Here is a 72,089-nt window from a genome sequence, read left to right as displayed (position 1 = left end):
TTCTAGGAGCATCGAGGAGCATAGACAGCATCTTCAGACAGCCTTGCAGACTTTGAGGGAGCATCGTTTGTATGCCAAGTTCAGCAAGTGCGAGTTTTGGCTTGAGCAGGTGGCATTTCTTGGCCACATTATTTCGAGAGATGGGATTGCAGTTGATCAGTCGAAGGTTGAGGCAGTGCAGAATTGGGGTATTCCGAAGAATGCTTCGGAGATTCGCAGTTTCTTGGGTTTGGCAGGATATTATAGGAAGTTCATCAAGGGTTTTTTCTCTATTGCAGTACCCTTGACTTCCTTAACCAAGAAGAATGCGAAGTTTATCTGGAGTTCAGACTTTCAGAGGAGCTTCGATCAGCTGAAGGAGGCACTCACTACTGCACCGGTGTTAGCAGTGACAGTACCACACGAGGAGTTAGTGGTGTACACCGATACGTCTAAGCTGGGTTTAGGCGCAGTACTTATGCAGTGTGGCAAGGTTATTGCGTATGCGTCGAGGCAGCTGAAGGTTCATGAGCAGAATTACCCGACGCATGACTTGGAGTTAGCAGCAGTGGTTTTCGCTTTGAAAATCTGGAGGCACTATCTGTATGGAGAGAAGTGCAAGATTTTCACAGACCACAAGAGTCTCAAGTACTTCTTCACACAGAAGGAGTTGAACATGAGACAGCGCCGATGGTTGGAGTTGGTGAAAGATTATGACTGTGACATTAGCTACCATTCGGGTAAAGCTAATGTAGTAGCAGATGCTTTGAGTCGGAAGTCGTCAGGGGTCTCATGTTTGACCGTACAGTTACCACTACAGAGCGAGATTCAGAGATTTGACTTGGAGTGTTATCCGAGTGGTCATGCACCGAGCTTGTCAGTGTTGACGGTGCAGCCAGTTCTGCGAGATCGGATTAGGGATGGACAGTCTACTGATGAGGAGTTGCAGCGATGGAGACAGAGAGAGGAGGCTAGGGGTAACCTCTTGTATACAGTGGTGGATGGTATCGTTCTGTACCGTGGTAGGATGTGGGTACCGAACGTCGATCAGTTGAGAGCTGAGATTTTAGCAGAGGCTCACACATCTCTGTACTCCATTCACCCTGGAAGTACGAAGATGTACAAAGATTTGCAGCTATTGTATTGGTGGCCCGGGATGAAGAGTGACATCGGGAGAGTGGTGTCAGAGTGCTTGACTTGTCAGCAAGTCAAGGCAGAGCATCAGCGTCCAGCAGGACTTCTTAGACCTCTTCCTATTCCGGAATGGAAATGAGAGAATATTACGATGGACTTTGTGGTTGGCTTACCGAGGAGTGCCAGAGGTTGCACAACGATTTGGGTGATTGTGGATAGACTCACCAAGTCAGCTCATTTCTTGCCGGTGAGGACTACTTATTCTTTGACACAGTATGCAGAGCTTTACATCAGAGAGATTGTTAGACTGCATGGCATACCAGTGTCTATTGTGTCAGACAGAGATCCGAGATTCACATCTGCATTTTGGAAGAGTCTGCACACAGCATTGGGGACTAGGATTTTGTTCAGCACAGCATTCCATCCCCAGACAGATGGTCAGTCTGAGAGAGTGATCCAGGTTCTCGAGGATCTTCTGAGAGCTTGTGTCATTGATTTTCGGGGCTCTTGGGAGACTAGACTGCCATTAGTGGAGTTTACCTATAACAACAGTTTTCAGTCGTCTATAGGTATGGCTCCTTATGCAGCATTGTACGGGAGGAGATGCAGATCTCCTGTGCATTGGGATGAGGTTGGTGAGCGGATTTTACTGGGTCCTGAGATTGTGCAGCAGACAGCTGACATTGTGACTCAGATTCGAGATCGGATGAGGACTGCTCAGAGTCGTCAGAAGAGTTATGCAGATGCCAGACGACGAGATTTGGAGTTCGCTGTAGGTGATCACGTATTCCTGAAGGTGTCACCTATGAAGGGAGTAGTGCGTTTTGGCCGGAGAGGCAAGCTTAATCCGAGGTATATAGGGCCATTCGAGATCTTGGAGAGAGTTGGCACGTTGGCCTACCGTTTAGCTCTACCACCAGGGCTAGCGGCAGTGCACAACGTTTTCCATGTATCCATGCTTCGGAGATATGTCTCTAACCCGTCGCATGTGTTGGATTTCGAGCCCTTGCAGTTGCCACCAGATGTAGTGTATGAGGAGAGGCCAGTGCGGATCTTGGCTAGGGAGGAGCGGAGGCTTAGGACGCGGGTCATACCGATGGTCAGAGTCCAGTGACTGAATCACTCAGAGGAGGAAGCTACTTGGGAGACCGAGGCAGACATGAGGACTCGCTACCCAGAGTTGTTCGGGTAAGTACTTTAAATTTCGAGGACGAAATTCAATTTAAGGGGGGGAGAATTGTAACACCCGGTATTTTAAATACGTAAATCCGCATGCATAATTAGGATATTTAATTATTTAAATTTGTGATTTATGGGTTAAATAATTATGTGAATTATTTGTGCATGATTTAATTTATTTTTTTTAAGCATTTAACCCATAATTAGTGATTTTATGATTTTTAGTATTTTAATTATTTTATCGCGTAGACAGGACCGTGGACGGACGAGATGACAACTTTCTAGCCAATTTATTTCATGAGCCTTTTAAGAGCCCAAAAATATTATTTTGAGTTTTATTACCTCAATATTTTTAGTATTTAATTTTATATAATTTTAGGGGTCCGTTTTTATTCAAAATAAGCCAAAATATTGACTTTTTAGTATTTTTAAAATTTCATTTATTTGATATTTCGGGATTTTATTAATTTATCAGATTATTAAATATTAATGGGAATTTTTAAGTTGTATATTTTATATTTAAAACCTTATTTATGTTTTAATTACCCTATATTCTATTTTTAATTAAAACTCTAACCTAATCTACCCAAAACCCCACGTTTCTTTCCATCAGCCGCCTCACCCCATCTCCATCATCTTCCTCGTCGATCCAGCAGCCGAGGAAGGACCCCATAGCCGATTCTCTTCAAAGTTTCAAGGTTTCTCGTCGTCCCGTCGTCCCGGAATCGTCCCACGCTCGTTTTCTCTTCAAACTTCGGTGCTAGGCATGTTTTTATTCTACTTTTTCGTACAATATCAGTGAATATTATGTGTGTGTGGTGTATGCGTTGATTTGTTCTTGAAAATTTTCAGAAATTTATTTGAGTTTGTTCTTGGTGCTCGATTTGATGTATTCTCCATTCATGCTCACGTTTCTTTATTCCATGGCATGTTTAGCTGCTGGTCTAGGTTCAGAGGAAGTGTGGGGGTTGCCTGGACTCGAATGGCTCGAGTGGTTCGAGCCAAACGAGCCCAGGAAACCACAGTGGTTCGATCGGCCATCGAGGGTGCAGAATAGGGTTTCCGAGAGAAGGGGTTCGGGTTCATGGTAGTAGGCTGCATGGTGAAAGAGTGGGTGCCCGGTGAGCCAACTTGTGGCTAAGGGCTTTTATGACTCTATGTATAAACAATCTTTTGTTTAATATAATTTACACTTTTATAATGGCGTTTACTTTATCTTTTATCATATTATTATGTTGTGACATACTATAAGATGTTTAGATGAAGACCTTGAATATACTATAGTGTATGTAAGATGTGGTGGCACATGGGGATGGCTATCATGAAACACATCTTATAGTCACTGTATATTCTAAACAGTTCCTAGTCGATTGAGCCGTCCGTTAATAAGGATAAGGATCGCTCGAGATTGAGACTAGCATTTGCGATGCCAAGTACCACGTTTCATTAGTATAAAATATAGAGATGTTCAAAGCATGCAAATGGATATTCATACGATGAATGATCGAACTACCCTATCCGGACTTTCCAAGTGGTTATCACTTATCGAGTGGATAAAGTCCGCGGTTTTGGTTGTACACCATTAGTCCTTACTACTTGAAACATCATTGAGACTCTATATGCTAGTATTGTACTTTGACTCGTTTACTGACTCTATTGGGGTCATCAGGTGTCGGGATTGGGTACAGTTACGACACATATAGGAGTCGATGCTTTGTTGTCAAGGATTCACCACATACTTGCTAGTGTGGATATCCTATGCAATCTGAGGAGATATTAGTGTGACAAATCTCTGGTCAGAGTACATGATGTGTTTTAAGAAATGGTTTCTTAGTAGCACATGCGATGTCACTATTTGATCTTCAAGATGCATTGCATAGTTATCGAATCTCAAACGACTCTCGATTTACCAATGGTTGTTGATTCGATCGGGATATATGGTTGAAGGGACCGTACTGTACGCTAACCAAAATCTATTGGTTCTTGCAGGCACTATCAGTGATACCTAGGGAATCATGGGGCGATGTTGCTAGGCTCTCTTACCATGATTCGATGGGCAAGTCGGAAATTGTTGTTCCGAGTCACAAGGAGTTGTGAGCCCACGGCTAGCTGTATCCCTGAACCATTGAGGGTCACACAAGTAATGGATTTTTAATCCCCGTTGAGATAATTAAATTTAAAGAGTTAAATTTAATGAATAAAGAAGTGGGACTTCTTATTTAAGAGTAGAGGGAGTAAGATTTCCTAAAATGACATAGTGATGGACATTTTTGGAAATCACTGAATTCGGATTCAGAAAATTTATCTTGACTTTAAAAGATGCAGAAATGGTTTCTGTGCACATTGGTGAAATTGGTTTATCAATCTGAGTCACGATGAATTTTATATTAATTTCTGAACATGCGGGCTTTGCTTGTCAGGCTTGAACTTATGACTAATGGGTCCTAAGCTGTTAGCAGCCCACATTATAAATAAGTTATTGCAGTACAGAAATTAGACAACAGAGGTCACAAAATTTTTCGAAAACCCTAGTTTTTCTATAGTGGCCGCCGCCCCTCTCTCTCTCTGTCAGAAAATTCCAGCCTGTGAATTTTGAATTTGCAGTCTGGTTTAACGGATCAAATTCGTTAATTCTCTTCGTAGAAACTTCTGATAGATTTTCTAGTGCAATCTATCAGAGGGATTAAACTTCTGTTCGTGGACCTGATTGAAGAATTGTTCATCCATCAGTTCCTGAGATATACAACAAGAGCAGAGTAATCTGTTGGTGTCCATAATCTCGTTTCGAGATTTCAAGGTAAAAATTTAATTGTTATTTAATTTTTACACGCACAATTTAATCGTAAAGTGTTGATACCTATGATATGGAATCGTTCCATATAAAATTTTTAAACTTCCGCTGCACCGGGTATCAATAACTTAGAAAATTAATTGCTCAACAATATTTATGTATTATGTTATTTAAGTTAATTTAAGTTATGATATGTTATGATATTTCTAAGCATGCTCATTCGTGTATATGTTATGTATTAATATTTAATTGTTTTAAATTATTTTAAACCCTTGTTATGTTAGCATGTTGGGCCTCTAGGCTCACTACACTGTTATGGTGCAGGTGAGTTTGTAGAGGAGGATGTAGCTTCTACCGGCGGCGAGGACATATGAGCGGACATGCAGTGACCCCGTGACCGTGATAGATGTCTGAGTCACATTGCATGTTTTAATTATGTCAGCATGTTACACTTTTTAATTATTTTTCAGTGGTTGTGGTTTTGAATATTTTATTTGAATATTTTCAGTGCATGCCAATTTTAAATCATTTTTCTTATGCAGTATTTTTAATTAAATGTTTGACTCAGATATTTATTTTATTTAAAGAATGCAATTTTTATTTTAGTCATTTATTTAAGTTATTTATTTATTTATTTTAAATTTTTTTATTCTGTGCATGTATGTATGGGCATATATGTGCATATTTTATTTAGTAAGTATATATATAAAAAAAAAAAATTTCCGCATATTTATCTATTAATTATAGAGTTAGGGTCGTTTCAATTAAAGAGTGAAATTTGCCCGCACAATCGACGAGACTTGAGCATGGACTCGAGACGTGCTTGTCTCGAGCAAGGAAAATACCTAAATCTATCTAAATAAATTAGAAAATCTAACCGCAGTTAGCGAGAATCGAACCTGAAACCTCGTGGCCTCAGGGCCTCAGTTTTAAAAGGGGACCTTGGCTCCTTTTTCGTATCTATTCAGATTCCCCTCTTTCGAGGTATCTTACGTGGTCAACTCTGAAAAGACTTGATTGCCCTTGCCCATTTTTTTCTTTAAATAAAATTTTATTTTAGTTAAAAATCAATAATTACGACAGTTTGAATCAAACTGAAATATTTAAAATTCAAGAAATCTATATATATAAATTAATGTTTATATGCATTCCATTTTCCTGTTAATAAGCTGAAAGTTGATCTTCACTCAGATTAGTCTCTCATCCTTATATTTTTGTCATTTATTATGGGTTAATTTTTTGATATATTTTTTTTATTTGAGTCATTCATAAAAAATATTACTTTGTATACATAAAATATTATTTTTTATTATAAATATAAATATGATTTATTTCTAAAACCGTTTCATAAAATATCTACGCATTTATTTATATATATATATAAGTAATAAGAGCGTAAGAAAGATTATCGTGCATTACTTTGATGAAAATATTGAGTCAAAGGATGTGCCCAAGCTTTCAAAATGATGATTTGTTAGTGTTGGTGCATCATTCTGTACGTAATAGAAAATATTTGATGTTGATTTAGGTCATGAAATGGGTGATTTCATTTTAATTGGATTGGATGGAATATCAATAATTTTGATTTCTGATTGACGATGTTCAAGTTTCAATAATAAATAAAATCATTAACTTTAATTTCATAATTTTATTATTTTTCATATGTCTCATTTAAAATTATTGTGCTTAAATAAAATTTTCATTTTTGATTGATTGGTTAAAACTTAAACTTAAAAAGCATGTATCACGGGACGGTATTTGATTGGTGTCTTGATGAGTTTATCATATCTAATACAATTTGAAAATTTAAATAATTTTTTGTAGAGAGTAATATATATTTACGAACAATTATTACATAACTAAAATATTATTAATTGTTGCATATTGCATGTTGGGCATCTCATAAATTCCGTGAGACGTTCAACTTCATCAAAATGTCATATCAACCGTCTACTCACACCATTTTTCGGGTCTTGAGAAATTTTTATAGCGCGATGCCCCATAAATATTTTACGACGTCCATGAGTATCCAACAAGAGACACACATATTTTAAGACCATCTCCAGCAGTTGGCACTAAAATAATGCCACATTTTACACTATTATAGTGCAATCTATATTTTATCTTCAGCAGTCTTCACCAAATCTCTACACCAAAGGAATATTCCATAATATTCTTTATTTTTACATATATTTTATACTTTATTTTTATTATATAAATTAATGTGGTAAATTTAATTAAAAATAATATGAATTCGTATATTATTTATTAATTACATTTTTTAAGTTAAGTGAAATATCAACCAAATTAAAATATAATATTGCATAAAATAATTATTCAATAAACACAAAGTTACATGGTAAAAAAAAAGTTACACATTCAACACGGAATTAATTTTCTGCATTAGAAAATGTTTCCCATAAATGATCAATCAATGCATTTCGAAGGGCAATGTGTGCATCAGCATTTCTAATTTTTTTGTAACGACCGATAAATTGCTGAAATCGACTAGTTTCATTCTTTTTTTTTTCAATATCCAAAGTAGGAACTTCTGTCACATCTTTGATTGGTGCATCAAGATTCCGTTCATCCTCAACTACCATATTATGCATTATTATGCATGCAATCATTATATCATGTAAATCACTTTTGCTCCAAAAACGTGCTGGGTTTACCACAATTGCAAAACGACTTTGAAGAACTCCGAATGCACGTTCAACATCTTTTCTACACGCTTCTTGTTTTGTTGCAAAATATCTTTTTTTGGAGCACGTGGATCGTGAATTGTTTGTACAAGCGTTGACCATTTTGGGTATATATTATCAGATAAATAATACCCCATATTGTATTCTTTTCCTTGAAGAACATAGTGCGCCGGGGGAGCAATACCTCTAGTAAGGTCAGAGAAAAGATGAGATGTCTCTAACACATTAATATCATTGTTAGAACCGGGCATACCAAAATATGCATGCCAAATCCAAAGATCATAGTCCGCTACCACTTCAAGAATTATTGTTGGAGATCCACTGCGACCTGCATATTGTCCTGCCCAAGCTGTTGGACAATTTTTCCACCTCCAGTGCATACAGTCTAGGCTACCTAACATTCCTGGGAAGCCACGTTGCTCCCCAATATGAAGTAGTCTAGCAATATCATTAGCAGTAGGCACTCTTAAATATTGCCCTTTAAATATCTCCACAATAGCACGACAAAATCTTTTTACACATTCAATTGCAGTAGACTCACCAATTTTGATATACTCATCAGTTGCATCTGCTGGTAATGCATATGCTAGTATCCAGAATGCAGCCGTGACTTTTTGAAGTGTAGTTAAGCCTAGTTTGCCGGCTACATTTTTACGTTGCACAAAATAACTATCATGATTTTGAACAGCATCTACAAGACGAAGAAATAAACTTCGAGACATTCGAAATCGTCGACGAAACATTTCTTCATTATATGTTGGATTTTCATCAAAGTAGTCGTTGAAGAGGTTTTGAGCAGCATTTTCTCGATCACGATAAATTGTTCTACGACCAGGAACTGAGCCACCATGAGTAATATTGGCATTTTGATGTCTTACACTCACACGTAGGATAATATTGTTATTGTGAACTTGTTGAGCTATCAATTTCTCTTATTTCTCATAACTATCTATGAGATCATCAAGATCACCATTAGATGAGCTAGAAGAGGAATATAGAAATAAAGGGCTGGAAACTTGTGAATTCATTTTCGTGGATATTGGATAAATTATTAGTGCGTATGTTCATTATATAGACCATCCATTATATTTTTCTTTTAATCTAAACCGATGGATTGTTATCTTATCCAAAAAATCCAATCATACAATCTAGGTCGTCCATTGGATTTTCTCTTAATCTACATCGTCGGATTGTTATCCTATCCATAAAATCCAATGATAAAATCTAGAGCGTCCATCAAAGTATCTTTAAATCTACACCGTTGGATTGTGATCTTATCTAGAAAATCCAAGCATACAATCTAGGTCGTCCATTGGATTTTTTCTTAATCTACATCGTCGGATTGTTATCTTATCCACAAAATCTAATCCTACGGCCTAGATTGTCCATCAGATTCTCTTTTAATCAATACCATAGGATTCTCATCTTAAGCCAGGATTTTTTTGTTATAAATATAAGTTATCTCGGAGTGCAAAATTATCTTTCCAAATATCCTTTCTTTTAGTTTCTTCTCTCTCAAATGGCATCCTCTCGTGGTGAGAATTATGCAATCGAAGAAGATAAATATCTTTGTTGTATCTACATAGAAATCTCGCAGGATCCAATTATTGGACGAAACCAAAACAAAAATCAACTTTGGTCTCGTGTGGCAGAAACATACAACTCAGGGAAAGCAAACTCAATGCCCGATCGTAGCCAAAGGTCATTACAGACTCGAGTGCAAAATATGAACAGTGCAGTTTCAAAATTGAATGGATGCATACAACAAGTTGAATACATGAACCCAAGTGGTGCCTCTGATCAAGATATCGTGAGTAGTAATTATAATGCTTTATTTTTTTTTATGTTTATATCTTCTAATTATTTGTGTTATAATTTATATATGTAGATTGATCGTGCAAAACAATTAATGACGCTAGATCGTAAGTATAAGAAAGGGTTCGCATTTGACCATGTCTGGCCCCTTCTCAAAGATCTGGAGAAGTTTTCCAACTTCTCTCAAAGAACGCAAAGGACGTCTTCCCATTCTGATACAGTGCCGGAGTCACCCATATCTTCCGATAATCCTGAGTTATCTTCATTTTCTATCAATCTAAGTGATGAAAATGTTGGTGGTGGTTCATCATCAAAGCGACCAGAGGGGTGAAAAAATCCAAACTGAAGAGAAAGAAAGATGAGGATATGTCTAAATTGGTCAGTACAATCCAAGAAGAAAATAAAAAACTGCGAGATTTATTAGCCAATACAGCCACAAAAAAAGAAGAAACCATTAATGTGCAAAAGAGAAAAGTTGAAGTGTCTCAATGGCGTGGAGAAAATAAAATATTACTGATGGATGTTGATTCTATCTCTGATCCCCGTCGACGGGAGTTTATTCGCAAGGAACAGGAAAAAATTATGCAGAAAAGAGAAGAAGAACAACAATCAGTATCTAATAATAACGTCGACATGTTTGGACAATATTTTGGCGATTTTGGAGGTTCCGGCAGTGGTCTTGGGGATTACTAGATAAAATAATGCACTTTTGATTCTAGTTGTGATTTTCAGTGATTTTATGTAATTTACATTAATGTATTTTCGGTATTTTAAATTTTAAATTTCATTTTATTTTGTAATTTTGTCGTAAAATTTTAATTATCTTACGTTAATTTTTTTCTCATATATGGCACGAATTATTTTAAAAGTGATATGTAAAATATTATTAGTGTTATTAAAAAACAAATTATATAAGGATTGTTACAAACGAAAATAATGATAATAACAAAAAATGAACCATAAAATTCATAAACAAAAGGTAATAAAATAAAATAAAAAAATTTTCCGTTGTGAACAGTGCAACTCCACAACTCCAAAATATCACCATTTTGCCGTTCACTGCTGGAGCAAAATAATGCACTAATTTCCAGCAGCACACTATTTTAGTGTGCTGCTGGAGATGGTCTTAGGAAGGCTAATGCAGCGACGGATGAACTGGTCAATATGGAACTTGAGCTTGGGTCGGCTACACTGCATCCTTTAATTTTTAGGGGCGGCTGAAGGAGATCTGGAGACTGGATAAAGCTAGATTTACTTACATTAGAGTTAGATCTAAATGAAAACTTTGATTTTCGTATTTGCTTAGCTTTTGTAATTTTAACAGAGGTTTTGGTCTAATCCATATCTCTTGTTTTTATCTAATAAATTGGTAGAGTCCGCCTAACCCCGTCACTAGGGATATAAATGAGACGAATAGTTCGCGAACTGTTCGGGTCTCGGCTTCTTAAAAGCTCGTTCGAGCTTGTTTAATGAGGCTCGTTAAGGCAAACGAACCAAGCTCGAGCTTTACAATATTCGGCTCGTTAGCTCCTGAACATGCTTGTTAACAGGCTCATTAACAAGGTCGTAAGTCATCTTTTAGACGAAAAAATAATAGTATTGATATTTAATTTATAAATTTACACTTTACTTATGAAAAATATTGAAAAATCTATAAAAATTAATTTATTAGAATAAAATTACAAATTTTAATAATAATATTATATTTTTTTCAAATATATAATTTAGTTTTTAATTAATTTAATAAATATTTAAATTTATAGTTTAAATATATTAAGCTCGTTTAGACTTAAAAGCTCGAATAAGCTCGTGAGCCATGAATATATTCGTTAAATAAGCTCGGGCTCGACCGTTTATAAATTAATCGAGTTTGAACATTCAAAATCTCGGTTCGGCTCGGCTCGTTTACATCCCTACCCGCACTACAACAAATATGTTAATTAACCACACTAAAACGACAACGGTTTTATGTGTAAACTGTTGTCTTTTAGTATTTGACAACGGTTTTTACAAAAACCGTTGTCGTTGACCGCATTTTAATTAAAAACGACAACGGTTTTTAAAAAACCGTTGTTGTATATATGTCTAAGACAACGGTTATAAAAATCGTTGTCTATGAGCGCGTTTTTGGTGGCCTACAACAACGGTTTTAATTAACCGTTGTCTATGTGCGTTCTTTTTGGGGTCTACGACAACACATTTTTAAATTCGTTGTCGTTGTTATTTTTTTATTTGTTTTTATTTTTAAAAAAAATTAAAAAATATATAATCCCATATATATATATACATAAGAACCTTCTACACGCACACGCTTGAGTACCCCTTCAAGTGCGATCGAGAAAACGAAACCCAATCCCTAGCCCCAACCCGTCGCCCCTTCAACCCTGCTCTTCTCCGGCGCCCTAGACGTCGATTGTTCGCCGGAAACTAGTCTTCCGACCTCCTTTCAGCTAGCCCAAGCCTTAGCAACTCCAATCGTGACTTGAATCTCAAGTTTACAGCTTAGATCGACAGTACACTCGCGACCATCACTGTGTAAGTTTTGTTTCTTTGTTCTCTAGCTTCGTTCTCTTGCTTTGTGGTCTTGTTTGGGCTTTTGGCGAATGGGTGGAGAAAAGGGGTTAAATATTGTCATGAATCTCTTCGATTTTCAGGTCTAGTAGATGTTAAGGTCTAGGTTTCCAGTCGTGAACATCTTTTAGTAGATGCTAAGGTCTAGGTTTCCAGTCGTGAATCTCTTCGATTTTCCGACAGATTTCTTGTCGATTTATATGGTTTCTGTTTGTGGGTAGATGGTGTTTCTCCTCCTTCCGCCGCCGCACCTCAAGCCTCGCTCCGCCCGACCGCCTCTCATCCATCTGATCAGCTAAACCGCTGCTCCAGAAGCAATGACGGGGCCGTAATTTCACCGCCATTAGTTATTCTACTCTTTTGTCAGCTGGTAGCAGCATTACTGGCGACGATTCACTCACTTCTCCTTACCTTTCAGTCCGAATTTTCTGCCCCAGTCACGCCGATGTAAGCCTGCTTCATGTACCTCTCGCATTTGCCATGGTTTTCTGTAGTCTGCATTACTTTTGATACGTGGAGGTTTTTTTTATCGCTAGGACGCACTATCGGAATGTCTTATGTGTTTCGGAGCTGGTTCGACTACCATTGATTTTTGAGGACTTTACTTGTTCTGTCCAGATGGATATATCAAAAATTAGAGCTTGTTTCATTGCAGCACAATCTCATTGTTCAATTATACTGTTACTGTGGAGGAGAAGTTTAAACATGCCGGGGGTTAACTGACATAGGACTTCCCACTTTCAATCTACAGATATGGATCTCTAGTATATTTAATGTGAGCCAGGATGTGAAAAGCTGCATTTCGTTGGCTGCAGACTCTGTTGGATTGAAAGAAATACCAAATTACGTAGTTGAAATGCACGATCATATTGACTGGATCAATAAAACCCAGGTTTATGGGCAGCCCATTCGTTGGTTTTTCTTTTTCCCCTGTCTTGACTCATGTTATAACGTTTTTGTAGCCAAATTTTTGGTTTTATAAATTCAAAATATACTTCATGATTTAATGATGTTTACATTCAGTCTAAAGCTATCATCTGAGAAAGGATTTTCGAAATAATTAGACGGCAAGCATGGGTTCGAATGAATACAAATATAATACTGGTAAATGGGTGCGGTGTATTCATTTGTCAACGTTCTTTTTCAAGATTTTATTGATTTTTTAATTGTACTTACAAGTCACTTCTAAAGAATATTTGGAATTCACCGAGTATTCTTGCTTTGTGAATTATATAGGTGCATGAAGGTTTTTAAATCAACATTAGCTGATAATGTTTTTCATCTACCGTTATTAATTCAAGGAATATTTTCATCCGGTTGAAATTATAGAGGGAATCTGGATTGTGCCTGAGTGGAGAAGTCCTCCAGTAATATTCCATTATGAGCTCAAGTTGTGCATAGCTTTTTGTTTCCGTTATTTAATAATTAGTAACTATATGAAATTTCAATATTCTGATGTTCATCACCGCCTTTTAGAATCCCCGGGCAATAAACATAATTTTGAATCCAGGTTTGGCATTTGGAACTGGGGAGCATCCCACAACAAAATTGTGCTTGCTGCTGCTGCATCGTTCGATAAAAGGAGTAGAATCTTTTCTTGACTATGGTACAGGTTCGTAGTTGGTTTATTTGTTGGATTCACTTAGTCATCGCAATCGCTATGAGGACTGGAAATATGTAGTGGATATGTGAGTACATATTCTTTACTTAATTAAGCATTTAATTTAGCCAATGGAACACTCATGTCGAATCTTGTTGTTATATGAAGGAGCTTGAGATTATTTAATTCGAACAAGGAGATGAAAGGAAAAAAAAGCCTACATGAGAAGTGATAAAGGTATTTATTATATATGTTTATCTGTGATAAACTGACAAATATTTAAATTTGTATTAGTCATTGACAATTTTTTGATAATATAGGGTCCTCGCCAACCAGATGCAAAACAGTGTGGGTATTATTTGCTGAAATTTATGAAAGAAATTGTTGAAGGAAATGCTACCAGTGATAAGGATTCACTTTCCTCAATAGTATATTTGACATATTCTCAATCTTCTCAAATAATTGTGTTTATATCATGTTTCTTCTTCATTATTGTTTTTTTTACTAATATAATTTGAGTTTGTTCACAGTTCATGAAAACAGTTTACTCTAATGAAGAAATTGATGAAGTTCGATCCGAATGGGCGGAATGCATACTAGACTATATTAATTATGACTAGGTATCTTTAATTAATCTTGTTTTATTTTCTTATTGTTGTTCACTTTTGATTGTGCATCGTTATAATTTTCGAGTAAAATAAATTTGGAGGCCATAATTTGGTGTTTGATCTCCATAATTATCCTCCTTTGTTTTGTCAAATGGGGGATCCCCTTTCTTGTACAGAAGGTAGTTAAATTTCATAATTTTTTCCTTGGTGTTTTTTCTTATGCTTAAAATTTAACTCGAAATTAAGTCTATTTTGGTTAAGATTCTTCATATTTTGATTGATATTTACCACTTAAAAAACGATTCTACATATTTTGATCGATATTATTAGGAACTCTGTTTAATTAAATAAGCCTGGAATGTGCATGCGATATCAGCATTTTCAAGCTGGACACAGGAAAAATCAGTGTTTTTTTTTTTTTTTGAAAAAAAACACTTCATCTTTGATTTGAATATTTGCATAGATTGAAACAGGTGAGGATCAGCAGAAGGTAGGTGTTCCCTTATATTGACATTTTGTTCAAGTCTTGATGAACACTTGCATTTATCATATCAACATCTTATGATAAAATATGTCAGAAAATATACTTAAAGCCCATTTTTTCCTGCAAAGATCAGTACATGAACCTTGTAAGTTTTCGTAACTAACAAAGATGGCAATCATTAACCTTTGAGTTTGCAAGTTCAAAATCTTTGTTTATCTAACTGTGCATGACTCTCATGTTAAAGTTTTTTATTTGTCTAAATCCAAGCAGTTTGATTTCTATTTTTCTATTATTGTCGGTGTGTATTGTTTTTTTCTCTTGGCTTGAACATAGTTTTATATATGCGTGCATTTTGATTTTGTTTGTACTATATATGCATTTTTGGTATTAATGTAATTGAATTCATTCTTTGTTTAAGATGAACTGGTATTAAACTTTGTATATTAAAGCGTGTGCCACGACATGCTAGTATGAATTAAAGTTGAGAGGCTAGCTTATTGGGATGTGAAGTGGAACTTGAAATGGTGTGTGGTTTGAGTTATTGGGATGTGGAGTGGAACTTGAAAGTGCCAAATCCATAGTTTAGCTTGTGGCATGTGGGTGGTCGGAGCCCACGGTTTGTGTCAATTGTGGGTTATATTTTATGAATTCAATACAAATGCTAAATGAGTTGAATAAAAATTCTCTTGATGTGCACTGCCTTCCTTTTGGAGTTGCTGAGTTTTTTTCTTTTATTTTTTTCCCATGACAAGCGAGAGATTAGTTTGCTAGTTGTGATTGGATTCCATGTTTAAATTGGTCTAAGTTTTTGTTGATAATTTTGGACCGAGAATGTGTTTTCTTGTAGGTAACTCGGGAGTAATGCATAAGGGGTTTTGATGCAAGGATTGAGCTGTGTTTCAGATCGCCTTGGTAATGCGTAGAAGTCATCTCGTGAACATCGTTATCAAGAACACATGATTTATGTTTTGATACAACTATCTTTTGGAACTACTTTTGTTACATTTATCTTATATTAGCTGGGATATTTTGAGTTTCAATTACATAGCATTATCTTCCAAATTAGATGTGTGTAACTCTTTTGGAACTTGAAGATAACATTTTCATGGATTCAATGTAGTAAATATTTTATTTTATATTGGTTTCTTTATTAATATTTATAGTTCGTACAAAGATACATTTTTAACGACTTTAACATGTGGTTGGACAAAAACGACTTTAAAAACAACTTATTTATGTTAATGCAAAACCGTTGTCATATACCACAAAAGACAACGGATATACACTGTTGCAAAACCGTTGTCATAAGCCACAAACCACAACGAATATAAACTGTTGCAAACCCGTTGTCTTAAATAATAAAAGACAACGGTTTTACACTGTTGCATAACCGTTGTCTTTGGATACATACGACAACGGTTAATAACTGTTGCAAAACCATTGTGGTATTATAGAATCCACAACGGATATAAACCGTTGTTGTATGTTATACTTTCGACAACACCTTAAAGTACAATGATTTTTTGACCCCTACGACAATATCCGTTGTCGTATCCCGTTTTTCTTGTAGTGCCGTCACAACATACGACTTTGGAAAAAAAAAAGACAAAACAAAACAAGAGACACACAATAATATCAAGTGTGTGCACGTAGTTTGCTTTATTTTCTCACATTGTCCATAGTATTGAGGGTGTTTTATCCCATATATCATGGTGAAATGATCATGATCGTCGTTTTCTTTAAAATGGGGGTATGCCTCTCATAAAATATGAGGGTCCAAAATAATGAAAACGAAATAATACACCGTACAACTTTTTGTGAGTAATAATATGAGAATGAAGGTGAGATCATACAAAATTATTGATAATAATTTCAAATTTTAATAATGGTGACCACAAACTTTCCTCTGAATTATTCTTCCAATTCAATTTACCTAAATGGTTTCTGCAAATTGAATTCTTCTTTAATTTTTTCTTTCATCATATTTAGAGCTTTTAATTACCCCCATTTTATTTTTACTACTATTGATTTTTAGTTTTCATAAAACTAAATTGGTTATAAATCTCATCGGCAATTCGGCAGTTCACTCATGTGATGTATGGAACTTCCATATTTATATTTTATTATATGTATAAATAATATAATATAATCAAAATACATGGAGCTAGCACAGTAAAACCTTTCTTTATCATTAATTTTTTAAAATATAGAAGAAATAATAATGATTTTAGGTAAAGATCATAATTAAGTACGAGCATGCATACTCATTAATTGATATAATAAATTAGAAAGCTAAGTTTCCTTTTACATAATAATAATTGGAGCATTTCTTGTAGTTCATGCGTCGGCACGGTTAAATGATTGCTTATAGTGTAGCTGGAAAATCCACCTGTTGTGACCTCTCCTCGCTCCAATCCAGCCAGCAAAATATTTTCCTATTTTCGGATCAATCTTGCAAAATTAACAGCATTCATTCTAAAAGATACCTTTATTAAAGCTAGGGAGCTTGTTTAATTTAGTGATACTAAAAAACTCAAAATTGAAATGATCCATCTTATGTTATGTTTCGATCGATGGTTTGAAATCTATCTGATTGAATGAATTTGTATTGAGTTGATTTCAAATACCGATCTTGTTAATCAATACCAATGCAATGATAATTATGATGGAATTGAAATACACCAAACATATACATGTGTCATTTCAAGTTCATTTTTAAAAGAAGTCAAATTTTTCATTCCATATCAAATCCTCTCATCCAAATACATCCTTATAGTTTGGGTAAATGACGCATTTGATATTCGAGAATATAAAGGATAAATTCTTTAAATTATGGTTTTAATCTATTGAAAAATGTGATATAAAATCAAGTATTCGATATACTCAGACTTTAGTTGCAGCAAAATTGTGATTTTTTTTCTCGATTATAATCTTTAAGCCCGTTCTCAAATATTCTTCGATCTACATGAATCTCATTCATATTTGATTACTATTAGAGCAATCTAATCGATCCACGCTCTAAACCTAAGAAACATCGATGTGTTATATCTCGAATTTAAAAAGAAAAGTCTACTTGCTCAAATATGGATATATATTGAGTCATGAGCCGTAAATAAAACCAATATTAGATAATTTATTTATAAAATATCATTCGAGTATAAAAGAGATAATGCCTATTTACAAATAAATAATAATAAATAAATAAATAAAAGGAAAACCTCAATGTTTGCCCCCACAAAGAGAGGCTCATTTATTTTTGGGGCACACATTATATTAGTTAGAATCATAAACCTATGTACCAGGCAAATAATAGAATGTATTATTGTCCTAATATATAAATATCGGTGTTCCAGTAATCTTCACATCATTATTGATCATAGCAATTCACCAACGTAACTACTACAATTTATAGCGTTGCAGTAAAAATAAAAATAAAAAATCAATTTGCGCGAAGGGGGATAAAAATTCATGAGCCAATTATTTAAATGGTCTGCCCTCATTTACTTTGTTCACCCAACGGATTTCCTCTGGAGATAAACTTTAATTGTCCTACAAACTTTTTATGATCAATAATATATGTGTAGAACAAATCTTAATTATTTGAGTTCAAGAAAAATCTATATATAGTTTTCTATTTTAATTTCAGTCGCTGGATACATTTCAAATTCTCCAAACGGAGATTTAAATTTAACATGGTTCCAGATATTGCTGATAATTTTGTTTTTTATAAAAAAAAAAAAAAAACCCACAATTTATTGAATAATAAAGACTAGATTTTGATTGAAACCAAAACCCAAAATAAACGGATTTACCTATTGATCTTTTGCAATTTTTCTCGATGCTCCATTCAGTGTTTTTATAACCGAACCGGTGATCGAACCGGTCTACCTAAAAAAAACGGTCCAACTGGTCTGATCATTTTAACCGGACGGTCCAACCGGAAAACCGTTTATATAATATAATATAATAAATAATATATTTTAAATTTTAAAAACTCAAAAATATATTTAAATAGACAAAAAAATATATATTTGTCATAGTTTGAAAGCTAAATAAAAATGTAAATATATTCAAAATATCAATTATAGTTATAAATTATTTAAATAATGAAAAATTTAAATTTAAAAAAACTAATAACTATTAAAATAATTTTTTTTTAATGAAGTAAAAATTTCAAATAATAATGTATATACATAAAAAAAATTAAATTTTCAAAAAAAAAAAATTCGAAAAACCGGTTGAACCGGTTGAACCGGTTTTTCGGTTATTGACCGGTCCAACCGATTCTTAACCGGTTTTGACCGGTTCTGACCGGTTGGACCGATTTTTTGGTTCTTAAGAGAGAACCGGATCGGACCGACGACCGGTTCCCGGTCGAACCGGCCGATCCGGTCCGGTTTTAATAACACTAGTTCCATTACTTAGGCGTGGGTTTGACTTATCTATTTGATAAGTCATAACAAAAAATTGATATTTTCAATAAATGAGAGGCGATCCACATTAATTGAGACCCAACTTATTGAAAAAATAAAATAAAAAATTAATGGTTGAATTTATAAAGAATTAATTATTTAAATATCGTGCATTAAATTAAAAGACAACATCATTAATTCATTCTAAACATATAAATATTATAGAGTTTATTGCACCAAATTTCTTATAAAATATTGAAAATATACAATTATTTCCTGTGAAATTTTAATAGTCACTCTAGCTCTTAACTTTTTTGTAATAGTTGCACATTTAATCTTGTTAAATATTGAAAATATAGAGTTATGTCATGTGAAATTTTAATAGGCACCCTAGCTCTTAACTTTTTTGTAAAATTTGCACATTTAACTCTTGTTACGATAAGTTATTGAGCACGCATTGTTACGACGCCTAATCAACTATTTTTTTGATAATATTATGTATAAGTACAAGATTAGGTATATAGTACGAAAAATGTATTCTTTTATTGTAGTGTTTTACATATTTAGTATATTTAATTTAATTCACTCAAATACATAGCGTATATTTGTGAATAAAAAATATGTATTCTGATGTGGATGATATATTTGAGTAGATATGAAAATTAATACAATAATAGAAAGTCATTTTCGTATCATAATTTTAATATTATAAAAAAATGGGTATTTTGGCACAAAAACGACCCGTGTTTAACAAAATCACCGTGACAAAAGTTAAATATGCAATTATTACAAAATTTTATGAACTGAGATGACTATTAAAATTTCACAGACAAAAAATGTATATTTTCACAGACAATTATTGTTTTAATTTTCATGATATTGATTCCGTAGCGCGATGAACATATATATAAGTTTATACTTATCTTATCAGAAATAATTTAATTTAACATAATAATATTTATCAAACAAAATATTTTTATTTTTCAGCGGGCGCGCAAGAAGGTGTCGGAGCTGCATAGAACAGAGGCGGGCACCACCATGTGACGGTGGGGCCTCCGCCTCCCTTCGAGCCGGACCCCCGGCTTTTATTGGAGCATCGAATTGTAGCAGCCGAACACACAAAGCACGATTTTTAATGAGCTATAATACTCTCACTCCACATTCCACAACTTTATTACACAATTATGATGCAGCTCTCTCTTTATTTTCTCACTTTTTCCTCAGTCTTCACTCTCAATCATAACGCATACACTATTGCTTTCCAGTTTCCATCATGCCGCTTTTGTTAACGTTTGGATTGTGACGTTGAAGCAGTGATTTTCGAAGCTCAAATTCTCTCTGTTTTAAGTACTCGATCGATAATCTCGTGGGATCGATGGAGAAGAATGAAGGCTCGCAGTCGGAGGATGAGTTCGAGGATTTGCAATCTCGCCGTTTCGAAGGCAGTTATAGCTTGAGCGCTGACGTCAGCGAGTCGGAGAGTTCCACTTCGAGCGCGTGCACGTTTTCTTCACGGAATCAGTTGGCTTCCATCTCAACGACGTCGTCTCCTCTGTATCTGGCTTCGAAATCGGATTGTTTGCCACCGCCTCCGATCATGTTGCCCGTTGTTGGAGGCAGACACGTCATCATCTCGCCGGAGAAACCTGATAGGAGTAACATCGAGCGGCCTGAATTGTCGGGTGAGTTTCCTTTTTATTTTTTTCTATGAATCATGAATGTGGACCGGTTTGATTTTCTGAGCTGCTATGAAGGTTATATATAGATTGTAAGACTTTGATTAAATCTAGTTTCTGTGCATGTTGTGAAGCTCGTTCTGATTCAAGTAGCTACGACCTTTCTACTGTAATTGTGAATCAGGGCTCAGCTATGATGCAAATTAACGATTTCTTAAATATATCTGGGGATTTATCCAACTTATCTTAATGTGTTTTTTTCCCTTTCTGGAGTAAATGTTGTTCAAATTCGAAGAACTAAGCATGACATGGACAAATGGAATACGGAATTTCCTTATTTTGCATCGGGTCATGATTTCTTTGATAGAGGAAGGTGGAAGGACTGCATATATATGGCATATTACACAAGCCACCTCAAAATGGCAAGGCCAAACAATAATTGCTATTTTGCTGGCATTTGCAACTCTCTGCTGTAAAAATAATATTGGTGCTACGGCATTGTAGTTTTTTTGTTCTTTGGTGAAATTATTAGCCACTAAGGGATCAGTCAAACTTGGAGGTCTTGCATTTGCCAATATGTGGAATTACCGGAGCAATGATTTTTCATTTATATTTATTTATTTATTTGCGATTAGTTTTTCTTTTACAATTTTATGGTGCATTTTTTCTGTCTGATTGGACGATTATGATGACAGAGGCTGAATTGATGAAGGAAAGATTTGCTAAGCTGTTGCTGGGAGAGGATATGTCAGGTGGAGGGAAGGGTGTCAGCACTGCTCTTGCAATCTCCAATGCAATAACTAATCTTGCTGGTTTGTGTTCTTTCCGCAGGCTCTTTTCATATTTTTTTTTCGATCCTTGCTTATGAGGTCAAATAACTATCACTATATATTAACAGCTAGTGTTTTCGGAGAGCTCTGGAAGTTGGAGCCGTTATCCCCGCAGAAAAAATCGATGTGGAGACGAGAAATGGAGTGGCTTTTACATGTGAGTTATTCTATTGTTGAGCTCATCCCATCAGTTCAAGAATTTCCTGGAGGTGGGAGCTTTGAGGTTATGGTGACTCAACAACGATCGGATTTGTATGTGAATCTTCCAGCACTTAAGAAGCTAGATGTAATGCTGATCAACATTTTGGATGGGTTTCATGACAACGAATTTTACTATGTTGATCGAGGGATAGTCGTCGCTGATGGAGATCATGCTGAAGCATATCCAGGTTCAGCATCTTCACAGAGACCTTCTATTGCCCTTGAAGAAAAGTGGTGGTTGCCATTCCCAAAGGTTCCAGCGAAAGGGTTGTCGGAGGGGTCAAGAAGGCTACTCCAACACTGTAAGGAATGCACACAACAAATTTTTAAAGCTGCTGTGGGAATTAATAGTAGCGTACTTTCAGAGATGGAAGTGCCTCAAGCTTACTTGGAGGGCTTGCCTAAGGTAAATTTTATTTGATAATTAAAATTTCTATTTTGAAAAATGAATCATTCTTTTATGGACGTTTAGAGTTTTTTGTTCTTGTATTCCTTCTTATACTTAGATCCTGTTGCAATGCAATACCATGTTAGCTGAAGAACTTCCTATTTATATGATTGTCATGTTCTTTGCTTTGGCATCGAGGAAAAAAATGATTAGAGAAAAGAAGCTAAACTAAGTTCCTTGTACATTTCCAAATAGGCACGGAGGTTAACATGTTAAACTTAGTGATTGCTGGTTGAAACAATGTAATAGAAAAGTTTTACTTTGAAATAAAGTTGGTAGTTCTTCGTGTAGAATTATTTGTGTGTGTATTATTTTCATTTATCTGCGGATGTTTCTCCAAAGAAAATGAGGAGGCAAGGAAATGGAGGATATGAAATAAACGTTCCTTTTCTTTTATTCTATTGGATATGAGCCATTGTAGAGTTTCCTTACCGTTAACAGCTTTTTATATGCGTGAAAGTTCTTGCCTCATGATTCACAATACAGGTCCAGTTCATTCTTTCATCTGTTCTTTGAGGCTTTTTCTAGTACATATCATAATATCTTTGCTTTTTTTTCAGAGTGAGAAGGCTTGTTTAGGAGAAATTCTCTACCGTTTATTAACCGCCGATCAGTTCTCTCCTGATTGTCTTCTTGATTACCTGGACCTTTCATCCGAATACAGTACTCTGGAAATAGTGAACAGGATTGAGAGGGCTATACACTTTTGGAGATTGAAATGTAAAAAGAAAAAACTGAATCGTTCAAAGACAGGCTTGATATGGGGTAACACGGTAAAAGGCCTTGTTGATGATTCAGAAAAGAGTAAAACCTATGCACATCGAGCGGATGCTCTTCTCAAGAACTTGAAGTTTCACTTTCCTGGCCTTCCTCAAACTGTTTTGGACATGAACAAGATTCAGTATAACAAGGTACGGTTTATTCAGGCTATAATATTATAAACTGATCGTCATGGTTTATATTGAGAGTACGTAACGAATTTGAAATTAAGATCCCATATTCTTCATACTGGTGCTAACTGTGGTTTGCAATAGCTACCCTGTGACCAAATGTTCGGTTTCTTCTTCATCCAGGATGTCGGACAGTCGATCCTTGAAAGCTATTCCAGAGTAATGGAGAGCTTAGCCTTTAACTTAATGGCAAGAATTGATGATCTTCTATACGTAGATGATGCCACAAAACAACGTGTGATGGCAGAATCATTATTATTGCACAACCGGAGGGGAATAATAACCTGTTCTCGTGATCCACACAACCAAATTTCTCCTATGCCATTCATTGACCAAAGCTCTAGTTCATCATCACAGACGGGATCTCCATGTCGTTTCTCAATGTTAGGGTCTCAAAGGCCCAGGAGATCACGACATGCAGGAAGCCAACCTAGTTTCTAGTGTTTGATGGAATCTGCCTTCGGAGATCGATATTTTAATCAGAAAACATTGAGTTCCTGGAGGTCGACTTCAAAGTCCTGGATTCTGCTTGGGATCAAACATTGAGCCGATCATTCCCTTGTGTTGTGCAGAAACTGTAGAAGTAGCTCTAACAGAGTTCATAAATATGTAGATGCAATAATTTGGTGTACCATTTTAGATATGCCACACGAGGGTACTATTAAACTTTGACTTGTTTTCGAGACTCTATCTCACTTTTAATTTGGAAATCTAAGCAGATTATATGTAAAGAGGCCTTGCATATTATCGATATTTGCACTTGTTAAAATAGACTAGCTGAACGGGTTGAGATATCACTAACACAATCCGTTTATTTGCACTTGTAAAAATATACTAGTTGAACTTTCCATATGTTACAAATTGACGTAACATTGTCTGTTACATCGATCATTTCTTGTCATGTGTTAGGTGGAGAGAAAAATTGAACTTTGATTTAGTGGGGTAAGAGACAAGAATGTTACACGAATTTGTTACAGAAGATTTTATCCCAACTGGTTGAGATATCACCAACACAATCCGTTTATTTTAGAGTGGTGTGCTGGGCCGAGCTATCATTTGAATGTGAAGTCCTAGTACAAATCAACACAAGTCGTGGAACTCTGTCACTATACAAGTGCAAACAGGGACGGAATTAAGATTTTTTCTCAAGGGGGCTAAATTTTATGTGCAAAAAATTTATAGACAATAGATATTCCAACTTAACACACATATATATAACCTAATTAACTCTCTAAATTTATATATCATTTAATCTTTTCATAAGTTTTATTATATTAATTCCCCTAAACTTAATAGATAATATAAGATTATATGAATTATCAATATCATAATAATGATATTGATAATTCCCCTAAATATCAATATCATAATAATGATATAAAAAACTAACTTTTATTATATTAATTCCCCTAAACTTAATAGATAATATAAGAATATATGAATTATCAGAACAAAAAAAATTTTTGAAAAAATAAAGCATTTGCCATTTGAAATCTAATATACGGATAGATACTTGTTTAATTTTTTAATTAATTATCTTTATAATATAATTTACTATCAGTAAAATATAATTGAAATTTCTCAAACTCCATTTGAAATTTTAGTTACTTCATATCAAAGTTGAAAGAGCCCAAAACGGCAAAATATGTTTGATAGAGCCCAAAACAAAAAATTTTAGTTAGACCATATCAAATATTGAAAGAGCACAAAACATAAAAATATATTTGATATGAGCCCAAAACTGAAAAAATGGAAGGAGCCTTAAAAAAGACAAAAAATATCATATTGGACTTTAAAAAGAAGCTCATTCCAGGTGCAAATCCGAGAATGTTCGTATGAAGATTTTCATTATAAGATTATTAAATAAAATAAAAATTAATCAAAACAAACATATTATTGAAATTGAGAAAAAAAAAGTGAAAATAGGTTAAAATTATTCGGAAATCTTTTATTTATAAGGGAAAATTGCAAATTTAGTCCGGTATGTTTGTCACTTGGCGATTTTTGTCCTCTATGTTTTTACATTTCAGTTTTAGTCCTGCATGTTCTGATTTTTGGCAATTTCGGTCCTCTTTATTCAAAAATGCTTACGTGGCACTGTACACGTCAGCTCCACATCAGCACTGAATTGGTGCCACGTCAGCGCCACGTCGGAAAAAGGACTAAAATTGCCAAAAAAATAAAGATAGCGGACTAAAACTGAAATGTGAAAACATAGAGAACCAAAATCGCAAAGTGACAAATATATAGGACCAAATTTGCAATTTTCCCTATTTATAATACAGTACTCTTGTGCATCAAAGTAAAATAACTTTTCTGGCCCCAGGTGATTAAAATATTTGAAAATATGATTTTCCAAAGTTATTATTTATATTTCATTTCTACGATTGAAGTTGGGTTTATTCTTCTGGTGATGTAAAAGTGAAGTCCCAAAGAATTTTTATGAAGTGCTTTATCTTGATCCGCATTCCGGAGACATTGCTTTGAATAGAATTATTGGGCAAAAATTACTTCAGGAAAAAGGCAAAAAAAATGTCAATGCAATGGGCATGGCGTATCTTCTGTAGGACGATATTCAACCAATATCGCGTTGCGAGTTCAATCCTCGTGTGGAGCATATTTTTTGCTAAAATATTGTGGGGTACTGCTCTGGGGATTGGGCCATGTGCTCCCTCCTTCAGATCCCTGCCGCTCGTGCACATCCCTCGATTTACCCTCCGCATAAACCAATGGGCCTCTGACTCATGTGGAATGGGGTTCCCTTCGGGTCAACCCTTTTAGATATTCAACCGATATCGACATTAATTAATAGACCAAAGTTATTTCTAATAATTTAATTTCTACTACATTGCAATATACGAGAAATTTAGAGGAACTACTTTTATGTCATGATGTAATTATTATATTAAAAAATATCTATATAAGACACCATTACATGATGATGGCATGCAGGCTGGATCATGCAAGAAAATATGATCATCTCTCCAAATTAATAATAATAATAATAATTACAAAAAATAAAATGTCGTTGAGTTAGCGTTTGAAAGGCGTGGTTAAACATAATTAATGTGTTAACCTTTTTCTCGTTTTTGTAAAGCAAAGGACACACGATTCATGATTCCATCGGTGGGTACTCTGCTAACTTCTAGGAGCTAATGATGCGCAGATTGAATGTTCCATATCTCTACTATTCTACACTTTTTACGTTAAAAAATATCAGACAGCTCAAATCTTCTATCAAAATATGCTGGCAAATTATTAATAATTGCATGATTCTATAAAAGAAGAGTAATTATTTGCATTCAATATTTTTTTTCCCACTTATCTATATGAATATACTATAATTTCACTCTCTTGTATATGATATCTAGGGCTCATCCATACTTTCGAAACTGCCAATAACATTTACATTTTCACTTGCACATCAGAACTAAAAAAAGATTACAAATTAACCCCTGTTTGTACACAAACCCTAATCAGTCCTACATTTTGATCAAGTATCAGAAAATCGACTCGATCTTAACATCGAAACTTCGAAGTAGCTTTACATATACATACATGTAAACCTCAAGCTAGCTAGAAACATTAGCTTTAGCAATCTCTAAAACTCAGTTATTTTTCATTTTATTTTAGTATGATACTATATATGATCCAAAATGAATTTTTTTTAAAAAAAAAATGGAATTGAATCCAAATATTTTAATAAGTTATTGGTATCAGAATTTCAGTTAATTAATTAATGAATATAGGAGAGGGGTAGTTGGGCCAACTGGACAATACAATGAAAGATGGAAGGATACCTTTAATTATTATATATAATTATTACCAACAAACCACTTGAGGAGAATAGATACGATTTTACTGTCAGTAAATTTTTGATTCGAAAATCGAAACGAAAATAAAAAATTGGGACAGACAGAAGCTAAAAAACCTTGTGGGTTTCCCATAAATAAATTAATGGCGCTTGTCAGAATTTCAATCATGAGCCTACGACGTATATACGCCTCTGCAGCTTCTTCTCTTTCCCTTAATTATTACATAAAAATAAATTAATAATAATAATATTATGTTGCTGCCGCTGCCCTAATAATATTATTATTCGTGCCCTACCACATTATACCATCTCTCCTCTCCTCCTGCACTTTTCTTCTTGTTGAATCACTCAATTATTTTCTTCTTCCTCCATGTTTTTCTTCTACTGCATGAACTTCATTTATGTATGTATGTATGTATGTACATATACACAGACGAAATGGGAAAATGAGTTTGGGTATTGCAGGATTAATGAAATTGCTAAATTTATCAAGAATGAAGCAGTATAGGCAGCTGCTCTCTTGCCTTATTTGCAGCATAAGATTACAACACCTTATTCATTAATTTCATATGAACATTTACATAAAAATTATTCAATCATAAACTATAACTTATGTTTGAGGCCAAGAAATTAATTAATGAGCGTTATGTTATATATAAGCTATATATGCAGAGATCATGAAAATTTTATAACGAAACCCGTCAGCAATACAATATTGAATTATATTAGTCCGTCCGAATGATATGTATAATTTACACTTTTTGTGAGATATGATTTAAACGTACAAATTGAAAGATTTATTCTTCCATACGGCATGCATGAATCAAGTGAAAGAAACAGACGATTTGCAACAAAAACAGTGACAGAAAATCATATCGGGTTGATATACAAACAAACAAACAAACATATATAAATATATATGTAAACATAGGAGAATATCAAGCCTTTACCTAAACTTGCGAACGGGGCTTCTGAGGAGTGAGCGAAGCATATATAATATATTATATTTCACGACGGTTTCGCAAAGAAAATCCCACAGAACCCAGTTGGCAGTATGCCCACCTCCTCCGCAAGCAAAAAAAATTGCCCTCCATATATGGACACAGAGGAGGTGGACAGAATGCCAATAAACTCTGTAAAATACCCTTTGAAAAACCCACCATGAAATTCAAATTCAAATTCAAATTGAAAAACCAGAGAGATCGAGTAGCAAGAAATACACATGATGAGATGAGAGATGGGAGAGAAGGGGGAAGTTGGGTTACTATTTAATAAGTAAAATGGAGGATGTGTGGTACAGTAAATCAGAGAGAGTGATCGAAGAAGCTGCCAACAATTAATATGTTTGATGGTGAAATCATGTTCAACGGTGGGTGTAAATTTTCGAATACACAATTCTATCAGGATATGTTCGTACTATATTATATTATAAGGCACCAAACATATTATAAGAAACCGTTTAGTTCGTGGATAGGATAAATAATATTTGAATAAATAATACAATGTAATATAAAATAAATAAAAATGATAGTTAATTTAGTATTTGATTTGATTGATAGATTATAATTTATTTGATTTGATTGAGTGAATTTTATATTAAAAATATAAATTACCATTTTGTCCTTTTGAGAATAAATAAAATATGAATAATATTATTTATAAGGGTAATATAGTAATTTAAGTTCAATGATTTGATTGATGTAAGATAAATAATTAATGATTTGATTGATGTAAAATAAATAATTAATAGATGGATAAATAATATGACGAGAATAACGTAGGATTTGATAATATAAATTGTACAAGTACTATTAGTATTTGTACCAAACGGTACCTAAAATTATACTATATATTTTTAATTAACTAGTTCTACATATATCTAATACCATTGTTTTTAAAATAAAACAAACCCATAATTAATAAAATAATTAGTAAGGCAAACATTAACTTTGACTTGTAAACAGTATATATTACTCACAAGACATGCATGATTGTATTTTCTCACAATATTAACTACATATGAATAATATTTTATACAAAACTTGGTTTCGAACAGATCATGTTTGCAAATTGCAAGTACTGTAAATGGTTATCCTAAGATTTAGAATATAAATAAATTGATTTTGGTGTCTAAGTGGCTGAGTAGGTGAGCGTTTGGGCAAAAGTTATGAGTTATATTTTTCATATCAACACCTTCTTGAACCATGCTTAGTCGATTTATCTGACTAGAGTAGTTTGCAAGCTATTACATTAGTTGGAGGGTTTACCTAATGCGCATCACAAAGTAGCGACTTTTTATTTTTACTTAATTAAAAAAAATTGATTTTTGATATATTGTTTTATGCATAAATATATACGTGTGTACTGTGAATGTGTTCCAACGCGTATTTTGATAAAAATGACCATATATTGAATATGTTATTTACATATGATTTCAAAATTACAGAAATTCTTAAGAAATCGTCGACGAATTGACTCAAAAATTATATTAATTTCAAATAGACATACGTACTCTTAAATATTATTTGATTTTTTAGGAAAAAGATACAATTTGATACAAGATAAAATACGCATTCAAAACACTCGAATTGTTTTTTGTCAGATGATGGTGAGTTTAAATACCATTGAATGAAATAAAAGCATTAAAACACATTACATTGGAATTAAATTGGATTCAAGCTGTCGATTCATTAAATTAAATTGTTTACACCCTCACACGCATGCTGCCATTAAATAGACAATAGTATATATTTATGCATGTGTGGTATGTTTCTTTTAAATGATACAATATACACCTTCACCATATATCACGTTTTTTAAAACAAAACAAAACAAAATTTTGTATCTAATGATTTGTTGATGTTTTAATGAGATCATGACGTTTCTTTGATAAAAAAATATTTAAAAAAATAATAATAAAATAAAGAAAACCTCTATATGGAATTTTTTTAAAAAAATATAACATAATTATATATTACAAATTATAATCTAATTATTTCTTTTGAAATAGTATGAGATTCAATTTTATATTGCATGATTATTTCTCGGTCCAAGCTTAGAACAATTAAAACAAAATTAGTAGCATAAATTTTTCTCTTATAATCCTCAATTATCAGCATATCTTAATTAAGTTAACGATCATCCACGAAATGATCCCTGCGGGTATCAGATGATTCAGATTTCCTATCCTACTAATAATAATAATAATAATAATAATAATAATAATAATAATAATAAAATTGGGGCTGATCGGAGCTAATAATAAAATCTGGATGAAATGCTAAAGGCGACTTATTGTTTATTCCTATTTGGCAAAAAGGGCGTTGTGTTGTAAAATCTAACTCAATCACACCTGTGACGATTAGTGGCCTCTCATGAGTCACATGACTTGACATTTGATGGCCTACATTTTCCTTCCCAATAGTTTTATGTCGAAATTAATATATTATTTCAAATTTCTAATAAACTTGGCACAACCCAAATGGGGATTGGGGGGCATTTTCATATTCATTTGTTATTATAAATTATATAAGATCGATACCACCATTATAAATTTTAACGATATTTATGAAAAACAAATTACGTTAAACAATGTAAGAAAACTACTATATATTAATATAATAAATGATATATTCTTAGAACAGAGTGCCATAAGATTTTGGGACATACACAAATATTATTTCTGGCCGGGCAACATCGATTTGAAAGTCAAACAAACGCTACCACTTGTGCTTGCATCGCATTAAATAGAAGTTGACTATGTTGTCCATTTTTATTTTTGCGGTTTATTTTTTCTAGTTACTAGAAACTTTATGTGACTGTTTTTTCCCTTTTGACGCAATTGATCATTTTCCATTACGTTTTCTTTTCTTATTAATGTAAAAGCCCAAGTCGCTTGTTACTTTTCGAGTACAAGATAATTCAGTGGGGGATGGATGTTCATGCTTCCACCACCAAAATATATATATACAAAAAGGTAGCATCCTAGGTGTCACAGGGGCTAGCGATGCAGCGGAGTATCGCAAACTTTTTTTAACCCTTGTGCGGGTAGACTTGCACGCACTCAAGTGTCACGCCCCGAGAGTGAGACGTGCCACCGGCGTTATTTCAAATTCACACAAATTATAAAACAACCAGCCTCGTAGTACAGTATAAACCAAACCAGTCTATTATCATAAATAAACTTCAAAACATTGTCTTTACAACTCGATAAATCCAAAATAATGAAACGATTGTGGAAGTGTCTAAAAACTTAATAACAAAATATTAAAGCAAAAATCCCAATAATAAAAATAACAAAATTTAGTCTTATTATTTCTCTATCACCATCCCCAAAACATATCTTGTTCACGATCCTCTAAATCGCCATCTTCATCATCTGGAAGGGGAAAAGTAAGGGGGGTGAGTGTTTTGGAAAATACTCAGCAAGTGGGGGCCGATCGATCATACCAAAATATATACATATATATATTTATATCAAAACTCATAAATTAATTCAAATCATAAACATTTTATATCATATCTCAACATAGCATAGCATAAACAATATCATAACATATTGTACATGACATAACATAATTTTTGACAAGACACTGAAATTTCTCTCATTATTCGTGGCTAACTGATCAGTCCCCTATATGTAATCCCTCTAAGGGGTGAGGTCATAGAACGGTTATTATACCCACCGTATCAGGGTCATAACATAACATGATTCGAAAATTCCCTTTCCACTCCTAATTCGAGTCATAACAGTGTCAAAACATATTTTCAATAAATCATAATCATGAACAATATTAAATAACAAAATTCCAACGATTAACATGAACGATCGAATTTTGTAAAACATACATATAATTTTAAAACATAAGCCCACTTACCGTAGACGTGTACAGAAATCAATACTTGACAACGCTGGACCGAAACTTCAAAGGATTCTTCGAAAATCCTACTATGCTCACGTGTTGATAGCTTATAGAACAAGCAAGCACTAAATCCTCTAAATTTTCTAGCCCAAATTCTCGAAAGTATGATGGCACAAGATGACAAATTCCTTTGACTTTTATGGTGAAAGATTAAAAACAAAAAGGAAAAGAGAAGGGGGTGGATTTCTAAGCAAACTCTCGGCCGAGCTTCGAAAGCACGAAGAAGAAAAGAGAGTATGTTTGTGTGATTTTTCCTTAAACTATGAGCCTCTATTTATAGGCACTCAATAGGAGTTTGAGATTGACTAGGATAGTGACTTTCAAAATTTGAATTCAAATCTATCTCCCAAGATTTGACCACACTTAGATCTTGATCACCTATCTTAATAATATTTTATCAAGATACCCAAAATTATATTCTATCTCCAACAATATCTATTACTAATTATTAAAAAAATACATTAATTATCAACACAAGACAAAATAATAATTAAAATAAAGTCTTAACCTTAAGGAAAAATTACGGTCTTCACATCAAGCCTATCACCTCTCTCACGTTTTGCATTTGTGTTTGATTATATTTTCTGTATATAACTCACACTAAGCCAAGCATGCAAGAACAATGTCAAAGACACAAGAGATTACAGGCAAAACTGCCCAACCTTGCACTAACACAATAGTTCACAATACAAGAAATACAAAATGCCAATGACTTGCACACAAAAGGCTTACAACTCATGTATGTGCCTTGTGCAACTCATGGCAAACATATAAACTCGAAATGCATCAGAAATGACAGCCAACAATCCAAGTAACTGCCTAGGACAGGTGTCGCAACAGTAGGAGGACAAGTGCAACTGCCACATGCATGCATCTATGTCTGAATGTCAATTGTTTGGCTGTCTTCCAAGTGTCCAACTGCCTTGTAACTGCCCTCAAGATCATCCAAACGCCCCCTTTGATTGTCCAACATCAGTCCACTCGAATTTAGCTTAGTCCACCCAACCAAACTCAATGCTGCCAACACTTCAATGCACCAAACACATTCCCGCAATGTGCCAGCTTATTTATATGCTTAGCCAACCCGACTATGCCTAAGTTATGCACCAACATAACCAAGTTCTAGGCATCAACACTTAGCATCATGACATTCCGCATTCGTGCCATGAAAGCGAGCCAACTTCAAGGGTCTAACACTAGGTATGTTCGATGTCACACTTTACATATGGAGATAAGAAATATGGAGTTCAGATTTTTTTTTTTGTTTTTAAATGAGATGTTCATTTAACATCTTATATTAAACTGTCGATGTAGTGTATATATATATATACAAAGCCTGTTCGTCCTTATTCGTTCGAAGCTTCAAAATTCCTCTATTTTTTTTATAAAAAAATAGAGGAAGAAGAAGAAGAAAAGAGGTTGCCACTGAAAATTTAATATCGTAAGGTACCGTTTGGTACTAGTACAATTAGTAATTGTACAACTTATCATATCCAATCTCGCATTTTTCTCGTCATATTATTTATCCATCTATTAATTATTTATTTTACATCAATCAAATCATTTATTTTACATCAATCAAATCATTGAATTTAAATTACTATATTACCCTTATAAATAATATTATTCATATTTTATTTATTTTTAAAAAGACAAAATGGTAATTTATATTTTTAATATAAAATTCAATCAATAAAATCAAATAAACTATAATCTATCAATCAAATCAAATACTAAATTAACTATCATTTTATATTTTTTTATATTACATTATATTATTTATCCAAATATTATTTATCCTATCCTCGAACCAAACGGTACCTAAGAGGCAAAGTAAATGATAAAAAAAACCAGATCTTTTGACCTTCACATTTTGAAGTAAGCCGTGATTAAATATTTAAATTGCTGCATGGCTCAAAATATGGGATTAGTCTATGCACATGGACAATATGAGATTAGTCTATGTCAGCACATGGACACTGTGCATGTGCTGTATCCAAGGGCCGGTAAGTTCGACCCTATCCCATGGGCATTATCCCATGTGTAGGTGAAACTCCCTCATTGATCCAATCATGTGGGCCCCACATCAGTCATGTGGGCCCCACATCATTTGGACCAATCAAATGTTTCCACCTTATCCTATGGGATAGGACCGAATTTTCCCCAAGGGCCCAATTTTTTTTGCATTTGAGAAGTTCATGTGAACATCTAAAATACAAAAAAATGTGGGCCGTTAGATCTCATTCAGGCACTGCCCGAATGAGGTAGCATAGACTAAACCCAAAATATGGTTCCAAAAAATTGCTGCATTTATTGCTGAATTGGGAGCCTTTGGGTGTTATGATCAGTAGGTGAGAAATTTTGTTCCAACGAACATACCCACGTTTTCCGAATCAATCTACTAAGGCTCCGCTTGGTACGTGTGATGAGATTATTTGTGTAAAGATAAGTAATGTGATAGGTATATTTTCTTAATGATATTTTAAATACAAAATAAAAACATTAATTTGTTTGGTTGGTTTTTTATGTGAATGATTAAAAGTTGGACAATAATTTTATACCCAAATTGCCCCTGGACGTTGTGCACATACGTGTACAACCGTGAGCAAAACCTAATCACAAAACTCCTTCTCCTCTTCCTTCTCTTACGACATCCAAACTACACACTCTGTTTCACCGTCGGGGAAAAGCAACAAAATACCAAGTTGCTGCTGCCGTTTACGGATTTCCCCAGATATGTACAAACCAAAAAATTATATTTATCACTACTCTCCCAAATGTAAATAATATGCCTCCAAGACGGAGAAGAATTAGTTATTTGTGAAAATATCCAAATACAACATTTTCGGTTCTTGGATACATTAATTTGTGGTTCATCGACCGCAATCTTTGTAAATAAGTGAGGTAGTGACGAAATTTCTGAAAACAAATTTACCAAATATTGATTACTATCAGCTTAAGTAGATTTCTCACACTTTCTTCATGTTCGGAATTCACAGCGACATCGGTAGACCTCCACCGAACCCACTACGATGCCCATCTTAAAACAGAAGAGATAAAATTTGTGTTTAAATGACACCCTCACGATGTAAGGAAAAGGGTAGAAATGGAAAGAGATTTTATTGTCACTTCTACTGTGCTGAATGGGACTCGAATACCTTCGTCCACATGGGATTTATTTCCCCTTGTTTTCCAGCGTGCACAGTGTCCAATACCGGGCCCGTTGGTTTCCACTTTTGGGCTAAAAACGAGTCAAACGCTTGATTCATTACCTAATCTTTATCTAAATCCACCTACCAAACGCTGCCTAAATTGATTGAAATTTGCATAAAAACTCAAGTTATTGATAAAATTTATATTCACGCGAAATCAAACTGATCGAATAGTATCAAACAGAATGAACTCGATTGCAATTCATAGCGCAAAAGGCTGAAATATATATCTTCGCTAGTCAAATCGAATTATAGGAAAAATGTGAAATGTCCAATTTTAATTTCTTTTTTTGGCCCAAAACGTCCAAAATCGAGTACAACTGACAATTTTTTTCTTATCGCAACGATAATTTTTAAAAAAATGTATAAATATTTGGATAATTGTATTTGTTTATTTGACCAATGAATTCAATGAGTATAACCCGTGTTTGTGAATCTCAAAGTGCAACATGTGATAGTGATACATCTCACCTAATTTTATTTTTTTCCAAATATTTTAAGGGATATTTTATTTTTTTAGCTTTTGAGCCTATTTTTTGGGAGTTTAGATGGGCATTGAAAATGGCTTATGGGCAAAAGAAAATTATTACATCAAAAAATATTGATGTGTCTGACACAACATTAATAATTGGATCAAAAATAGTCAAAATTAATAGTTAGTGCACCAATATTATGAACCAAAAATATCTAAAATTAATAGTCAGTGCACCAACAATATTATGGACCAAGAAGAGCAAAAATTATTATTAAATAATGCACCAATATTATCAAGTTTGAAAAGTTAATGAACTCAATAAAAAGATTAGGCTAGTGAAAACAAATTATATTTTCTCTTATATTTTAAAAGAATAATAATTATTGCTTGAAATGTGTTTTAACTATAGTTGAGATGTTATCCCAACGTCATTTTCTTAACAATAAAAGTGCACATAAGTATGGATGTCTAATATCAATGCATATTGTATGAATATGATCATTTTTTTATTTTTATTTTTTGCAATGAACCTTACATATTAGGAGAAATATAATATCCACCGCCAGATTAACAATTTAGATATTACAATGAGTACAGTAAGATGAAATTTCTTGTGTTTGACATGGGTTATCTTCTCCAAAAAATCTATTAAAAAAAACCCCTTTTTGTCGAGTGATATGTCGCACTCATCACACCCACGTCCTGGGCACTCTTCTTATCTTTTTTCTTTCAGATCAGAAATATTAATAACAGTCAACTGCTCCAACCTTTAAACTCCCACTTCTAATAATGTCACAAATTAAATTAATACTATCATATATAATTACTTCTCGCCTTTTTTTGCATATAAGTTGGTGTACGCACAGTAAATATGCATCTGTTTTTCTTGCTCTATTTTCAATTTTCAAACTCATTCGCTTCACATTTATTGCTTTGGAGCTGCCCCCCACCACCCTCATTTACTCATTTCTTCCCATCCAATTAATATGTATGTGTACATCAAATTCAAAAGTATATTTTGGAATCTTGAATTGCCATCGACTTGTCTTTTAAATACTCTTTCCTTCCCACTTATTTATGCTTGTATTTTCATACTGATTAAGAAAATGTTTTAAAAACTAAATTTTGTCTCATTTTACCCTTATTTGATAAGATTTTAATATAATAAAATAATCTGATTAATAAAAGTGTTTGAAAAAATAAATTTTGTCTCATTTTACCCTTATTTAATTATATTTTAATAGAATAAAATAATCTTCCAAGTAGTTAATGATATTAATTTAATAGGTGTAATTGGTAAAATATATGACATTATATATATAACATTAAATATGAAAATTATACGATATAATTGAGATGGATGGAAATATATATATATAATTCAAATGAGTGGGACGGAGGGAGTATAAATGTAAATTGAGATGGATGAAAAAAATATATATATGATTTAAATGAGTGAGACAGTGGGAGTATAAATGTAGCTTAAGTGACTGAGACGAGACAATATCACCGTTATTTCAATTTTCAAAATGTTTGCCTAAAAGAACGACTACCAATTATTTTAGTACAAATTTTTTTGTGAGATTGTCTCATGATATAATTTTCTAAGACAAATCACCTATTCGACTAAGCCGTAAAAAAATTATCTTTCATTATTTATATAAAAAATTAGGTCAATCCATCTAACAAATAAATATATGTAAGACGGTGACAAAACTTATCATTATTTTAATATATGACTTGGAGTGAGCATTTTAAGTTAATAATAGCTAATATGGGGCTATATTTTTCAATATAATGGTTAATGTATATGAATGAAATTTAATTTTCTCTTTGATGTGATTAATTATGCCTGAGTTTCGTTATTAGTATACCATTTTTAGATTTTTATTTTAGTTAATGACACACGTTACTACGTAGCTACTCGATGCAAATTAATTACACTGGTCAGTATTTTCATGCCTTTTGTCAGATATATTCATGATTGAATCCGAGGGACACTCATAAAATTACAAACTACGTACGTATGCATATATTCTTTGTTCTTTATTATTATTATTTAAAAAAAACATTTATTTTAGGGTGCGTTGGTGCCTTGGTGGGTGCAATAATTTATTGTTTTTTTCCCCGGAAAATATTTATCCATTACAGTAAAAAAAATAAAAAATATTGGTCTATCAGTCTATGAAATTTTGGGTCAAAATATAAATGTTTTTTTTCCACAAATTTATATTTTCTATTTGACATATTATTATTTCAATTGAAGACGGAGAGTCCCAACTTTATACGATGATGCCCCCAATCCCCATATACATATCCGTCAAAAATCGAATCAAAATATCACACGCGGTGCATTGATCGAGTTATAAATAGAATTTTAAAAAATTCTTATCTAAATATTAAGGAATATTATATTTTTTGTTTCATGAATTTGTGTTTTGTGAATTTTGTCTTCTGTATTTCGAATTCAAGTTTTAGTTTACATGAAAATAATAAGTGTTGATGTATGTAATGTAATTCCACGTCAATATTAACTATGAAAAAAACTTAAATTAACAAAATCACAAGATATATTATTAGTATCGAAATTTGAAAACATAGATTGTTGAATCTTTTCGAAGCAACCGCATTGTAGACCAAAAATACAATATTTTTGTCTAAATGTTAAGTCGCCCTATGTTAGCCATAGTACGCCTGATAATTAAGATTAGTATCTGCACGGGCCTTTGACTCTTTGTACACTGATTCTGGAATTTATTCGATCTGTCAAAATATTTTTTTATTTATTTATTTTAGCATTCAAAAAACTTTTGAATATATATAATAAGAGAAGAAGAAAGGGTCAAAGACCTGAAGATAAAAGACTTGTGTGGATTCATGCACACCTCGATCGGTGCATGAAACTAAAAAATTATATTTAAATACAATGTTTCACATTTTGTGTGTAATATATCAATATTATGTATTATATTTTTATTTTTAGAACAAATGGCCATGCATGATCTTTTACATGATAAAGAATTTCAAATATTTTGAATGATCGTGATCTTGATCAGTTTCAGAATGAATAAATATAATTGAGAAGAATGCGTGAAAATAATTGGCTAGAGATGTTGAAATTAATAAGGCATTTTGCCTTTCCAATAAAAAAAAAGGCATTTTGTAATTATTGTATCTACTTTAACGGTTTGTGAATAATTAACTATCAGATGCATGTGAATACTTAAGCATTTTTTACAATTTATTTAATCTATTGGCATCCACAATTAATTATTATTTATAATCCACCGCCGATTATCACGTGTACATTAAGTTATGAACATGAGTCAAGCGGTTGACTTCTACCATATCATCTACGTAATTAAATACGTGGAGGAGCAATTTCCAATTAAATGAAGATAATTAAAAGTTTATGTTATATCATATTTTTTTTAAAAAAAAATAACAGCTTCATAGAAATCTCTAGCCGATGACTTACAACTTATTCATAGCTAATGTCTCGAATATAAAATAAATCTCGAGTTCAAGATTCAATCTTAAAAAAGGAAGAAAAAAAAAGAAAAAAAAGAGAGATCGGTTAGCTCGAAAGAGAGAGCTAAATGAAACAAGGAGCCATTCAAATTTCACTCGCAAGGAAACATAGGTACATATATTTATTATGTGCGTACATAAAAAGAATATATAAGATAGGGTGGGGTATGTTTAGGAAGAAGGAATATAAATAAATAGAGACATAGTTTTCAAAGAGATTAATCATTTGGGAGATGGATATTATTCCGATCCTTTAGAACGGTGCTTGTCACGTGACGAAGATATTATTCATGATGGTGGGTGGAGAAGAATGTTTTGGTTGTTGTGTTTGATTTGTGCTCAAATTAATGAAATCAATTTCATCAATAAATATTTTTAGGTCGATTATACTTGAGTGTGTATGGTTTTTGGATACGCACAAAGTTTTAATAAGTGTGTTTTGAGAAAAAACAGGAAGAAAATCGAGAAATAAAAGATAGACTTCTAATGAGAAAAATTCACTTATGACATTTGCTGTAATATTTTCGGTTATATTAGAAAGTTAATTTCACTTGTTAAGTTTATATTGATGATGCTGGTTTTTAAACATATAAATTATCACACATGTCAGTTAATGAGATTCTTTTGTAACAAAATTCCGGTTCAGTCCTAAATATTTGAACACATTCCCGGTTCAGTCCTAAATTTTCGGACGTTCCCGGTTTGGTCCTAAATGTTTCTCAAAAGTTTTCGGTTCAGTCCTAAATGTTTATATGTTCCCGGTTTGGTCCTAAATATTTTCCAAAAGTTTTCGGTTCAGTCCTAAATATTTTTACATTGGCGATTTCATGCCAAATATTTCTCAAAAGTTCCCGGTTTGATCATTCCATCTACTTGTGTGTTAAAACTAACACCGCGTAGTGTTATATAATTTATGATTGAGTTTCATATTATTTATTATATACTTAACATTAAACAAGTTGTAAATAAAATACAAATTTATTAGAGTTTTTATCCAAATTTAAATCAATTTTACACAATGTTCAAAATAAAAATATTAAATTCATGATGCTAAAAAACAAAAACTTAAATAAAATAAACAAAACTTGAGGAATTAAAATTTAATGATGTTATTTCACATTTTTATTAATTTTGTTATATTCTCTTCATGATGGTTGCACATTTTAAAAAAAAATTGGAGGTTGGAAAAAGATATACATCTTTTTAAAACTCTTTTTATAATTTAAAAAATTAGTATTTGAGAAAAATTTACTATTAAATAAAACTTAATTTCATATAAATACTTCAACGGTGGTCAAATAATTCATTATATTTTCTCAATTGTCAAGCATAAATATTCTTCTCTTGAAAAATTTGTTGAAATTTTTTCAAATATTTTGTGAAATAAGTAATACTAGTTATTTGCTAAAACATTTGTTTATTTGTTTCTGATTGATAATGTTTTTAACTATAAGATTGCACGGTTCAATAATTTTTTTATTCTATAATTTTATTTTGTATAATTTATATTATATTTTCATTTGAAATAAATTTTTGTTCATTTATTATTATTATTATTATTATTATTATTATTATTATTATTAGCTTCTATTTTATTTAACTTTGTCTTTTGTTTGTAAGATTTTTTTTTATTACGCTTTGTTTGTAGATGGAAGGACCAAATCGAGAACTTTTGGAAAATATTTAGGACGAAATCTTAAACGTAAAACATTTAGGACTGAACTGAAAACCTTTTAAAACATTTGTGATCAAACTGGGAACATAAAAACATTTAGGACTGAACCGAAAATTTTTGTAAAATATTTGGGACGAAACCGGGAACATTGAAACATTTAGGACTGAACCGAAAATATGTTTAAACATTTAGGACTGAACCGGGATTTTCCCCCTTTTGTAACCAAATGAATTTTTTTTATATAATAGTAAAGATACATCCTCCTCGAATTGCCTTAAAATTTAATTCAAACTCAAATTTAGATAATGAAATAAACAATTTTCAAGCCTATTTGATTTATGATTCTGATCTCAAGCTAAACGTCATTAAAAAGGAAAGCGAGGGCGAGTATTTGGAGTTGATTTCAAGACTTGGAATGATGAAGCCAATGACTCTAGTTATCATGTGATGGGATGGGGCTTGTGGGTTGTCTGTGATTCTAAATTTAATCAATCTCATTTATATTTTTCCAATTTTTTGTCGATATATATATTCATGTATTTTTTAATTGATCATTTTTAAATAAATGTCTAAACAAGTAATTAAACCATTAGCAAATCACGGTAGGTGAACATATAAGAAATGAAAATAGAACTTGATGAGGCGATATATGATGGAAATTTTAATGAAATACCATTTTTCTAAAATTAATCGATCTCGAGTATTATCTTAATATAGCTAGATATATACTTGAGTTCTTATCAAATACATCAAGCTCGAACTAGAATTTACTCTGAACCGAGCTCGAGTCAAAATTAATTCAATTTTTGTGCTCTAAGCTGTCGATTAAAAGAGTTCAAACTTGAAGAAATAATGTAAAAAAAGAAGTTGACCAAACCTTATATTTTTTTATAAATGAATAACTTCCGACGCAAATATCTAATGGATCTCATTTCAAGAAACTGTGCGAGACCCACTTTATCCTAAGCCAAATTACTCAATCCTACCCTATTTTGGGCCGCAGTTGCAGTATAAATATAAAATCGACCATTTTCACCTGCCATGATGTCGTAGAAGTTTTTGTGAATAAAAACATATAAAATTAAATTCAGTCAATCTTAGATATTGTTTGGTTTGATTTATTATTAATTTATGTATATTTTATCTCAATCAATTTCATCTTATTTTCGTCATATTATTTATCTATTTATTAATTAATAATTTTACATCAATTAAATCAAATAAATTATAATCTATCCATCAAATAAAATAATGTATTAACCATTTTTTCTTATTTATTTTTAATTTACATTATATTACTTATCTATGGATTACTTATCCTATCACTCAAATCAAACGATTAGTCAACGAATAATCATTTTAAATTTCATAGTTGATTAATTGATTGTTGCTAATGTAATTTTTTAATTGATTATTGTTTATCCAATTCATTTAAATTTTATTTTAAAAATTTTACTAAAAAATCATGAAAAAAATATTATATTTTACAATATATTTATATTGTTAATTTTAATAATTTTATGGAAATCGAAATAATATAACCATTTTGGTAGAAAATCGAACCAAATAAAAAATAACGGTTTAAATCGGATTATATATATTTTAAAAATAAAAACCAAAAAAAAAACAAAATCAAAAATAAAAAACGTAATCGAACCAGCCGATGAACACATCTAACTTTATTGTGTTATATATTATTAATCAAACCGAACCCGTATAAATCAGGCCGTTATAGTACAAAACGGACCGAGATGAAATAAAATGGTTTGAATTCGGATTATATATTTCACAAATCGAAAATCATAAAACCGAACCAAATTTGAACAAATTAAAACCTAACCGAACGATAAACACCCTAACTTTGATATAGAAAAATATTACTTTATCATGAGATAAGTCATATCAACCGTCTGTCTCACAATATTTAGACTCTTCTTAAGTTTTTTGTGTTTTTTAATATTACATTTGATGTTTAACAATTTTTTAAATGTATTATATTTTGTTAAAATATAACATAGTATTTGAATAATTTTTAATGAAAAAATGATTTGAATAGCATTCGAGAATGCTAAAAAGTAAAATTAAAAAATCATTTGTGCTGAACGAATGAAAAATGATGCTTTAGAAAATGAAATAAAAATAGAACAGTACTGTCTTCTTTCTTTGCTTAAAGATCAGAAAATATTTTTATCCACAAGGACTCAATCTTAAAAAAATGTTGGGGAGGGGTTTTTGTGCAATTCAAAAACCCATCGGATCATAAACCCCCCCAACAGAAATATAGTTCTAATTTCAAAAAAAAAGAAAGAAGGAAAAACAGAGGGAATTGAGTTGCTTGGGCTTTGGGGTTTTTGATCGAATCGAAGACTGACATGGATGGAAGGTAATTATTATCATTGTAGCTTGCAATGTTCATCCGTTAGTGTGGATTTATTTGCTTCTCAGAAAATTCCTTCTCAGTTTTCATTTTAGCAATGTCTTCTTCCAGACTGATTTTCTGGACTGATTGTTCCCAGTTGGGTTCAATCGAGATGTCTCGAGTATCATATTTACTTTTTCTTAACTTCCTCGAATGCTATAGAGAGTTTTTGGTACTCATTTGTCAAATCATATCGTATAAATTCATTAGAACTGAAGTCAATTACATGCTCACTGGTAGATTCCAGTTCCTGTTTTTTTATTTTTATGTACTTATTCTTGTCTCTTGACAGTATATGTCAGCAATTAGTAACCGTGGCAAATGAAAATGGATTCACAGTCTTGATGTATGAAAAGTGCTCTATCGCCAGTTAGGAGTCAAGCAATGACTCACGCCTGCGGGCATATCTGTGGGGTGGAGGCTGTAGAAATTTTATTTCGATTGGAGATAGCTAACACAGGAAGTTTATTTTTTGACGTACAAGACTGTTTTAACAACACATATATGGCATGCCCGAACTTGTTTGATAGTTTCATATTAAGACGTTCGTTAGACGGTTCACCTGGGACTCCCTTTCAGTTTGTCCGATCATACATCGAGAAACATGGACTGAAGGTTTCAGATAGATGCATGGATCCAGTCATCAGATCCCCACTGCAGAGATATGATATTCAGAATTTGTGTGTCGAGTTCGACATAGATGTATGCTGATCTATGTTTTCTTTTAATGATAACAAATAATTATTAATTATTACTTAAATATAAAATTTCTTTTTCAGGTACCCAGATATGGAGTAAGATCGTTCCCACAGATAACATCACCAAATGAGTTGTTTTTGTGCGCTGGGCATTGTCGGATCGTGGCTGGAGTGATACCCTACGAGAGCTTAGTACTTCTTCGAGAGGTATATCTATCAAAGTTTAACTGTTATTAATAATAAAATATTTTTTAAACTATATTTTTTTCTTTTCTTGAATTATGTAGGGATATTACAGAGGTCCATCCTATGTAGAGGTGGCAAATAAACAATTAATTTAAGGTAGTCATGCTGTATTGATAGTGGGTTGGCTGAAGCTGGAAAAGGAAGGGATTGAAACCTATCATTTCATAGTGAAAAATAGTCACGGTTAATCATTTGGATCGTCGGGATTTGCTATTGTCCCCGCGGATATCGACAATTTGTTTACAGGTTTTTGGTATCCCGCCAGTCCAGGCCAATTACTTTAGACAATTTGATGTTATTAAAGACAATTTGTTTACACAGTTTGTTAGTATAAATCTGTCTCAACTCAGTACTTAGTACATATGATATAATGTTTTAAAAGAAGTAAGTTTTCGTGTGAATCCGATTCAAATATGCAGAGAAATGGTGGATGTTTATCCTATATATACTTCATCAATTTCAGTTTCATTTTCCAAAATATCCACAAAGGAGAGACATGCACAAACCATTAATCTTGTTGCAACCAAGAATATATAATGAGCGAGCTCGTGGAAATGAAGAACTCAAGCCAGGGATTCACAATCCCGCAATCACAATCCAGCACAGATACTCCCTCACAAACACTTCATTCCGATCCCGAGACACCTGAAAGCCCGTTTGTTACAGTGACCCGAATGATTATTACTCTTGCCAGCCCGATGAAAAAGGCTATATCTGGCATGCAAACATACTTGGCAGAAGTGGGGCATATCACCAAGCTTGATCCCCAGGATTCATGGCTTCCAGTCACTGAATCCCAAAAAGGGAATGCCTGTTACGCCGCATTTCATACGCTTAGCTCCGGAAAAAGATTCCAGTCCCTTGTAATGCCTCTTGCCTTCACTGCTCTTGGTTGGTAAGTCCTTCGTTTACGTTTTGTAGGAACCATGTGATGTATAAAATTGGGATGGTTCCATCTGATTAGGATCTTTGTTTGTGGGGAATTGTGAGCCTGTGTTTGGGTTTTATCTGGCAACTGTACACGTTATGGTTGCTGATTCAACTCCACAAATCTGTTCCTGAGACGCGCCACGGCCGATACCTCAGGCTCTCAATGGCAGCTTTGTATATATGTATACCTACATCATGTATATATATCTAACTTTAATATATTTCCTATAATAAGAGGAGTTTCACTTTGAATCCCAATTGTCAAAGTTTTGTTAGCTGTAAGTAACAGATTCCTCATGAAAATTTCCAGGGGAAAAGCTGGGAAAAATTTTAGCCCTGTTCCTAACTCTGTATCTAGCTGGTGGCACCTGTGTTAGCCTGATATAGATGGATATTATGCTAGAAAATTTCCAGAGTAATTGGATTCTTGCCTGAAGCCTTGAAAGATGCATATTATGCTAGAAGAAAATGGATATAGATGGATCTTGAGAAATGGGGATGAATGTTATAAAAATTCAAAATCTCCAATGTTTTTCCAATAGAGGTGATGAATCCTATAATAAGAGGAGTTTCACTTTGAATCCCAATTGTCAAAGTTTTGTTAGCTCTAAGAAGTAACAGATTCCTCATGAAAATTGCCAGGGGAAAAGCTGGGAAAATTTTTAGCCCTGTTCCCAACTCTGTATCTAGCTGGTGGCACCTGTGTTAGCCTGATATAGATGGATATTATGCTAGAAAATTTCCATCTCTACAATGCTATTGTTTGGATGGATGCACGTACCAGTGCTATCTGCAGGTAATTTTTTGAATTTTGGATCCAAGATATGAATTTTTTTAGCCTACTTGGTGTTCTTTTGTTGTCTAGCGACGGTATCTGAATTGGGTTATGGTTACTTTTGTCATTTTGGTGTTGAGAAGTTTTGTTCTGAAATGGATTTTTATTGGGAAAGCATAAAGTTCCATTCACTAGCATTTCTTTGATTAACTACCAAAAGAAGACTTTGTATCATGGAGCACCATTGCTTCCAAGAGGTTGGTCGTGAAGCGACCCTGAAGAAAAATTCATGCGTGATTTGTCAAATGAATTTTGTTTTTGTGTCAAAAACACGGTCAATTGCCGATTCTGGTATGCTTAAGTTCAGATTCATTATTGTTAGACGACACCGGTGTGTGATCATGTGATTTTTTTTTTCTTTTTTGGTATTTTTGGTTTTTCTCTTATAGAAAATTGGAGAAAGAGTTACCAGGTGGAAGAACTCATTTTGTAGAGACTTGTGGTTTGCCAATAAGCACTTATTTCAGTGCTTTGAAGCTGTTGTGGTTGTTGGAAAATGTGGATGCTGTGAAGGAGGCGGTGAAGCGAGGAGATGCATTGTTTGGCACCATAAATACATGGTTGATTTGGAATTTGACAGGAGGGAAAGAGAAAGGTTTACACGTCACAGATGTGTCGAATGCTTCAAGAACCATGTTAATGAACCTCAAAACACTTGATTGGGATAAACAAACTTTGAATACTCTGGGGATCCCCGCTGAGATCTTGCCTAAAATCATTAGCAACTCTGAGATAATTGGGGATATAAGCAAAGGATGGCCGATAGCTGGCATCCCGATTTCTGGATGCCTCGGTGATCAGCATGCAGCAATGGTGGGGCAAGCATGCCGGAAAGGTGAAGCTAAAAGCACGTATGGCACCGGGGCTTTTATACTTCTCAATACCGGGGAAGAGATTGTACAGTCGAAACATGGGCTTCTGACCAACTTGTCTTATAAACTCGGACCAAAAGCCCCCATTAACTATGCCCTGGAGGGCTCGATTGCCATAGCTGGTGCAGCAGTTCAATGGCTTAGGGACAGTCTAGGCATAATCAAGACTGCAAGTGAGATTGAGGAGTTGGCCTTGCAGGTTGACTCATCTGGGGGGGTATATTTTGTACCGGCGTTTAATGGTCTGTTTGCGCCATGGTGGCGTGATGATGCTCGTGGCGTTTGTATAGGAATCACGAGGTTTACAAACAAATCCCACATTGCTCGAGCTGTGCTGGAGAGCATGTGTTTTCAAGTGAAAGACGTGTTGGATTCGATGAGCAAGGATGCTGGAGAGAAGGGTGAGGCTAAGAATGAGAAAGGGGAGTTTTTACTTAGAGTGGATGGTGGTGCCACTGCCAACAATTTACTGATGCAAATTCAGGTATCATTCTCTTGCAACTCCGCTTCCTAACGTTTTCTTTAGAACACGGTTACAAAATAGATTCCTAAAAGAAGTTGTTTTTGAAAATGTACAGGCGGACTTGCTAGGAACCCCAGTGGTGAGACCAGCTGATATAGAGACTACTGCTCTTGGAGCCGCTTATGCAGCTGGATTGGCTGTTGGTGTTTGGACCGAAAACGAGATATTTTCTTCGGGCGAGAAGACAAAGAAAGACACCAAGTTTTTTCCCGTCATGGATGAGGAATTGAGGAAGAAGAAGGTGGATTCTTGGTGCAAGGCAGTTTCAAGAACTTTTGACTTGGCTGATCTCTCTCTGTAATTGACTTGCTACAATTCTGCAATCTCGTTTGATTTATCATCTACTTTCTTGTTTATTTACATCCCAAAAGATAGTAATATTTCAAGAGAAATGGAGAAATAAAGGATGTGACAGTGCTGCTGCTGATGCATTTCTTGAAATTTCTTGTTCCTTTTGGATATATAAAGCCTTTTGCTTACTTCAAGAACTTGCTTGCACTTTTGTTTTGCGTTTCGGAGTAATAGGATTCTTGCCTGAAGGCTTGAAAGATGCATATTATGCTAGAAGAAAATGGATATAGATGGATCTTGAGAAATGGGGATGAATGTTATAAAAATTCAAAATCTCCAATGTTTTTCCAATAGAGGTGAAGAATCCTATAACAAGAGGAGTTTCACTTTGAATCCCAATTGTCAAAGTTTTGTTAGCTCTAAGAAGTAACAGAATCCTCATGAAAATTTCCAGGGGAAAAGCTGGGAAAATTTTTAGCCCTGTTCCCAACTTTGTATCTAGCTGGTGGCACCTGTGTTAGCCTGATATAGATGGATATTATGCTAGAAAATTTCCCGAGTAATAGGATTCTTGCCTGAAGCCTTGAAAGATGCATATTATGCTAGAAAATGGATATAGATGGATCTTGAGAAACGTGGATGAATGTTATAAAAATTCAAAATCTCCAATGTTTTTCCAATAGAGGTGATGAAAATTATGAGTCTGCTGAATTGCCAGATGACAGTCCCTACCAAGGTGCATTTCATATAATAAACCACATAAAATGAACTGAAAATAATACACACGTTACTTGAGATCTGAGAATGCATTTGACTTTCAAATTTAATTACATACTCTGTAGCCCACAAGTTCATGAATATGAAAAGACCAACAGCCATGAACTAACTTTTATTGTATTTTCTGCACATGCATACTATGTACAAATTAAACTTCATGCTGAGGTAATCCCTGAACCTTAGACTCATGGCCAATTGTAGCATATGGCAACAGTTCTCTCATGCAACTCTAATACTGAAGCACTGGGTGATTTCATAATTTGAGAAAAAAAAGTGCCCACAAAGAAATTCACTGTAATTGAGGATTTGATGTAGAAGATTTAGGTATTGTGGGATTGCTTCTAGGAAGTGTTTGAGCTTTTCCTTCACAAACTTTGAAGGAATCCCAAAACACTGCCTTGGATTATTCAGGCTCTGATTGTGCTCCTACTTCCTAGCCTCCTAGGAGATCATAGTTCGCATGTTAACTTTAATATCATTGACATGTGAATGAATTCAACAACACCCAGTAGCCAGTGGTTTCCCCATTTCCTAAGCTGTACACTTCGCAATCTAAATATTTATGCGAAAGACAAGGATAAGTGATCAAAGTTCTTCAGTGCTCTTCTTAACAAGATAATAACATTTTGACCTTAAACACGTACCACCTCATAGATGGATTACTTAATCCGCATGCTTAATAATCCATTCATAAGAATAAACCTTAAAAAACGAATAAGCTTTTAAAATGCTAATAATTTTTTTTTCTCATTATTTCAGGAATGAACCAATCATTAACATGATTTCCGAATTCTCAATAAATTCAAGTAAAGCAGCATTAACCAATTCAATCAATCACGAGCTTCAAACAAATCAACAAAAAAAGAAGTGGAATATAAGGAATGTGGTTGACGATCACGAGTCCACAAATGGCCAAACGTTTTATTGTAATATGATATGATATGATTGAGATTTGAGGCCCCCACTTAGATGCCTATTACATATCCAATCCAACTACTACAAGTCTTCCAAACGAACGACTGCTGCTGAAACTGGGACATCATCAAGAAATGGAGAGCACCGAAGCTCGGTTGGGTGACACTGCGGGGAAACCCATTAGATGCAGAGGTATGAGCGCCATTCTATCTCAAATATTTGTTCATCATTTATGGGATTTATTCATAGACTAGTGTGTAAAATTTGTGGCTGCAGGGGGGTGGCCAGGAAGCCTGGGGAGCCTCTGGTGATAGAGGAAGTGATTGTAGCTCCTCCCAAATCCGGAGAAGTTAGAATTCAAATCATCTGCACTTCTCTCTGTTTCAGCGATGTCACTTTCTGGAAATTTAAAGTATGGATCTTGGAACTTTTACTTCATGTTTAATTTTAAAGAAATCGTCTTCAAGTTTCTGTCTTGTTGAATCTCGTGTATTTTTTTTTTGGGTCATTATTCGTTTACCCTTGTGAAGGATCCTCCTGGTTATTATCCAAGAATACTGGGGCATGAGTCTGTTGGGTAATTTTCAATCAATCTCCCTCTTGCATTTATTTCATTTCAGAATGTGGAGATATTGCTTGGCGTGAAAGTATGTTTTCTGTTGTGAATTTATGAACGATTTAAGGCATTTCCCGAGCAGTCTAGTGTTTGACTTGTATGCATTGACAGTGTTATTGAGACTGTGGGCGAGGGTGTGAATGGCTTTGTTGAAGGTGATATGGTCATCCCCATATTTATATGAGAATGTGCTGAATGTGCGGATTGCAAATCAAATAAGAGCAATCTTTGTTCTACATATCCTTTCAAGCTCTCTCCGTGGACGCACGACGGTTCAAGCAGATTTACTGATCTTAATGGAGAAACACTATACCATTTCTTATGTGTGTCTAGTTTTATCGAGTACACAGTCGTGCATACTGCTAATATCACTAAAGTCGATCCGACGGTTCCTCCAGACCGGGTCTGCCTCCTTAGTTGTGGCGTGTCAACAGGTATATATGTTGAATTTCGACTTTGCAAATTTTGTAAAGAAAAGCTGATGATCACATTTTTCTAAGCATTTTCAAACGCTACCGACATGTCATACAAAGCAGACATCGAATTCTAAGGTGGTTGTAAACAGCATGCCTTTGGATGTGATTCTTGGGTAATGTTTTCGGTAAAGAAGTTTCACTTTTTCATGTATTTTTGAAGGTGTGGGAGCTGCCTGGAGATCTGCAAATGTTGAAGCAGGATCAACAGTTGCCATCTTTGGTCTGGGTTCAATAGGATTAGCTGTACGTAAGTGCATGTGTTTCCTTCTCTTAGTTCTTGTCTGTTGCTTTTTGAGACATTTGAGTTATTCCAAAGGTTGCTGAGGGATCAAGATTATGTGGTGCGGGGAGAATCATAGGCATAGATGTGAACCCCGACAAATTTGAAATATGTAAGTTCATAATTCTCTTTACTCTTGATTATATGCATACTTCTTAACTATGAGTCTATGACTAGTGCGTACGTAAATTCTAACAAGCCAAACCACCATACAGCTAAATCATTTGGTGTGACTGTTTTTGTCGACTCAAGTAGCTGCGGCGGCGACAAGCCTATAAGGCAGGTAGTTTGCTTAACCCGAAATGTGTATTTTTTATTTCACACACTCTGTTTCAAGGAAAGACACAACCTGCATGTGTTTATTTTTTCAGATAATAAACGAGATGACCGGTGGAGGAGCGGACTACTGCTTCGAATGTGTTGGGAAGGCATCCTTGGTTGAGGAGGCATTTGCTTGTTGCCGAAAGGTTTCCTTTTACCCCAAACAACTTCTATAATTCCCTTTTCAATGCCTCGATCCAATCGTCGTTACAGATGCTAGTTCATAATTATAACAATTTTCAGGGATGGGGGAAGACAATCGTCGTAGGAGTCGACAAGCCAGGTGCACGAATCTCGTTCAGCTCAGGTGAAGTCCTCCTATTCGGGAAAACAGTGCAGGGATCCTTGTTTGGAGGCCTCAAACCCAAATCCGACATCCCAATTCTCATCAAACGTTACATCGACAAGGTATATATAGTTATCGTTTGTGCACACTTTCTTAATGTGATAACATATATAATTTGGAGTCGTGTTTTTACCTGCATATAGGAATTGGAACTGGACAAGTTCGTGACCCACGAGGTTAGTTTTGAAGACATCAACAAAGCGTTTGATCTGCTGATCGAAGGGAAAAGCCTCACGTGTGTGATTTGGATGGATAAATGAGACTGTTGTCTTGTTCAAGGCAACCTTTGTTCCAAATAATTTTTTTTTTTTGTTAAGCATATGTTTCACTTAAACTTTAAAACTCGTCAATGCATTATGATTATGTTATGTTAATTAGTTTCTATATATGCTTTTGGACAAAGAAATTGGATACATATATGATTCACCTCTTCTACGTCTTTTATTTATACATTCATTTCTCGTGTTATAATTATAATTTTACAGATAATAAAAAAGGTAAATATCTAATACATAAAATAAAATATAAAATGTAATTGAGATAAATACAAATGACCTTAAAAAAATATTATATATATATTTTTTGAAGTCCGTTAGACAATACTTTGGATCCTAGAGAAAAAAAATTTAAACATTTTTTTACTTTATTATTAAATATTTATTTAAAACAAATCTGGATTTTTAATTATAAAAAAACAACTATTCTGTGTTTCATATAGTGTTTAGTCAACCAAGTCAAAAGTAAATATGTGGGCTTATTTGACCCATCTTCAACCTGGGCGAACCCGACCCGGCGCCATTTCTAATTTGGATCTGTAAACCCTGCAAAGCCCTAAATGAAGTTGTTCCTGTAAAACTCCAAATCGCCGGAGTGAGAATGGGGAAAGTCCCAACTGGTTTTAGAAGGGCAGTGGCCGGATCCTCTCAGTCCGCTCTTTTCAAAGCTTCCAATTCTTCCGCTTCTATTCTTCAAGAACAAATCCCACCTCCTATCACTCCTCTTCAATCCCACAAGAAATCTTCCAAGAAAGAACCCACCAAAGTTATAGCTCCAGCTAAGAAATCGAACACCCCTCCAATCATTTTCGAGTCCTCAAATCTCTCAGAAGCGAAAGCCCTTTTCAACTCTTACATTTCTTCTCTTAAATACACCCCTTCAGACCCCAGTTTCTACAATTCAATTCTACAGTCGTATTCTTCAATTTCATCTCCCCAAAATGCGATCTTTTTCCTCAATCACATGATTAAGACACGCCCATCTTTCTCCCCCAACCGCTTCACTTATCAAGTACTCCTTGTGCAATCTTGCGCACTGCCTGATGAGACTTCTCTCGCCAATGTACACAACACCCTCAACTTTATGAAAAACACCGGTTTTCCACCCAATCAGGTGACGGCAGACGTTGCAGTGAGGACACTTTCCGGTTGTGGAAGAGAAGAGCATGCCATTGAACTGTTTAAGGATCTTTCGTCCCAGAATGTGCTGCCTGATACCTATACTTACAATTTTCTGGTGAGACATCTGGTCAAGAATAGGTCTTTAAGCACTGTGAATTGCTTCATAAACGATATGAGGGAGGGGTTTGGTATCAAACCGGACCTAGTTACTTATACCATTATGATTGATAATGTTTGTAACTCCAAGAATTTACGTGAGGCGGTGCGATTACTTGAAGTGTTGAGTGAGGAAGGTTATAAGCCTGATTGCTATGTTTACAATACGATAATGAAGGGTTATTGCATGTTGAGTCAAGGGGGTGAAGTGATGGGAGTTTATAAAAAAATGCAGGAGGAAGGGGTGAAACCGGATCGTTATACTTACAATACTCTGATCTATGGATTGTCTAAGACGGGTATGGTTAAGGAGGCAAGGAAGTTCTTGGCAGTTATGTCTGAAATGGGTCATTTTCCTGATGAAGTTACTTATACGTCCTTGATGAATGGGATGTGTCGGCAAGGAGATGCTTTAGGAGCATTGGCATTGTTGGAGGAGATGGAAGCCAAGGGGTGTGTCCCAAATTCATGCACGTACAATACCTTGCTTCATGGGTTGTGTAAGGCGAGGCTGTTGGATAAGGGGGTTGAATTGTATGGGGTGATGAAGAAGGGTGATCTAAAGCTGGAAACCGGGTGTTACGGTACATTTTTGAGGGCTTTGTGTAGGAATGGGCGAGTGGCTGAAGCATATGAAGTTTTTGATTATGCCGTTGAGAGCAAGAGCTTGAAGGATGTTACTGCTTATTCGACCTTGGAAACTAGTCTGAAGTGGTTGAGGAAAGCTAGAGAGCAGGGCCTTGCAGTTTGACATGAAAAATAACTCTTTTTCTGATTTTTTGCCTGAATTTCTGAGAATAGTTTTCATGTTATCTCATGGTAGCACCTGTAATTTTTGTCATTTGCCAAAACTAAAAGAGTCGGTAGATCATAAATTTTTACATAAGAGGGGAGTGCGGTGGGAATTGCCCGGTCATTCCTCTGTTCTTGTATTTGTCTAATAGGACATGATCTGATTTATATGCTCAAAATTTTCATGTATATATTCCTTCTTCAAAATACATTAATTAAATATTAATGTCCATTAAAATTTGAAGGTATTATTAGTGGCATAACATTAGAAAATGTCAACACCTGATAATTATACAATTGTATTTAATTTATTCATGATGTACCAAGTGGTAGTCTTGCGTTTCGCATTGCACTCAACCGATTTCGTTTGTTGTAGATACTTTTATTCAAGCATGTAGAAGTAGCCGATGAATATTGATAAGTGCATTTTATGCACTTAATTTATATATGATTTGACTTGGATTTTGTGATGTATCGAGTGGATATTATGCATATTTATTGTTGTTTTTATGAGTTGCAAGGATTTGAAGAAAAGTAGCAAGAAGAAGTGGAAAGACGAATTATAGACATCAAAGTTTACAAAATTACTGGAGCTTCTACAGACATCCAAATCCGATCTTCATCGTTCAAATTGAAGTTTTGGATGTTTTAAACTTGCTGTCAAATTTTCAGCTCGATCCGACGGCTAGAACTTAAGATATGATTTTTTCAAGATTGCTGCGCATTGGACAAAAGGCATAGCTCCCCGCGCCTCATTTGGAGCGCTCCAGCGCTTCTCTGTAGCTCAGTAAAAGAATTTTATTCGAAATTTCAGCGCCCCAGCTCTAGTTTTCCAGCGCCCGTAATTTCATGTCTTAAGCGCCCCAGCGCCGTCTTTTGAGCGCTCCAGCGCTAGACGTCCGTCATTGAAAAATAAAATACGAAACTTGAGCGCCCCAGCGCCGAATTATTAGCGCTTCAGCGCTGCGCAGTCTCCAAAAATATGAAAAGTCTTTAATCGAGTTTTAAAAGGGATTTTATGACTTATTCTGGAGGATACGAGAGTTTAGAGAGTATTCAGAGTTTTTGAAGGCTAGAGACGGCTAGAGACCAAGGAAAAGGGAGAAGAAGCATTCTTGGCACGAAAACGGATGTAGTGACTACCGGAGACGGAGAAGCATCATCTACCTTCGTTTTTATTTCATTCTTTCTCCTAATTTTTGAATGATGTTCAAGAACATGCTTTGTTTGATTTTTATTTTCATTATGAACTAATTTCTTTGTCTAGAGGGACGACGTAATATTTTGATTGATATATTAGAATTATTCATTTGGTTTATTTGTGTTTTCCTGAATTGATTGCGTTCAATTTACTGGCCATAGATTGAATGATATTTTATTTAGAATCTATCACTCGAGAGAGGAGATTTTGAATACGACATAGGAAAATACATCTTTGGTGTTTATATTGTTCGAGAGGCATATAACTCCATTGAAGCCTTTGTAAGAATTATTGTGCTATTTACCGGATTTAATAGTTGAACTTAGATAGAGATACTGAGTTTGTTATTGAATACGAATTTCTGCTTGACACTCGAGAGAGGTAGTAAAAAATAATAGGGATTCTTGACTAATAAACTAGAAGAATATATGATATAGATTTCTTTATGAATTAAACTGGTAGATAGTTAAGTGATGTCAAACCTCTAGAATTTGTCTCTCATTGAATTTTTGTCTTGCGAACTCGCCGTTAATTAATTTTATTTATTGCAAATTTTAGTTTGATATAAACTCTAATCATTCTCGTAGCTCTACATAGGATTAAGATTTTATTAGTTGCAAATATTTAATATAATATCATTTTATTCATGCTCTGTGGGATCGACTTGGACTCATTTTCTATATTAAAACTTGACACCGTGCACTTGCGAGCACAAAATTACGCAACAAGTTTTTGGCGCCATTGCCGGGGAATGAATTTTATTTGATTTATATTAAATTGTGCTAATTGGTCTTAATTTTGATTTAGAGCATTTTATTTTATTTTGTTGGTTCTAATTTTAAATCTTTCTTGTCTATGCAGTTTATGCGAAAAAGCCAAAGTTACGACTCACTGCTCTTTGATCCGGAAATCGAGAAAACTGCTAAAGGTTTGAGAAAAGCTAGAAGAAAAGAGTTGCAACAAATGGCTGAAGAAAGGGAAAGAGCTGTCAATAATGCTCCGGTGCCGATTAGAGATCACTTTCGACCAGTGATCAATACTCATTATTCTGGGATAGCTCGGCAGAACATCACGACAAATAATTTTGAGTTGAAGCCAACTCTGATTAATATGGTGCAGCAGAATCAGTTCAGGGGTGCAGCTACTGAAGATCCAAATATGCATCTGCGTACTTTTCTGGAGATTGCTGACACAGTGAAGATTCATGGTGTTACTGAGGACACCATCAGACTACGATTGTTCACATTCTCTCTTAGGAACAATGCTCGTAGTTGGTTGCAGTCACTACCTCTTGAGAGTATCACTACATGGGAAGACATGGCATCCAAATTTCTGGCTAAGTACTTTCCTCCTACCAAGTCTGCCCAGCTGAAAATTGAGATCACTACTTTCAAACATCAAGATTTTGAGCAGCTTTATGAAGCTTGGGAGCGGTACAAGGAGTTGTTTAGGAAGTGTCCAAACCATAGTTTTCCGGATTGGGAACAGATTGAGTTATTCTACAATGGTTTGAATGGCCCAACGAGGATTTCTGTGGATGCTGCAGTTGGAGGTTCAATATTTTCTAAATTTCCTGAACAAACTTATGAGATGCTTGAGCAAATGACTGTTAACAGTTATCAGTGGCCGAGTGAGAGATCTGTAATAAGGAAGTCTGCTGGAATTCATGAGGTTGATGCATTCACTGCTTTGACTGCTCAGATGGCTACTATTTCTACACAGTTGGCTGCACTTACCAAAGACAATCAAGTTTCTATTAAGACAGCATCGCTGGCGACTGCCGTAAATTCTGTTGATGGATTTGAGAGTGTGGAGCAAGCTCAATATGACAACAACTATCGAGGTAATCCTGTACCCAATCAATATCATACTAGTTTACGTAATCAGGAGAATTTTTTATATGCAAATAATAATAATGTGTTGAATCCTCCTCCGGGATACAATACAAATAAGGGTGAGGGTAAGCCTCCTTTGGAGGATGTTGTTAATACTTTTGTGCAGGAATCGAGCAAGAGGATGGCGAGGACTGAGACTCGCCTTGACAGCTTAGAGACGCATGTGGCCAACATGGGTGCTGTATTGCAATCCATGGAGACTAGCATTGGGCATTTGGCGAACGCACTGAAAGATAATAACAGAGGCCAATTCCCAAGTAATACTGAGGTGAATCCCAAGGAGCAGTGTAATGCTATCACGTTGAGGAGTGGGAAACAAGTGGATAATGAAGAGGGCAAATCTAAGAGCAAGACGTTTGAAAAAGTTGCAGTTGACGAGAAGAAGGTCGAGGAGAAAGAGTCTGAACCTGAGCAGAAACCGATGTACAAACCTCATCTTCCATACCCCCAAAGGTTCAAGAAGAAGGCAGTGGACGAGCAGTTCTCAAAATTCTTGGATATTTTCAAGAAGATACATATCAACATCCCTTTTGCTGATGCTTTGGCACAAATGCCAAATTATGCGAAGTTTATTAAAGAGGTGATGTCCAAGAAAAGGAGGCTGCAAGAGAATGAGGTGGTGAGCTTAACTGAAGAATGTAGTGCTGTGCTCCAAAATAAGATGCCACAAAAACTGAAGGATCCAGAGAGTTTTACTATTCCTTGCACTATTGGTTCTTTTTATTTTAATAATGCACTTTGCGATCTAGGAGCTAACATTAATCTGATGCCTTTGTCTATTTTCAGGAGCTTAGGACTTGGCGAGGTGAAGCCCACAATGATCGCATTGCAGCTATCTGATAGATCTATCACATATCCGCTTGGAATCATTGAAGATGTTTTGGTAAAAATAGATAAATTTATTTTTTCGGCGGATTTTGTTGTGCTAGATATGGAGGAGGATGCAAATATGCCATTGATATTGGGGAGACCTTTCTTGGCCACTGCTGATTCCAAGATTGAGGTGAAGAGTGGTGAGTTGTCGATGGGTGTGGACGGCGAAAGAGTTATTTTTAACATATTCAAGAAATCAAGTAATCCACCCATCGAGGAATTATGCATGATTGAGCGAGTTGTGAAGCTAGATGGTCATCCCAAACTTGTTCATGAGGTACATTCAAAGAAGAATGATCCGAAGGTGCTAAAGAAGAAGAAGAAAACAAAGAAGAAATCAAAGTTTAAAAAGGTTGTTGAATATATTTGGAGGGTGAAAGCGAAAGGGAAGACCCTCAACAAAGCGGAACCGGGCTAGAATTGGAATAAAGTCGGGCTATGGACTATAAATTAAGCGCTTCTTGGGAGACAACCCAAGCTAGTTTTTTTTTGCGTTTATTTATTTTCTTTTAGTTGTTTTTGTTTTTATTTTTATCATGAGAAAACTAGATATTAATAATGATTTTGAATTGTGTAGGTTAAAAAGTATGGAGCTGAAAGAGTTTAGGAGCCACCCCCGATGAAGAGTTTTGAGTGATTAAGATGGTGCCGAGTACTGACGCTTGGTGCCTAAGGTATGTGTCCCTTGTTTTTAATGAATACTGTACATTGAGGATAATGCACAATTTAAGTTTGGGGGATGTTTAAAAATTGTGAAAATCTGAAATTTTTTATGAGTTAGTTGGAGTTGAAGGCATGATGTTGTAATTGTGTTGGCCTATGATGAAAATTAATTTTTTTTTCGCTGAAAAATTTTATGTTAGCTATATTTAATCTTGAGTTCTCACATTTATGCACGAATGCCATGATTTTCGATACTTCTAGCAATTAGAAAAAAAATTATGTGGATTTGTGATGTGGATTAGAGGATTTGATTCTTAACTCTTGTGATTTTTACTTGAAACTGAGGTAGATTTTTAAGAGCACAGAAGTGATTTAGGCATTTTTGAATTCGTTGAGCCTTTTTAGCCATTATTCATTTGTTAGCCATTCTATATTCATGAAAAATCCAAAACAAATTGAGTAGCTAAAAAGTTCAAAGAAAAGTAATGGCGGAGAAAGTAAGGTGAGGGGAGGCCTTAAAAAAAAAGGATTGAAATTCTAGTCCAAATACAAGGCATAAAGATGGAGATGTATGGAGTAGAAGAAAGCCAAGACTAATGTTTGACAATGCAAATAAAAAAAATTTAGCTACTCATAATCCTGCACAAATTAAAAATTTTCAATTCCATTTGCTTTGCATCATGAGTCCTTGTTTACATTGATATATATATGGATGCTTATCTCCTGCTGATTATGAAGCTTACGGATTGCATGATTTTATCGAAAGTTAGGTGGGTAGATGAGATTGGCAAATCACACACACACACGAGAACTCTTGAGAAAATTAGCCGACATGTGTATTGAATCTTGGAATGTATAAATTTAGAGGTCGACTATATTGCTCATTATTATTTTGCTCGGGACTAGCAAAAGTCTAAGTTTGGGGGGATTTGATAAGTGCATTTTATGCACTTAATTTATATATGATTTGACTTGGATTTTGTGATGTATCGAGTGGATATTATGCATATTTGTTGTTGTTTTTATGAGTTGCAATGATTTGAAGAAAAGTAGCAAGAAGAAGTGGAAAGACGAATTATAGACAGCAAAGTTTACAAAATTACTGGAGCTTCTACAGACATCCAAATCCAATCTTCACCGTTCAAATTGAATTTTTGGATGTTTTAAACTTGCTGTCAAATTTTCAGCTCGATCCGACAGCTAGAACTTAAGATATGATTTTTTCAAGATTACTGCGCATTGGACAAAAGGCATAGAGCCCCAGCGCCTCATTTGGAGCGCTCCAGCGCTTTTCTGTAGCTCAGTAAAAGAATTTTATTCGAAATTTCAGCACCCCAGCTCTAGTTTTTCAGCGCTCCAGCGCCCGTAATTTCATGTCTTAAGCTCCCCAGCGCCGTCTTTTGAGCGCTCCAGCGCTAGACGTCCGTCATTGAAAAATAAAATACGAAACTTGAGCGCCCCAGCGCCGAATTATTAGCGCTTCAGCGCTGCGCAGTCTCCAAAAATATGGAAAGTCATTAATCAAGTTTTAAAAGGGATTTTATGACTTATTATGGAGGATACGAGGGTTTAGAGAGTATTCAGAGTTTTTGAAGGCTAGAGACGGCTAGAGACCAAGGAAAAGGGAGAAGAAGCATTCTTGGCACGAAAACGGATGAAGTGACTACCGGAGACGGAGAAGCATCATCTACCTTCGTTTTTATTTCATTCTTTCTCCTAATTTTTGAATGATGTTCAAGAACATGCTTTGTTTGATTTTTATTTTCATTATGAACTAATTTCTTTGTCTAGAGGGACGACGTAATATTTTGATTGATATATTAGAATTATTCATTTGGTTTATTTGTGTTTTCCTGAATTGATTGCGTTCAATTTACTGGCCATAGATTGAATGATATTTTATTTAGAATCTATCACTCGAGAGAGGAGATTTTGAATACGACATAGAAAAATACATCTTTGGTGTTTATATTGTTCGAGAGGCATATAACTCCATTGAAGCCTTTGTAAGAATTATTGTGCTATTTATCGGATTTAATAGTTGAACTTAGATAGAGATACTGAGTTTGTTATTGAATACGAATTTCTGCTTGACACTCGAGAGAGGTAGTAGAAAATAATAGGGATTCTTGACTAATAAACTAGAAGAATATAAGATATAGATTTCTTTATGAATTAAACTGGTGGATAGTTAAGTGATGTCAAACCTCTAGAATTTGTCTCTCATTGAATTTTCGTCTTGCGAACTCGCCGTTAATTAATTTTATTTATTGCAAATTTTAGTTTGATATAAACTCAAATCATTCTCGTAGCTCTACATAGGATTAAGATTTTATTAGTTGCAAATATTTAATATAATATCATTTTATTCATTTTCTCTGTGGGATCGACTTGGACTCATTTTCTATATTAAAACTTGACACCGCGCACTTGCGGGCACAAAATTACGCAACAAATATGCATCAAGTATCCATAACAAGAGAAATCCAACATAACATAGCATGTGTACACGACCATTTTAAAAATATCTATGCATCATAAGTATAAAGAGGTATCCAATTTTTAGAACGTGTTCGTTGAGTCTGGGGCAAAAGATCTTCTGCTTTCCGGTGGGAAGATATTCTACTATGTAATATGAGTCTCAACTTGGGTTAGTTCATTCCTGTGATATTGTCCATTTGTTTAGAACAGAGTTGCCTTCCATGTAAAGAGTTGTCTATCGTGTGTATCGATTCTTGGCACGATCTAGTCAATCCAGGGTGCATCCAACATCTTTGCCATAAAGGCATACCTGTCTGCAGCTTCATCGATCTGAGATACGAAGTGGCTTAAAAATCAGTCATCAAAACACCAGCACCATTCTGACACAAGGAATGAAAATGCAGCATATGTATGTGTTACCATTTTCTGTGTTGGTCGCCCTGCTCCATGCCCAGCTTTACGTTCTATGCGTCCCACAATTGGGTTGGTTTGAGGACTTTTTTCTCTACTTGTGCATAGCACATGTTGCATGGTCTGTAAAACAAACGAACGAAGGAAGATTTGACGAAATGAAATGACCCACCAACGGAACAAACAATGACATAGTAGGGAAAACTGGCAAAATAAAGAAACTTAAAAACTCAAAGATAGAAGACGCACTGCTAATAATTTCAATGAATGTAATGGGACAACACGATCATCGTGGTCAGCTGTCAATAACATGGTTGATGGATACTGAATAACCTTATCAGAAGGTTTATCCCATGGTCTCCTAACATTATGCAGGGGAGAATACCTGAAGGAAAATGCAAAAGGACGATCAAAATTAACATCAGACCAAGCAAGATTCTGCTATCTTGTGGAGAGGTGGCAGTGAAACGTGAGACAAAAGTAGCAGAACAAAAGTTGTGTCTAGCTCTCTCTAAGTGGGAATGAAGACATCAACATTTATTCCATGAAAGCCATTTTTAGTTCTCAAGCGAACTAGAAGGCCAAGATTTATAATTTACCAGAGATTACAAAATATATACAAATTGTAAATTATCCAATGCCAACATGAAATACTGCACTGGAAACCTTCACACTAACGATCATTGCGAAGTGACAGTTCATACAACTAGCCTAATTTTAGGTAGTTGTACACTGGGGCAGAAGGTTCTGAAGGAGGTAAAATGGCTCACTTGATCAACCAATTGAAATCTTCCTCATTATCTGAGCAGCCAAAGTCTGAGGTCCATGCATGGCCTGGTTTAAGAGTAGAAGAAACAAATCTCAAAACTAATTAAGGTTTATTAAATAACAGCCTTCTTTATCAAGTTTGTTCTCACCGATGGTGAACTTGTGAAATCTTAGCATGTCCATAACACCAACATGAGCAAGAGCACACTGAAAAAGATCAGGCCTCTGCAATCACAGCATTTTGAATTTCGAATTGAAGAAATTAGACTAAAATGTGTAAAAGATAAAACAAAAACAAGTAGAAGTGGAGAAAAATAAAAATAAAAAAAACACAATGAGAAGTAGACCTGATTGATACATGCCCCAATAAGAAGGCCGCCATTGCTTCCACCTTCAATACACAATGAGAAGTAGACCTGATTGACACAAGATACTCAGCTGCTGATATGAAGTCGTCAAAGCAATTCTGCTTCTTTGCAAGGGCACCAGCTTTATGCCATTCTTCTCCATACTCTCCCCCTCCACGAATGTTTGCGATGCAAAAGACATCTAAATGCTTTGCAATCAGAATACGACCAACGGTAAAATATGGTGTAATGCTGACATTAAATCCACCATATCCATACAGCAAACATGGATGAGATCCGTCCAGGCAAATACCCTTTCTAGCCACTATGAACATTGGAATCCTAGTACCGTCTTTGCTAGGCACAAAAACCTGACAAAAGAACATCCAGTGAGCTGAAGAAAGATAATAAATTACCAAATAAATTAAGCCTAAAATCCGAGAACTTAGACAACGCTTATGTGAAGCCACCACAACATGTCTCTGGATTTAATCCCAACTGGCTGATATCTTATTTACCTGATGGACTTCAAACTCTTTCTTGTTAAAGCCGGGAACAACAATTTCTCGAAAGATTTTCAGTTGTGGGACCTCTAGTTTTTGGTTGCACATATATATGATGTTCGGGATAAGAAAGCTTGTAAATCCAATAAAGACAATGGAGTCTTTACGCCGACAAGAAATCTGAGATACTGATCCAATATCAAGCGGTAAATGGCATAAAAGAGCGCCTATATGCAAATCCCTCAAGTGCAAAACATTTTTCACATCACTCAGATAGTTCGCTATTATTTGATTTCCATTCACAGCTACAGCAGATTCAAGCACATCTTTTTCATTCTCTCCAAGTATTTCCACCCAAGAAGTGGACTCTTTCAGATCAACTCTGACTAGCTTGTTTCTAGGAGCATCCTTATTAGTAAGAAATGTAAAAATTGAATCGTCATTTGCTACGTATTGATAAGAGGCATCGAAATTATTTACAAGCTTTACAAAAGGAAGCAGCTCCTTTTTCCCTTTGCAGCCTTCAAGACCATTTGGGAGCATCGTTATGTCACAGTAATAAATCTTGTTGACAGGATCACAATTTTCTTGAGTATATAACAGGATATACTGCAAAATAAAATAAAAAAGTAGTTAATTAAAATACAAGAAAAATAACAATACTCGAAAAAACACTACGAATGTACCATAGCAACACTTAACTTTAGAAAGACTAACAACAGGTTTACCGCAGAATCATAACCTGTCTAGAGGTTTCTCTAACACTGGACTGCCATTTAACTAATTTTTAGACAAAAATTCCATTATTTAGAATTTGTGCATGAGGCAAAACTTATTTTGCTGAAACTTTAAAACATGTGCATTGACAAAATTGATGTATGCTGTCACTTGTGGGAAGTCTCAATTTGGCTTTCTTTTTTTAAATGAAAAGGTTACTAAATTTTTGAAGCCATATTTCTACGACTGTCCACGAACCACTTAATGATGCACACAAATAACACTACTGCACTACTAAATTACAGTGGTATAACCAGTTTGCAACCGACCATGAATAATGTATAATGCAGTGAAATTTTGTTACCTTCCCATCTTCTGTCACTGAGGCCGATCGAGTATGTTTCGGATTCTCGGGATCATTCCAACATAAGATATCTTCAGACTGACTTGTTCCCAAAAGATGATAATACAACTCATGATGTAGATTGACATTGGTCTCAGTTCCAGCATCCAACTTGTCTCCATCACTTCAACGCAAACAATTGACAGTTAACACACCATAAAAAGGGCCGGCCGATGAATCTTCAATGCAATAGATCATATCATAACCATTTAAAAATCCATGACTCATGAAATTCCATACATTCTCCATCTCAACAAAGCCAATTTATAGTCCTTGTAATTATATGATTTTTTTTTCCATTCTTCAGAAGCTAAGTTTCTTTTGCAAACACCACAAATAATCCAAGAAAAGTCAGATAAAATTTGCTGATGGAATTATCACTTACTCAGGAGCTGGATATCGGCTGTAGAAAAAACCCTTGTTATCATGTGTCCAAGATATAGTTGAAAACTTAACCTGTTAACACAAATATCGCATCATGCTCGTTTCAATAAGAAAAAACCCGATCCAATGCCGTAGATCAAAACGTATTCAATCACAGCTTTCCCTAAAGTCCATAACATACATGTACATTAAAATTGCAAACTTTACCCAAGAAATAATATCAGGTTCGGTATTTCTATCCTCAATCCGCATAACTTTAATGGTGGCCCAATCGCTTCCACTTGAACTAGTGCTGTAAGCTAAGTACTTAGCATCCTCACTAGCTGCATACATATTTAGTGCCACAGTTCCATCTTCACTTAATGTGTTTGGATCAAGTAAAATCTCAGAATTCCCATCCAAACTATCCTAGAACAACACCAGAGAAAAATGCAAACCAATTCAACCAACAATCAAAACTTCAAAAAACGTTGGAAAGTTCAATTTATTTTTTATATATATATTTTTTTATCAAGAACCTGAACATAAAGAACGCATTGCGGCTGAAGCCCCGTGTTGTGGAGGTAAAAGTACTTGTCGCCTGCTCGAAATGGAGCATCATACTTGGGGAAATCATATAGCTTCGTAAGATTTTCGTGAAGCTTCTCCCTTGTTTCGCATGTTTTAAGCACAGAGTCTGCCAAAATCATCTGGTTTTCCACGAACTCTTTTGTCTCCTCTGAATCAGGATCCTCAAGCCTAATCATGCCAATCACAATTCATCAAGAAAATACTCGTTAAAAGAACAGGGAAAACACTCCAAACATTTGCACGACAATCGGATTCAACAATGTTCCAAAGCAGTAGATACAACATGACCCATTCAAACTCATATAAAACTATATATAAAAGCATTTTTCATATGCTCTAGCTTCTTAATCTAAACGCACTCATAATCAAACTCGAAACTACGTGAAGTTACTACGTACCATCGATAAGGATCATGGACCATAATCAAACTCGAAACACCGTGATAATTATCAACCATGGACTCATCTCGACGAGAAGTTGGGTAAAACAGAGGCTCATCAAAGGTGGAGAGCGATCCCATTGCAAGACAAAGTTATCGGCAAAAGAGAATCTTGTTCGATCGAGTTATAAAATGTCCAAATGTTTGTAGATATGCATCACGAAGCCTCGGTAGCGTATAAATATCAGTGAAATGCAGAAAATGTTGGGTGCATGGCGAGTGCATGTGAACATATTTTGACTAATTTAGCATCTACAAAGGTAGTTGAATCAGTTTGAATGGTGAGTAAATGTTGCCATTTGTGGGGATTGTGTCGCCATGGTTTGCTAAAAGGGGACCTTAAATGCTCCTTTTTCGTATCTTTTCAGATTACCCCTTTTTCGAGGTATCTTATGTGGTCAACTCTGAAAAGACTCGATTGCCCTTGCCTTTTTTTTTCTTTAAATAAAATTTTATTTTAGTTAAGATAATGCTACTTGTACACAGAGTTTACACGTTGGGTTACACATGGTACTTAAAACTATAGATTATCCTTGCACTTTATTTGGAAAAAATCTTTCAAAAATACATGTAGGATAATCATGTAATTTTAAGTATCATGTATAACGTAACGTGTAAGACTTTGTGTACACATAGCATTACCCAATTATTAATAATCACGACAGTTTGAATCAAACTGAAATATTTAAAATTCAAGAAATCTATATATATAAATTAATTTTTATATGCATTCCATTTTTTTGTTAATAATATGAAAGTTGATCTTCACTCAGATGAGTCTCATCCTTGTATTTTTGTCATTTCTTCTCATTATATGATTTTTTTTAGTAGAAATTACATCGAATCTCGAAATTACATCATATTACAACATTAAAGAGTAAAATTTGCCCGCACAATCGACGAGACTTGAGCATGGACTCGAGACGTGCTTTTCTCGAGCAAGAAAAATACTTAAATCTATCTAAATAAATTAGAAAATCTACCCGCAGTCAGCGAGAATCGAACCTGAGACCTCGTGGCCTCAGAGCCTCAGTTTTAAGTCTTAACCACTAGGTCAAGACCTATTGACAATTATATGAATTTCATATGCACACTTTGATGTTTATTATTTAAAAATTATAAGCTTTGCTTGAGAGATGTGCCATAAAAAGTCTAAACTTGTATATTAAAAGTTCTTCATAGAACTTGTACTTGATTGGTTTAATTTGTGTTTTATTCTAGTATATTTATATGTTTTATTTAACTCAAATATTACTTCCGTGAGATAATTGACCGACGATTTCGGTTGGGAAAAATTCTAGCAAGTGAATTAGGTCAAGTTATAATATAGTTGGACGGAGTCCAAGTCGATTTCACAGAGACTAATGTTTAAATACTAAGATATAGACTATTTAAATTAATCTAGTCTAATTAAAATGAGAGATTTTTTATAAATTAACTACTAATTAAAATAAAATAAATTATTCTAAAGCAGAAGTTTAAATTAAATTAAATGAGCAGGAAAGCTTTAAGACTGATTCAAATTTTAGAAAAATTACCAGGAACACACAACGGTACCAGACATCGATAATTGCCACGTATTGGATTTAATCAAACAAAACTCATTCATATTCACGACAAAATTCCCTAGAATAATTATCAATCTATTTCTAGAATTAATAATCCTATTTTCATTTAACAGTCCAATTATTTCTAATTGAATTTAATTAAACAAAAATGCATTCACGAGTTATGGAATTTCAGCTTTCTCCTAAAATCGCACACTGAAACCGAATACTATTTCTAGTCGGTTTAACCATGTGTTGATCAATATTTTTGAAGCTAATTTCAATCTTTTCTTTTTCAAATCCAGAAGTTAACAACAGACATGCGATTAATTGGTCAGATTAAAAGCAAGAAATAAGCACAAATATTAATCAATAAATATTTCATAAATCAAAATTCAATCAATCTGTTCCATGAACAAAAATCAATAGTCTGGCCCTATCGTGGCCCCGGTCAAAAGACGAATACTCCATAATAATAAAATCAAACAAAGGTTTCATGTTTGAATTCATGACAAAATAAATCAGAAAGAAGAATAAATAAAATTTCAGCGATGGTGCCGAATCTCGCTTGTGTTCTTCAATTCTGCTCTCAGCCGTCAGTTATGAAATCTGGCAAAAGTCTCCCCATCAAAAGTCCCTTTCAATTCGGATTTATTCCCTTTTTTATGTCTCTTCAAAAGCCCTATTTTTTGTCCCAAATAATGTCTAATATTGCCTCCAAATAATAGAATTCCGAAATTTTCAAATTCTGGAAATATATATTTTTTCCAAATATGCGAACCACACGGACCCCGGATAAGGGTCCGGATACACCTCCGGATATTAAATTTTCTTGTGAACAGTAACTACACGGACCCCGGATAAGGGTCCGGATACCCCTCCGGAAGTCCTCTGTCTCGAATTTTTCACAATACATAGGCACGGAGGTTGATCAAAAAATGGCACGGGGTCCGGATATTAAACTGGGCCGAATCCTTCTTTTTACACAATATGCACAGACCCCCTTCCAGAGCATGCACGGGGTCCGTGTATTTTCCTTTTCTCTCTCTTCTTGGCTTCTTAGGATTTTTCCGTGTTTTTCGGTTAAGTTCCGACGTGGCATCGCATTGTTTGACTTTTTCTTCAATATTTAAGCCTTCTCAACTTTTAGTCAAACCTACAAACATATAAAAGTATGACGATCTAGGCGCAAAAGTCGGAATAAAAAATTCCAGATAAGCACGAATACGACAAAATAAAGCGTCAAATAAAAGATATAATTTGTGCTTATCAAATCCCCCACACTTAGCTTTTGTTCGTCCTCGAACAAATTAGAAGAAAATTAGAGATGAGAAATAAAAATGATTTACAACACAAAGTGGCAGAATCAAAACCTTTCAATCTACCAAATCTCGTCACACCCAATCAAAAGCTCATACTTCAAAAATCACAAGCCTCGCTTTCGTCACAATTCAAAACTCGAACACTACCCAGGAAAGATCAACAGAATGAGACGTGTGTAGTGTGAGTGTCAGAACTTATACTCCTCAAAAGTTTTTCGATTTAAGGATCTCTCATGTTTATTCACCAATCAAATTTTTTTTTTTCAACGCCCCATATTTTATCCGCAAACTTAGCTACAACTTTGATAGGATTAGGATTTTAATCCCCTCGTCTATAGCCCGGATGAAGCTTCAACCCCATTTTATCTGCATACTTAGCCTTGACTTTGGTGATTAGGATTTCAATCACTTATCTATGGCTCAGATGAAGTTGTTATCTCTTTTTTTTTTCTTTTTTTTCTTTTTTTCACGAGTTCACCCCTCCCCAATTAACAATTAATTTGCATAAGTCTGACAAATGTGCATGAAGGATGTCTCATAAATTCAATGCAAAACTAGTTCATATCAAAGTCTCTCCTTGCAACTACAGCTAATCTCATTCAGTTCTAGGCACAAAACAATTTCTCAGGCGGTCAAAAATCTAGCAAACTAATTGGTATGTCATGTAAACCACAAGTGCACATTTTTTTTATTTTCAAATTTTTTGCTAAGTGCCGTGAAACAGAGTGTAATGAATGACCTACCCCCACACTTAGAATGCGACACTGTCCTCAGTATTAAGCTAATAAAAAAAAAATAAAGCAAAAAATAGTAATAGCAAAAGCACTTCCCTGAAAAATGTCGACGTCCATGTAACACAAGGGGCAGGCGACAGCCTGAATGATAAGACGCCCAACAATACGCGCGCTCTCTCCTCCTCAATCATCGATTTACTCCGATTCAGTAAAAATCTGCACCCACAAAAATTCGCTGAGATTAACTAAAAAAGAACTAAAATAAATTAAACAATAAAAACGAAACAAAACAAAATAAAAGAACAAAAGGAAAATAAACTGGGTTGCCTCCCAGCAAGCGCTAAATTTATAGTCTATAGCCCGACTGTGCTTCCCTTTCAATTTCAAGGTGGATCATTTGATGTCGTGGATATATATCCTTTATCACCACGATTTCTGCCTATGCTGTCATCCACCATCACTATGGGTCCAAGTCCTTTTATATCATCGATGCTCCACCCCTTGAGCAAATATAATCCCGTAAGAGCCTAGCAAGCTTTGATTCTTCCCTACTTGTAAAAGAAGATGACACAATTACAGGTATACTTGAATCTTCCAACGTTAGATATTTCAAATAAGAGGGCAAATATTTAGATTCAAGTACAGGAGGCTCTTCGATAGAAAATTTTGGATTTTGCGAGATTGCAGTTAATTCTTTCGTCTTCAAAGAGGACAATTTCACTTCATTTCATACCTCAACATTGCTACCTACACATGTACTACGAGCATCAATATTCAGACAATAATCATTGACTTTAGGATAAGAGGATTCATTTTTAAACATATTAAACACAACTTTCTTCTCATTCAACCTAAGTATTAATTCCCCCTTCTGAACATCAATTAATGCTCTACTGGTGGCCAAGAATGGACGTCCTAATATCAAAGGAGTTTCACGATCATCATCCATATCAAGTACCACAAAGTCCACAGGAAAGATAAATTCATCAACTTTAAGCAACACATTCTCCACTATTCCCTTAGGATATTTAATTGATCTATCAGCAAGCTTGAGGAACATAGCGGTAGGTTCCATCACTCCTATACCCAATTTTTTTGCAAGTGAATATGGCATTAAGTTGATACTAGCACCTAGATCACATAAAGCCTTATCAAACGAAATACTACCGATAACACAAGGTATAGAAAAACTCCCTAGATCTTGACGTTTTGGTGGGAGCTTGTTTAGAAGTACCGCCGAACATTCCTCATTCAAAATCACGGTATCCAAATTGGTTAGCTTTCTCTTATTTGATAGAATTTCTTTCAAGAACTTAGCATAACTCGATATTTGAGCTAGGGCATCTGCAAAAGGGATGTTAACATGGAGTTTCTTGAAAATTTCAAGAAATTTTTTAAATTGATGATCAAAATTTAATTGCCTAGCCCTTTGGGGAAAAGGAAGACTAGAAATATCAACATTAGAATTTAAGTCATTTTCCTTAACTTTCTTGCCTTTGCGTGGAGAGAGAATTACTTGTTCTGGTGTGTGCTCTACCTTGACTTCTTGCTCCTCTGTCTTGACTGTCATAGCTTGTTGCACAAAGATGGTGAAACGCCTACTACTAGTAAAATGCGGAAAAACTTTTTTTTTTTTTAAATAATACTATACATATACGCCCATACATATATGTATATAAAAATAACATATATTTCTTAAATAACCTGAAAAATATTAAATAAATAAATAAATCCTTAAAAATGTTTCATGCATCAATTTAAAATGATAAACAATGCTGCTGAAAAATCTCATATGCGGAATAATAATAAAATAAAACATGTTTCAAAATTCCATCATAATGGACTAAATAACTGCGACGGTCACGGGGTCCACTGCTCCGTGAGCTCATACGTCCTCACCACCGGTAGGAGCTACATAAATGTCATCATGCTCACCTGCACCATATAAGCGTAGTGAGCCTAGGGGCTCAACATGTCTAATCCTTTATAACAAGGGTTAAAATAATGCATCACGTAGATACTAATACATATACATGTACATGAGCATGCATGTAAACATTTTTCATAACATAAATGCTGAATCATAAATCATAAACATAACATAACAATCTTCAACATACATAACATAATTGAGCATGTCATAAACATAAAAAACTGAGTATGGTCATATCCATGAATGTTACTAATAACTGTGCCGACTGATCAGTCTAAAGAACCATCGTACGTGGCGGTGGATAAATCCACCTCTATGCTGGTAGTAAACTACCTCTGTGCCAGTGGTAAAACCACTTCTATGCCGGTAGTAGAACTACCTCTGTGTCAGTGGTAAAACCACTTCTATGCTGTCACATCACTTCAATTTCCATAAAAATATTTTTCATGCTCAATTCTTAATCATAAACACATCATAAAATATTTCATGTATGCATGCACTTAAAATATGTCCGTAATATATATTTAATTAATTTTAATAATAAATATACTTTTACTTAAAATAGACTTCATGCATAAAAATAATTAAATACATATTCCGAACTTAGTTTATTTTCATGGGTTGGTCCAGACTGCTGATCACTCACTCTAAGCCCATTAATCTTAACTTAAAGCCCATAATTAATAAATAATTTTAAAAATTATAATTTTTACTAAAATAAAATACTTACATGTTATTGGGCTTAAATAAAAATATTTAGGCCCAATAACTAATTAATTCATAAAATTCCTAGACTGACCCAATAAAATCGCTGACTAGCCCAAAAATTCCGATGGGCCCACGGGCCCATAAAATTATTGGGTTAACTTAAAAATAATTTAAAAAGCCCAAATAAAATTATTTGAAAGCCCAAATAATTTTATTTCTAATTAAATGGCCCAAAAACCAATTAAAACATTAAACATTTTAAAATTAAAATACTCGAGCCCGGCCCAC

At 34.4% G+C, this 72,089-nt stretch overlaps 4 protein-coding genes, 1 non-coding gene and 3 pseudogenes across 10 annotated transcripts; 4 read left to right on the top strand and 4 right to left on the bottom strand.

Moving 5' to 3' along the window:
* Positions 1-7,473: 7,473 nt before the first annotated feature.
* Positions 7,474-8,816, bottom strand: LOC140861886 (uncharacterized; annotated as a pseudogene).
* Positions 8,817-20,304: 11,488 nt separating this feature from the next.
* LOC140863795 (rop guanine nucleotide exchange factor 1-like) lies at positions 20,305-24,108 on the top strand. The gene is made up of 5 exons (XM_073267463.1): positions 20,305-20,960; positions 21,650-21,766; positions 21,853-22,391; positions 22,994-23,344; positions 23,507-24,108. The coding sequence occupies exons 1-5, from the start codon at positions 20,654-20,656 to the stop codon at positions 23,822-23,824; spliced, it is 1,632 nt and encodes a 543-aa protein (XP_073123564.1). The 5' UTR covers positions 20,305-20,653; the 3' UTR covers positions 23,825-24,108.
* Positions 24,109-43,237: 19,129 nt separating this feature from the next.
* On the top strand, positions 43,238-48,045 carry LOC140863949 (glycerol kinase-like). 5 transcript variants are annotated; one of them, XM_073267761.1, is made up of 8 exons: positions 43,238-43,395; positions 43,724-44,133; positions 44,211-44,321; positions 44,417-45,270; positions 45,616-45,849; positions 45,948-46,101; positions 46,530-47,496; positions 47,591-48,045. In XM_073267761.1, the coding sequence occupies exons 6-8, from the start codon at positions 46,025-46,027 to the stop codon at positions 47,834-47,836; spliced, it is 1,290 nt and encodes a 429-aa protein (XP_073123862.1). In that variant the 5' UTR covers positions 43,238-43,395; positions 43,724-44,133; positions 44,211-44,321; positions 44,417-45,270; positions 45,616-45,849; positions 45,948-46,024; the 3' UTR covers positions 47,837-48,045. The 5 variants fall into 5 exon arrangements, with proteins under 5 accessions (XP_073123862.1, XP_073123861.1, XP_073123864.1 ...); XM_073267760.1 differs by having other exon boundaries at positions 44,211-44,336; XM_073267763.1 differs by having other exon boundaries at positions 44,211-44,621; positions 44,839-45,270.
* A 1,331-nt stretch (positions 48,046-49,376) lies between these two features.
* On the top strand, positions 49,377-51,889 carry LOC140865175 (alcohol dehydrogenase-like 7; annotated as a pseudogene).
* Positions 51,890-52,412: 523 nt separating this feature from the next.
* LOC140865878 (pentatricopeptide repeat-containing protein At2g17670) lies at positions 52,413-54,093 on the top strand. Of its 2 annotated transcripts, XM_073270708.1 has the most exons (2): positions 52,413-53,069; positions 53,346-54,093. In XM_073270708.1, the coding sequence occupies exons 1-2, from the start codon at positions 52,434-52,436 to the stop codon at positions 53,859-53,861; spliced, it is 1,152 nt and encodes a 383-aa protein (XP_073126809.1). In that variant the 5' UTR covers positions 52,413-52,433; the 3' UTR covers positions 53,862-54,093. The 2 variants fall into 2 exon arrangements, with proteins under 2 accessions (XP_073126809.1, XP_073126808.1); XM_073270707.1 differs by having other exon boundaries at positions 52,413-54,093.
* A 2,376-nt stretch (positions 54,094-56,469) lies between these two features.
* LOC140869957 (small nucleolar RNA R71) lies at positions 56,470-56,575 on the bottom strand. The gene has a single exon (XR_012146944.1). It is a non-coding gene; the product is annotated as a small nucleolar RNA R71 (small nucleolar RNA).
* Positions 56,576-60,954: 4,379 nt separating this feature from the next.
* On the bottom strand, positions 60,955-65,680 carry LOC140863991 (uncharacterized; annotated as a pseudogene).
* Positions 65,681-69,177: 3,497 nt separating this feature from the next.
* Positions 69,178-70,730, bottom strand: LOC140861885 (uncharacterized). Its single transcript, XM_073264887.1, has 2 exons — positions 69,894-70,730; positions 69,178-69,207 (listed from the first exon to the last, which is right to left on the bottom strand). Exons 1-2 carry the CDS (start codon positions 70,728-70,730, stop codon positions 69,178-69,180), a joined length of 867 nt encoding a protein of 288 aa, XP_073120988.1.
* Positions 70,731-72,089: the final 1,359 nt, after the last annotated feature.

The sequence above is a fragment of the Henckelia pumila genome, chromosome 4, assembly GCF_033568475.1.
Source record: "Henckelia pumila isolate YLH828 chromosome 4, ASM3356847v2, whole genome shotgun sequence".
Classification (NCBI taxonomy): domain Eukaryota; kingdom Viridiplantae; phylum Streptophyta; class Magnoliopsida; order Lamiales; family Gesneriaceae; genus Henckelia; species Henckelia pumila.
The sequence above is the reverse complement of the archived record's forward strand: the minus strand, read 5'-3'. Positions and strand labels throughout refer to the sequence as shown.

Coding starts and splice junctions, on each gene's coding strand:
- LOC140861885 (XM_073264887.1), bottom strand. CDS start 70,730: ATGACAGTCAAGACAGAGGAGCAAGAAGTCAAGGTAGAGCACACACCA. Junction 69,208..69,893: donor GTGTAGGTAGCAATGTTGAG/GTATGAAATGAA, acceptor TTTTTTTATTAG/CTTAATACTGAGGACAGTGT.
- LOC140863795 (XM_073267463.1), top strand. CDS start 20,654: ATGGAGAAGAATGAAGGCTCGCAGTCGGAGGATGAGTTCGAGGATTTG. Junction 20,961..21,649: donor CGAGCGGCCTGAATTGTCGG/GTGAGTTTCCTT, acceptor TTATGATGACAG/AGGCTGAATTGATGAAGGAA. Junction 21,767..21,852: donor TGCAATAACTAATCTTGCTG/GTTTGTGTTCTT, acceptor ATATATTAACAG/CTAGTGTTTTCGGAGAGCTC.
- LOC140865878 (XM_073270707.1), top strand. CDS start 52,434: ATGGGGAAAGTCCCAACTGGTTTTAGAAGGGCAGTGGCCGGATCCTCT.
- LOC140863949 (XM_073267761.1), top strand. CDS start 46,025: ATGGATATTATGCTAGAAAATTTCCATCTCTACAATGCTATTGTTTGG. Junction 46,102..46,529: donor CGTACCAGTGCTATCTGCAG/GTAATTTTTTGA, acceptor TTTCTCTTATAG/AAAATTGGAGAAAGAGTTAC. Junction 47,497..47,590: donor ATTTACTGATGCAAATTCAG/GTATCATTCTCT, acceptor GAAAATGTACAG/GCGGACTTGCTAGGAACCCC.